Source organism: Mastacembelus armatus, chromosome 8 (assembly GCF_900324485.2).
Source record: "Mastacembelus armatus chromosome 8, fMasArm1.2, whole genome shotgun sequence".
NCBI classification, from domain to species: Eukaryota; Metazoa; Chordata; class Actinopteri; order Synbranchiformes; family Mastacembelidae; genus Mastacembelus; species Mastacembelus armatus.
In genome coordinates this window covers 22,733,222-22,794,169 of record NC_046640.1, presented here as the reverse complement: position 1 = coordinate 22,794,169, position 60,948 = coordinate 22,733,222, and the positions used below count along the sequence as shown (strand labels likewise).

The 60,948-nt window shown below is 47.7% G+C and overlaps 5 protein-coding genes across 8 annotated transcripts; 1 reads left to right on the top strand and 4 right to left on the bottom strand.

Annotated features, from left to right (window-relative positions):
* Positions 1 to 1,313: 1,313 nt before the first annotated feature.
* On the bottom strand, positions 1,314 to 10,086 carry rab3db (RAB3D, member RAS oncogene family, b). The gene is made up of 5 exons (XM_026324491.2): positions 9,951 to 10,086; positions 8,205 to 8,441; positions 3,542 to 3,660; positions 2,878 to 3,002; positions 1,314 to 2,497 (listed from the first exon to the last, which is right to left on the bottom strand). Exons 2-5 carry the CDS (start codon positions 8,439 to 8,441, stop codon positions 2,310 to 2,312), a joined length of 669 nt encoding a protein of 222 aa, XP_026180276.1. The 5' UTR covers positions 9,951 to 10,086; the 3' UTR covers positions 1,314 to 2,309.
* A 144-nt stretch (positions 10,087 to 10,230) lies between these two features.
* On the top strand, positions 10,231 to 16,139 carry elof1 (elongation factor 1). Of its 3 annotated transcripts, XM_026324502.1 has the most exons (5): positions 10,267 to 10,358; positions 14,185 to 14,311; positions 14,845 to 14,973; positions 15,212 to 15,282; positions 15,558 to 16,139. In XM_026324502.1, exons 3-5 carry the CDS (start codon positions 14,858 to 14,860, stop codon positions 15,620 to 15,622), a joined length of 252 nt encoding a protein of 83 aa, XP_026180287.1. In that variant the 5' UTR covers positions 10,267 to 10,358; positions 14,185 to 14,311; positions 14,845 to 14,857; the 3' UTR covers positions 15,623 to 16,139. The 3 variants fall into 3 exon arrangements, with proteins under 3 accessions (XP_026180288.1, XP_026180287.1, XP_026180286.1); XM_026324503.1 differs by lacking the exon at positions 14,185 to 14,311 and having other exon boundaries at positions 10,231 to 10,358; XM_026324501.2 differs by lacking the exon at positions 10,267 to 10,358 and having other exon boundaries at positions 13,032 to 14,311.
* tmem205 (transmembrane protein 205) lies at positions 11,737 to 13,722 on the bottom strand. Its single transcript, XM_026324496.2, has 4 exons — positions 13,622 to 13,722; positions 13,068 to 13,176; positions 12,814 to 12,977; positions 11,737 to 12,401 (listed from the first exon to the last, which is right to left on the bottom strand). Exons 2-4 carry the CDS (start codon positions 13,165 to 13,167, stop codon positions 12,099 to 12,101), a joined length of 567 nt encoding a protein of 188 aa, XP_026180281.1. The 5' UTR covers positions 13,168 to 13,176; positions 13,622 to 13,722; the 3' UTR covers positions 11,737 to 12,098.
* Positions 16,140 to 16,142: 3 nt separating the features above from the next.
* cnn1b (calponin 1, basic, smooth muscle, b) lies at positions 16,143 to 25,155 on the bottom strand. The gene is made up of 7 exons (XM_026324485.1): positions 24,934 to 25,155; positions 20,756 to 20,877; positions 20,612 to 20,678; positions 20,398 to 20,535; positions 19,950 to 20,066; positions 19,641 to 19,787; positions 16,143 to 19,238 (listed from the first exon to the last, which is right to left on the bottom strand). The coding sequence occupies exons 1-7, from the start codon at positions 24,991 to 24,993 to the stop codon at positions 18,993 to 18,995; spliced, it is 897 nt and encodes a 298-aa protein (XP_026180270.1). The 5' UTR covers positions 24,994 to 25,155; the 3' UTR covers positions 16,143 to 18,992.
* A 6,205-nt stretch (positions 25,156 to 31,360) lies between these two features.
* On the bottom strand, positions 31,361 to 44,703 carry tlcd4b (TLC domain containing 4b). Of its 2 annotated transcripts, none has more exons than XM_026324488.1 (7): positions 44,483 to 44,703; positions 39,891 to 40,043; positions 38,467 to 38,556; positions 36,027 to 36,085; positions 35,533 to 35,627; positions 35,375 to 35,448; positions 31,361 to 35,287 (listed from the first exon to the last, which is right to left on the bottom strand). In XM_026324488.1, the coding sequence occupies exons 2-7, from the start codon at positions 40,034 to 40,036 to the stop codon at positions 34,939 to 34,941; spliced, it is 813 nt and encodes a 270-aa protein (XP_026180273.1). In that variant the 5' UTR covers positions 40,037 to 40,043; positions 44,483 to 44,703; the 3' UTR covers positions 31,361 to 34,938. The 2 variants fall into 2 exon arrangements, with proteins under 2 accessions (XP_026180273.1, XP_026180274.1); XM_026324489.1 differs by lacking the exon at positions 44,483 to 44,703 and adding an exon at positions 42,869 to 42,909.
* Between the last annotated feature and the right edge of the window lie 16,245 nt (positions 44,704 to 60,948).

The following is a 60,948-nucleotide window of genomic DNA, read 5'->3' as shown; positions in this document are numbered from 1 at the left end:
ACCAACCAGACATATTGCACCATAGGAGCCTCTGAAAGTGATGGTTTAAATGGGTGATTTGATAGAACCTTCCTCTGGTAAAGAAAATATTCTCACTGCACATTTCAACATTTATTCCTGCTCATGAGACGAACTTCTAACATTTGTCCAATGCAGCACATTCAGAACCTGGAATAAAAAGAGCAGATCTTCCCTCCTACAGAAACCTAGCAATAGAAATGCAGACACAAAAACACAGGAAGAAAGGAAAAGAGCCCAGGCTGACAGCTCTGGCTGCTGCAAACCTGTTTGTATCAGAGCAGCAGAGTCTGGTTTTCAACAGGTCACAGGCTTCAGTAAAAATTAACATCAATGGACAGTTTTGCACATTCAGTGTTTCCAAGCAGCAGCTGCTACACTTAGTCCATCACAGGTATTATGTGATCTCTGATGGTTCTGCATTTACATGCAAAGCTGCATAGTTCACTCTGCACATTATACAGACGTAGTATCAGGAGCCAGTACAAGAGAGTCCAGTCCAACAGCAGCATAAACTGAAACCTCCAAACTGAAATTATCACCTTCAGGAGGAGGATTCACTGCAGGACTGTTGGATCAGACTGATCAGTCCGACACAGGGGTTCCTAATAAACCGACTGGGTCCAACACAGGGGTTCCCAATAAACTGACTGGGTCCAACACAGGGGTTCCTAATAAGCTGACTGGGTGCGACACAGGGGTTCCTAACAAAGTGACCACTGGGTGTACAGCAGCAGAGAGTGTGCTGACGCCCTGCCACTGTGCTGTGCAGACATCAGGGGCTTTGGCACAACAACGTCTCGGTGCAGAGGTTGGTCAGCTGAACAGCCTGGTTCTTCCTCACCAACAATGGGAGGCCTGTCTTTTTCCAAAAACCAGCTCCAGACGCTGAGAACGGCCGTCACTGTTTACAGTCTCCGAAGGAACCAAGAGTCCACTGGTCTCTGGTTCCAGCTTTTCTCGGCTCACAGCAACTTCTCGAGCTGTTTTTTGGGATTTGTGAAATCCTGACTCATTATTTACGAGCAGCTGGTTGGTGCGTGAGATCAGGAGGCAAAGGGCTGTGGGCTGGTTCATCATCTTCACCTTAATAATGAGCGACAGATGATGAGACATTCGCCTCAAAAAGAAGATAGAAGAAGGAGAAAAGGATTTAACACACACACACACACACACACACACAAGTCCAACACAGGTCAAAGGTCACACAGCTGCCCTTACACACAGTCCAACACATCACACACTGTATCTCATCTTTCTCTCCAAAAACATTTACAAACGATCAGTGCCCCTAGTTAATATTCAGTTATATTTAATGTAGGTTTCCATCAGACAAGGCCAAGAACTGTATTACTGATATTGTCTAATATTTTTGAAGAAAAAGATGAAATATGGGATCTATAATGTTAAAGACATGACGACACTGACACCACTCATGTCTGCACAGTAAATATGAAGCCAGCAGCCGTTAGCTTAGCTTAGCACAAACAGGGGAAAACAGCTAGTCTGGCTCTGTCCAGAGGTACAAAACGCTAATGTCCTGTTTAACCAAACAAAAACAAACAATGTCCCTGTGCTAAGCTAAGTAGCTACCAGCTATAGCATCATATTTAGCATCTCTGAGAAAGACAGTGAAGAATCATATTTCCAAAAAGTCCAACTGTTCCTTTAAGCCTCACAGAGCTCAACAGGGCTTTGGCTAAGATATAGTTTCAGGACGGCTGCACAGAAAGGATTTGTGTTTTTCTCCTTCAGTCTGAGCAGGAAGCATCTTAAGATATATCCCCCACAAATCTGTGGAGAGACTGGGAGGCCTGAATAAGCCTCTCAGCTGTGCAGGAACCAGCCTCCTTTTCTACAGTGGGTCTCCTGGATTAGACTGAGTCTGCTTGGTTAACTGCTACCATCACTGTAAACTGCAGTCAGCTTACATTCGATGTAAATCTACATAGTAACTCAGACACTGAACAACACAATGAATCCTAAAGTACATTCACAGACGCTACATGTGATCACATCCATCATATTTGGCATCAGTAGTTTCTAGATATTTGCACAGACACATTTAAAATGCTAACGTGGCGAGCAGCGTCGAGGTGGGTGCTGTGGACGGAGCACAGAGACAGAGCCAGGCCTGGGGGACGGGATGGAGATGATCTGGGCTGAAGGTCCTTTGGTTCATGCTGTGAGGACGGGAGCGAGAGCTGCGTCGCTTTGTGTGGCTGAGGCACAGAGGAGGAGTTGGTCTTCAGGAGTGTGTGTGAGTGTGTGTGTGTTGGGGTGTAGATGCTTTAACAAGCACAGCCTCCCTGGCTCTCTGCAGGCGAGTCTTTGAGGCCCTGGCTCCTGTGGTTAGACATGAGGTTGGCGTCTCCGTCCATGCTCTCGTTCATCTTCTCACAGATGACGTCCACCAGGCGCTCGAACACCTGCTTCACGTTGATGTTGTCTTTAGCGCTGGCCTCAAAGAACTGGAAACCTGAGGGGAGCACACAGATGTTTCACCTCTGCAGAGAAAAGGCTGAAATATGCAGGAGCCATGAAAATTATGATGGAAAATATTTGTTGCTGACTTTTTCACAACAGAAATGAGACTAGAGCCAAAGGGAAAGGAGATAAAATAATGTTTAAAAGTGCATTATAAAATCACTGGGTAAAAATAAATGAAAAGGAATAAAAGCAAAGTAAAACTGGCAGAAGCAGGAGCAAGCAGAGAAGCAGTTACTATATAAACATACAAACTTAGTTTTGGTGATTAACAAAAGCAAAACCTGAAAAATTGACAAAAACTAATTTTTACATTTTTGTGAAAAGACAAACTAAATGGTGCTTGAACACAGCGTCAGCGGGGGCAGTCACCTAGCTCCTCGGCCAGCCTCTGGCCGTCCTCTGTGGGGACGAGTCTGTCATCCTCCAGGTCACACTTATTTCCGACCAGGATCACCTGGGCGTTGTCCCAGGAGTACGTCTTGATCTGCGTCGCCCTGTAGCACAAGGTTTCAGAGGAAACAAGGAGCTTTGCAGGTTCACTCAGAACGTAAACATTTCACTTTGCTTGTAACTGCAGAGCACAAACACCTCGTTCAAAATCACCCAAAGACGTTCCACATGTGGTGAAGACTGGCTGAAGTCTGAGGTGCTGCTGCAGAAATACATTTTCAAAGAAATGAACCAAGGAATCAATGGAAGGAACACATTTTCCTGGTTTCATTTCTTTTTCTGCAGAAAATACATTTTAATGTTTTTATGAAACTCTAACACAGAACTAGTTCACACCTGTGGCTCCTGGGCAGGTTTTCCAAACCAAAGCTTCTGCTCCAGGTCTGACTTTCTCTTTATTCTGCCAAACAAACCTGGTTCAGTTTCTCTGCTGCTCATTTGGACTTTTGGACATGAAATGTAGAGTTAGCTTTCAGCAGAGACCAGGATGATGTTAGGATCAGAAGAACAGGAACAGTTTTTATTTTGGGGCCTGTGCACAGAAACAGGGGGTGTGGTCAGAGGTTAAAGATGGCCGACTCACCAGTCCTGCACAGCATTGAAGGAGTCCTGGTTAGTGATGTCATACATGAGCAGGAAGCCCATGGCTCCTCTGTAGTAGGCTGTGGTGATGGTACGGTACCGCTCCTGCCCTGCTGTATCCTGCATTTACACACACACACACACACACACACACACACACACACACACACACACACACACACACACACACACACACACACACACACACACACACACACACACACACACACACATGTGTGTACATACACACAACACACATTTTATACTAACATATATAAACTTTCAGGAAGTAGTGGATGCAAACAGTTTCCTCTAGGTGTTCCAGGACCATCCAGCCCAGCAGGACTCTCCAGGTGAAGAGGGAAAGCAAAGACACCTACAGGTGCAACAACAACAACAACAGAGCCGTCTGACCCTACAATATTTGACTTGAGCCACAGGGTGTGAGGCTGCTCCAACATTTACATCACAGACCTGAAGAGTTTTAACCTGCACCCGTTTGTGTGTTTCTGCTTTAATTTGTCACAGTGAACTACACAAAAATCACCAACTCCCCTGTGACCACTGATGATCAGGAGCCATAAGGGGGCAGTGTTGTCCCAGCCATCACCCCTGACGTGGTTCACCATGTGCAGTAAATGCATCATTTCAGGGTAAAGTGGTCGACTCCATTAGCTTTGACTCAGAAACATCTGGCTGAATGGAAATGAACAGCTGTTACAGATGGTTCAGGTAACAGGTAACACATGACAGTAGATTTAGTGGATTCTTTCTATATTTGTTCATCCTGCTATATTGAGATTTACACTGGTGTGGTCCAGTTTATATTAGCACTAATAACATTACATCATCATTGTTATTATTATTACTCCTGTTGGGCTCAGCTGACTGTTGGTAAAGAGAAACATCAGTTTTCAAAGTCAGGTGTGTGACTGTGTTTAAGGAAAAACTATTATTATTAATTATTATGATTGTTATTGATCCTGTGGACTAAGGATGGGCCAAGAAACAACAGCACTCTGTAAAAGCTTCATGCAGGTCTCTGCCTCCATTGCTTCATTACCACATCCACCTGTCACTTGCTCCACGCCACACGATCCAGCAGAAGATGCATGTCTATATTTCAGCAGGACACCGCAGGCTCGCCATGGTCTGGACCGTCATGTTTTCCCATCACATGAGGATTTATTGTGAAATATGAGTGAACTCCTGCAGAAGTGTGAAATCAAGACAAAACTATAGATGGAAACAGCTTAGATTCTCTCCTGGACTGAGCAAGAGGAAAAAAAGCACAAGACTAAGTGGCTCTTCCCATCTACAGCTTTATCAGCTCTGCCTGTACCACCAAGCGTCAGCTGCTAACACGGCTCCTCATGTAGCTTCTGGCTGCATATTGAAAATGTACAGAAGACAGTCAATGTCGTCTGGAGCTACCTGGCCCTTTGGACTCATCTCCAGCCTTTGGAAAACAGCTTGATATCAGTATTTCTCAATGACAGTGTTCAATATTTGGAAGAATGAGGAGAATCTTCATCTTTTTTTAATAATACACATATCAGGACAATATTATCTGTTTCTCCAAATGAGCCACAATAATCATTGACTGGGGACAAAACCTTGAAAGGCTCCAAACCCTCAGAGACACTTCTGGCTGTAACGGTCATCCAGTCCTGATTTCATTCTCCTCAGTGATGCTCAGGTCAGTTTTTCTTTTAAATAATCAATATCCATAATTTCTACTATTATCAGCATGTTCACTTTGATGTATCACAGCTCAAAACCTCTGAAGCTAAAAAATGACCTAGTTAAGCAAATACAAACACCTGGATCACAGGTAGAAACCTGCAGTTGCCAAATCACAGCTGGATTCAGTTCAAACAGCTGGAAACTGCAGTTTGTGCTCATTTTGCTTTTAAAAAGATAAATGTCAAAACCAAACAACTAATAGCATTTCACAGATTTTACAGTACTGATTTTATTTGTTCTTATGTGTGACTTAAACTCATTTTTAGAAGTATTACTGCCATCATCTAACATCTGTGAGAAGTCAAACATCTGGAAACCCTGATGGTTTCACGGCACAGACCTGCTGCATCAGGAGGCTTCCCTGTACCAACATGGCGGCTGCAGTGACCAGCAGGAGGAATCTGCAGGTTTGTGTTTCCGAGCATCTTCTAATAAAATGTGTTTGATGTCAACATGGTTTGGTCCACGCTTCTGGTTACTTGGCAACGTCTGAGCCAAGGGTCTGTGTGTGTGTCTGTGTGTGTGTGCGCGGATGGGGGTTGTCCAGGTAACCAGGTACCATTCAAGGTTCTGAATGTTCCATTACAGCCCGGGCTGCTCTCGATAATCTGTCTCACTTTACAGCAGAGGCAGAGCTGCAGAATCTGCTGAGCCTGAAACAGCTTCTCCCTCACTCTCTCTATTCTTTCCGTCAGATCTGCTTTCTGTCATTCTGTCACAGTGGTCCACCTTCATCTCCTCCATGCAGAGATGATCCAATATTTAGCAGAGCACTGGGACGTCAGACCAAACACAGCGTCTCTAATCAGCCCAGCAGGAAACAAAAGCTGCTCCTCCTCCCTACATGTGACAGGTGGGGGGGCTTCAAAACGACGCCTGTGCATGGCCAGAGACCGAGACATCACCTGGATCCTGATCTTTAAACATCCGTCACCTGTGCCTGCATGAGCTGTGCGCGCACATACACACACACAGGGCGCCGCTCTCCGGGCTGACACACAACATGTGTAGGTGTGTTTATGCTAAGTGTGCGACAGGTGTGTGTGTGTTTGCTCAAAGCTCACAAGCATGAGTCAGAAAGGAGGGATGTTTACAGTGTGAGTACACAGTGTGAACACACCGTACATATGTTTGAGGCCTGCGTCTGAGCGCCGTGTGTTAGCGGCCTGTTTCCATCACACACAAAAGGAAGCGAGCAGCTGCCACTGGAGCGTCAACAACAGTCTTTGTGCACGGAGCTGCAGAAGTCTCTGACAGATGGTGTTCACAGAGAGCTACCAGGAATTTTACAGTTCACAGAGTTGATGATTAACGCTACATGAAGACATGCCCGCTGCTCCCACACCCTCTAAACACACTGCTGCATGAGTGTGTCTTTGTTATCTCCCCATCTGACGCCTAAAGGGAACTTCCTCCGCTTCCAGAGTGCAGGAAATACCAGATCCCTCTGTCACCCTGCAGCAACAGCCACGCCGAGGTCAGACACACAATGTGCCCACTTCCTCCAAATGCAGCCCTCACATCATTCGCTAACACACTTCACACGCGAGTGTGCAGCCTCGTCCTCAGCTCGTCGTGCAGGTCGTGTAAAGATGTGAGGTCTGGCAGCGGAGTGTGTGCTTTGGTGTGGGCTCCTGTGCTGCTGATTCACCTCACACGTCATTAATTCAAATGAATCATCTGTTTGAACAGCCTCGACAAATGGTATTGACCAGCCCCTGGTGTTAGCTTAGCTACAGGCTAAGCTAACACTGCCAGCTGAAACTTCACAACTTCAATCTGCTGCAAAGACCCCAGATCCTCTTAGCTAACTGTGTTTCTTTAAAAGGTGCAGTCCAGGAATTTAGTCCTGCACTTCTGCTAAAGCCTTTAAAGGCAGAACTGACTTTCGGACCCTAAACGCACTAAACCCCACATTTCCCATAATTCTTGTCCTGGACATCTATGGAGGCATTTCTTAAACCTGCAGAGCATCAGGCTGCAGCTCCTCTCACAACCAAACTGACTAGTGGGTACAACTGCTGGACTTCATCTTTAAACTGGGATTTTAAAAGTCCAGCTGTGAAATACAATTTGCAGTGTTGGGAAAAAAACGACCAACTCCATAAAACCATGACGTCCTAATGTAAACTCAAACGAGAAAGTGAATTATGACAAAGAGGAAGAAATGGCTGAATCAACAGCTGCAGGTCTCCATAAAGCAAACAAGATGAACTCCAACCGTCGGTTCACACGGTCTCTGACTCACTCACCACTTTCCCTGATGTAATGGTGCTGATGTAGAACCTCACATCACAGATGAACTTTCTAACAGACGGGTTTGTACTCACTGCTGCTGCCAGAGCTTTGACATGCTGCTTTTTACCTAAAGTCTTTACATACCTGATTAAAAGTCTTAGTAAACTCTAATCTAAAGCCACAGAGCATTGTGATCTGGGTCCGACACAGGGGTTCATGATAAACCGACCTGGTCCGACACAGGGGTTCCTAATAAACCCACTGTGTGTGAACATCTAGTGATGTCAGATAAGGGCAGTTCAAATGTGTGTGAAACCACAAGGAAGTCGTGTTTTCACACTTACACAATTCACAGCTTGAACTTGCACAACAGTCAAACTCACAGCTCTGGACAAACGTCTTGCGTCTCTGCGTCGACATCACAGCTGCACCGACTCAGAACTGATGTTTCCACAGTGTGAACAGACCAAACCAGATGCTCTCAAACACACACACACAGCAGATCTGATGGAAACACTCAGGCCTGTTTCACTTACATCCTGAGGAGACTGCAGCCTCCACTACCTATAACGAGAACCAATCAGAATGCGGCCAGAGCTCAGGTGTGCAGCAGGTCCAGACACCTGTTACAGACGGACGGCAGGTGACAGCGCTAACAAAAACCACAGGGTGTCACTCACCCAGATCTGCAGCTTGATCCTCTTGTCGTTGCGGAAAACAGTCTTGACCTTGAAGTCGATGCCCACGGTGCTGACGAAGGCGGAGGTGAAGGAGTCGTCGGCGTAGCGGAACAGGAAGGAGGTCTTTCCCACGCTGCTGTTGCCGATGATCAGCAGCTTAAACATGTAGTCGAAGTTCTGGTCGGCCGCGTCCTTCTGGGACGGCTGCTGCTGGAGCCGAGAGTCGCTGGATGCCATCTGACGGGCAGGAGGAGAAGAAATGCATCAGGAGAGAACGTCAAAGCACTTTCTGTTGAAATACGCAGACAGGTTGACTGACCAGTCTAAGACATGAGGTTCTCATCCTGAGGTGTCTCAGTTTTTAACATCTCATGAACATGTTCTGATGTCAGAAGTGTCGTAGATAATTTTTTATAAAAACCTGCAATAACTGATGTTTTATTGGTGTGAACCAGTTCTCCCAGTCTGTCAGGAGCAGAGGAAACCTACAAGGACCTTTCTGTGTGCAGAAAACCTATTGCTGCGTCGGACGGGAACATTAATGAAAAACCTTTGAAAGGAGTAAGCGCCTTTGTGGTTGTGGGTCAAAGGCCTGAGATCTCACACTGCTCTGCAGCCCTAATCTCCACCATCACATGACGCCCGAGCTGCCCACGGTCCTGCAGAGCCCAAACAGTCCCATCAGCCTCGGCCTCAGGGAGTCACGTGTCCCTGGTGTTTACTGAGCTCAGGACGTCCGCTCGCCTCATCTTCTGCTTTTGAAATCATTTACTAGGCTGCGTCTTCTTGTTGCTGCAAGGTGTTGGCTAATTCTGCTGTTCCAGTTCCCCTGAGAACGTAAATGACTGAAAATACACAACAACTGTCTGCACAGTGTGTGTGTGTGTGTGTGTGTGTGTGTGTGTGAGTCCGAACCCATCCAGAGACTGACAGCACCAATGAATGTGGTGTCCTCACCAGTCCTCAGTGTGTGGATCCAGAACCTGGACAACTTAAGCACTAAAGTTGTTTTAGGGTCAAATCGTCCAGTTTGGGCTGAACAGACCAAATTCTTCCAAAAAATCTAGAAACTGTGTCAAAGTGTCTGAAATAGTTTGAAGGTTGTTTTTTCAGAAATGATTCAACTATTTCAGCTCAGATGTGAGAGAAGAGACTGAGCAGCAGGACGAAGATCAAATGTAAAAGTCCAGACATGTTCTGAAGGAGCAGTGTCACTGATGTACTGCAGCTTCCACAGTTTTACCTGTGGCCCGGTCCGACCCACGTTTGTCCTCAGCAGCTGTTTGTGTCTCACACACAACAGACTCGTTTCCGTTCAACTTCTGAACACAAGGAAGTCACTGCACACGCTGCTGCTGTGGCCTGTTTTCTGGCTGGAGCACGAACCGAACCTGAACACGCCACCTGGGCAGCGGTAACCACCCCGCCGCTGACTGGGACACACTGGAGCTCCATTATTCCCAGTAACATGCCAGATGCTGCAGCCAGAGCCCGGAGCGGCGGCTGATCCAGGACCAGCAGGAAACGAGCAGTATTGATTAGCTGGCAGCTGGCGCGTCTGTGTGTCTGAGTGAGTGTGTGTGTGTGTGTGCGCGCGCGCATCAGTTTGATTTCCACGATGAAGAAAGAGCCGAGTTCTGGGCCAGACTCGCACAGAACAGAAGCAGAGCTGCGTCCTGGAGGAACAAACCTGAAGTTCCGTCCGACACGAGGAGGCTCACAAAGCTCAAACTTGGACCAACTCACCTTCTCAGGGAAGACAGCAGACGTCCGCCTCGGTTCCTTCTGGTGCACGGTCCGGACCGGTCGGTCAGATTTCTGAACGTCCCCCCTGCTCCGGCGGCGGCGGCGGATGATGTGCGTTTCCCAGTGGCGGAGCGGATTCCGGATCTGGCCTGTGTGCGCACAGCTGACTGCGGACACTGAGGCTGGGAGGCTGGATCTACGTGCACGGCTCCAGGGGAGGGCTGGCTGCGGTGTGCGCGCACGAGAACGCGCGGGTGGGCATCGCACCAACGCCCTAAAAAAACAACATTAATACTCCTCCATGCGCGCTCAGGCTTTTCACAGTGCGCGGCCGGTTTCGGTTCCCCGGAACAGGTGCAGGTGTGAGTCCATGTAGCACACAATGAACAGGTGTTTCTGAATTTTGAGGTAATTTGAATATTTCAACTTTACATTTCATGTACAGGCAAAACGTTTTACTGCACTGCACCTACCGGACACTACAGTAATAGTATAGACTAATAGTACAGATCAATAGTACAGGCTGATAGTACAGACTAATAGTACAGATCAATAGTACAGGCTGATAGTACAGACTAATAGTACAGATCCATAATACAGAGTAGAACCAGCCAATAAACTCTCAGGTATCATTATTATTATTGTTGGTATGTAAAGGAGCCTGATCGTAGGACAACTACTTTGACTTTGGCTACTTCAAGTACATTTGTACTTTTACCTGGAACAAACTGGCCTGTGATAGTTTCAGTACTTTCTGTTTACATCCATCACTGAGATCAGACAATTGCAAATGAGGCTCCGTGTGCACCGTAGAGGCGTCTGAATGAAGCTGTGTGAGCTAACAGGTCCTGCTGCTGGATGTTTGGTCTGGCGAGGAGCTGCCCCACACTTCCTGCAGTTTTCCTGCTTCCTCATGTTTTACTGACAGACTCAGAGCTGGGGGATTTCTAAACATTTCCTTCACACTTGGCTGATCTGAATAACCTATCTGCTGCCATATGTCTTTGTTCTTCTCAGTAAAAACATCTTGAGTGTGGAGGTTATGGACATTTCACTCTTTGCTGCCCTGAAGACATGAGTGCATAAACCTGTTCACTGGTTAAACAAAGGAAATGTCCTGCAGCCACTGCAAACAGCAAATTGATGTGAAAAAGATCCAAAGTCCTTGAGAGCCTGAGAACATGTTGGACTGTTTGGACCATGTTCTCCAAACTGGGACCAGGGACTTTGTTCTTGTGCCTGTACTTGTTTATACCACACTGTATGTTTATAGTAGGTGGAAGATGTGAAACCCTGATCACAGCTGAAAAGGCAACAGAACAGAGCCAACATGAACTGTACTCCCCTGGGTTTATATTGAAATGATCCATTAAGGTCCATTAGTGCTGGAGCTGTACCAGGGACAGAGCCTCTCTCATCCTGCAGAGCACTGTCCTCACTCTAATTACATTAAAACCTGCCTGTTCCCAATCCAAGGCCGGTCTGCAGGGTCTGCATCCACTAATCAGACTAAAACAGCTTCTGTCTAAACCCACCCAGTAAACACTGGACAGGCTTTCAAATTCAATCTAACAGCCCTTCAACACCAGATAAGCAGCATGGGCTGCTCCCCGATAAGAATCAAAGATGGATGCATGTGTTATTATAATAACCAATGAAGAAAATGAAGCTGTCTCCCAGCAGACTGACACAAACAGATCTTCTAACCTGAGGGGGCAGGGGACAAATGTATATTCAGGGGGGGAAGCTCTTTAAGACCTGACAGGTCATAGGACACAACAAAGACAGGACATGGACAGAAACACACTGTTTAATCTCAGACTCAGCCTTGATTCAACTCGTGGTCATGAATGCAGCGTTCAGCTACAGACTATCCCTGAATGCACCTGTGCACACCCAGCACCCCCTGCTGGAGAGGTTTGGTCACGCAACATCCTGTGTTTTTAAAAGAAGACACATTAAGCAACACATTAAAACGTCATGTGTGAGAGCATTATTTGGACAGATCAAAGCATCCTCAGTCAGGACCTCGCAGCTCCATCTGTGGCTCCAACAGTCACGACACACTAGATACACTCATGTCCTCCTTCACTTACACATCATATAAACAGACAGAATTTTCCTGAACTGAGGCCTGACGTCTGCTCTTTAAATGGTGGACAGATTCAGGGCGGTGTAGACCAGATTCACGGTGGTGCAGATAAAGCCCATCAGGTTGCACAGGCTGGACAGGCCGTGGTAGCGGCCAAACGTGCTCTTGTAGGCTCTGTACTTGGGGTCCTGCTCTTTGAGCTTGGCGTACGCCTCTTTCTGGCTGCCAAGGCCAATCTGGTTCCCCAGGCCATGTTCTTCCTCCACCTCCCTCATCTGGAACATCACCTCAGTGACTGCCGGGCCAAACCACTGGGCGTTCAGACCTGCCATGATCAGAGCCACGAAGTACAGCACCATCTGTACAAGAACAAGAGATCAACAGAAAACCTTAGCAGACAGACTGGACACAGGAGGAACCGGCTCACCTGTTCTCTCCAAAGGGACCAAAATCCACCTATCAGCTCCTCTAATGATAAACCTCAATTTAGTCCAAAAAACAGGTGTAAAACTGACTTGATGTGGTTTTATTGTTGCAGGCCCAGCCTCTTACTGGGTCTTCAACAGACTGGTAATTAAATTCTAATCTGCCTGTTCCAAATCAGATTGCGTATGACTGTTCACTAATCTGACTGAATCTACCAGGATTAAAAATCAGGTTCCTTCCAAATGTCCCACTGAAACTGGAGTTTGGTTTAAAGCACAAAGTTCACAAGAAGCCAAGCACGAGGCTGAATTCAAAGGGATCAAAGATCCCGTCATGATGTCCAACCTGCAGACTTTCATGCCAGTCCAGCAGCTCTCTGGGGTGGTACACAGCGTACACCGCCAGGCTGACAAAGCTGCTCCCCAGCAGGCAGTAGAAGTACATGGGGAAGAGCTTACTCTGCACCAGGCCGAAGGTGTGCCGAGTTACCTGACGCACCAGCGTGAAACCTGCGGGCACAGGAGATCAAGGATTGGGCCGAGGAATCATGGGAAGCAGGAGCACAAACCATGTGATGCAGCTGTTGGTCTTGTTGGTACCTGCGATGAAGGAGACCCAAAGCTGCATCCCCCAGGAGAAGGACAGGACCAGGAGGTGCAGCACTTTGACCACGTCTGTTGGATCGCCCTCTGTGACCATGGTGTCGCCCTGCAGACCACACACACACACACACACACACACACACACACACTTCACTTACTGCTTGTTCTGCATGTGCAGAATCTGCACTTCTCTTCTTCTTCTGTGTTAAAATCCAGGATCTACTAGTGGGAATCATTCAAAACGTGAAAACGATCATAACGACGTGTTATTATAGATCATGTATATATTCAGCGTTCGCTTTGTGTAACAGGTAAACAGTATGTTATTCTACCCAACATGTCACCTGTGCATCATGAGTGTGCGCTGCAGGAGTAACTAGCATGGACGTGGCCGATTAGAGCCGCTGCAGAGACCCGATAACAGCCAGAAACGACGCAGAGCAAACACGGTTAGAAACCGCACATGTAGCTTTAGTGCTAAGGAAGTGCTAACGGGTTCCCTGAGGATTTCAGCCGTGCAGACTCAAAGCACGAACAGGAGCTGCTCTTACCTGCGGGTTTTCACAGTGTCCAAGTCCAAACTAAGACCGTCAGCAGGATCCGAAGTTCAGCCGAGACACTTCCGTATTATGGTGCCACAGGCCCCGCCCCCGTTCGCACACGGACCAATGGGATTCAATATAATTAAAAACAATATTTTATGATAAATTAATTTCACTGAAACGAATAATGTTGTTTATTTAGGAACAGCAGTTTAATTTAATTTAATGAATTTAACCTATTAAATAAAATTAAATTAAATGTATTTAACCTACCAAATTAAAGTAAAAAAAAATTAATTAAATTTAATATATTTAACTTATTGAATTAATTTAAATTCAATAAATTTAATTTAATTTTAATGTCCCAGCTCAGCACAATCATAATCACAAGAGAAATTTTAAAAAGTAGAGATTTGGTGATGTAGAGATGCAAAGACATGAAAACACGATAAAAATATAAATTATCTTTATAAGCTGCGAATATTTGTGTTGTTTTGACTCATGGAGGAGGGAATTGTTTTAGAAAACACACTCTCTATTGGCTACTCACTGCTGTCAATCTTCTGTCTTAGAGCCAATCACGCACCGGAAAATAAACCAAACCGACCAATCAGAAGCCTGTCCTCCTTCCATCCAGACGCGGACAACGGAGCATCCTTCGCCGGGGCAACCGTGTGGAAGCGGCGGTCACGTCTCACGGTAACGCGGATCACGGACAGGCCGTGAGCCCCATCGGGCTCCGCAGCTCCGGGTCCTACCGTGGAAAACGTTTCCACGAGCACTTTTAGCGTCTTTAGCCACGGGCTAGGAGCTGTTAGCCTGCTAGCGGTAGCTCTTTGTGTTTTTGTTGTTCGGCTGTTTGGGAGAAACCGAAGAGCTACGGAGGCTGCAAAGGCCCAGTTCTGTCCTGCTGGTGCTGTACCTGCAGTGATGACTGTGTTCATGTGTTCATGTGCACGAGTTGGGTTTGTGGCTGTGCTGGGCAGTGATTTAGAAAAGTGACACAATGGACAAAAGAGACTCACCTGCACAGACTCACAGGACTGTGTCTGTGCAGGTGAGTCTCACCTGCTGCTGTGAAGACTGCATGAAGGGCGTCTGCTAATGTCCATATCTCCATGATTGATTACTCTGCTGATTATCAGAAAATACAAACCTGTTGACATGAATTGTCCATCTCTGGCCCACAGCTGCTAGAAAACAAACCTGTGAATTTTCCCTTTTCTCTGCAGAGATATTTTACCGATGGGCCGCAGGAAGTCGAAGAGAAAGCCGCCCCCAAAGAAAAAAATGACGGGGAACCTGGACACCCAGTTCACCTGCCCGTTCTGTAACCATGAGAAATCCTGCGACGTGAAAATGTGAGTTATCTCAGTGTAACATGGGGCAACAATACACTTCAGGAAGTCTGCACCACCCTCATATTGTGCACACCACATGGTCCGAGTTTGGTCTTGATTGAATGTGCAGGATTGTGTTTTTGGGTTAACCAGTGTAGACTGATTTTGTCCAGATGAAGTCTGCCCCTGTGTAAAGTGCAGAAAGTGAAGAGGTCGGAATAGTTTCTGAAGCTGCTGTGTCCAACTGACTGTTTTCCAGGGAACGAACCCGCAACACAGGGATTATATCCTGCAGTGTTTGCTTGGAGGAGTTCCAGACACCAATAACCTGTATCCTTACAAACCGCACAGGAGGGAGTAGCCTCAGTGGAGGGAGTGGGGCTGCTCCACAAAGCAGGTTAAACCTGAGTCGATGTAAACTCAGGTTTGCTCCAGTTGGTTCGGTCTCCAGTTCAGTTCCTGTGTGGTGACTGAAAAGTGGAGCTCTGACCGACAGCAGAGTAAATAGAGGAGGAACTGAGGGTTTGCTCAGTGTCAGAGTCCTCACGGATCCTGCTGTCTGGAGCTTTTTGTGTGTTCGCTTGGACCTTAACCCGTCCCCACAGATCTGTCTGAACCAGTGGACGTCTACAGTGACTGGATTGATGCCTGTGAAGCAGCCAATCAGTAGCCAAGTCCTCCCCCCGTTTCTCTCACAGATAGAAACACTTAGATCCTCAGCTGCCACGTCGGGACAGCCTCGTAACACATAGTTCTATTTTTGTCTATTTACGATTTATTCAGTCACATTAAGTCAATAACACAAACACATTTTATAACAGCAAAATGACTTCTCTTTTTTTCTGTCGTTTGGACTGAACCCTGCTGCAACATGGCGGCAGCAGAGACGCAGCTCAGACACCTGATATGCCACTGATCCATTTCACCCCTTCGGTTGGTCGATGTAGCAGAACATAAATTTGGATGACGATGGGACGTGTTTAGGGTCGGTTCACCAACGTGATCTGCATGTTTTCTCTTCTTCTAGTTGAAATCCTTCCCTGGCCTGTATTTTTCTTTGTGATGAAAGATGAAAACTATATTTCTCTTTAGGTTGCAGATGTCACTAATACACTGAAACATTTTGTTGGTTGTATGAATTTTAAATCCACTTTGTACTTTGACACTAAAAGGAAAACTAAACAGAACCATATTTTTGCAGTGTTTTTATTGCACAGTGTCATGTTTAGTGAAAGCCATAAAGAAAACAGCAGTTAGCAAAGATGCTTGACATGCAAAAACAACACATCAGGTGAAATGTCACTCAGCAACATTCCCTTTTCTGGACAGGAGGGTAGAAATGCTGACAAATCAGTGTATAAATCTACATCCCCGATAAGGTTTCATCCAATAAACGTAGACGTTCTTCCCTCCAGGTGCCACAGGGCTGCTAAGCTTGATTTACCTGCTGAATCTGAAACACAGACCACAGGTGCCTTCTGTTTGGTACATTATAAATGTGCACTCAGTTGTCAGTTTATTAGGAACCCTTGTGTCGGACCCGGTCAGTTTATTAGGAACCCCTGGTCAGGCTGTTTCACAGCTGGATGATCAGTTTCATTATTTTTCCAGCCCATTTAAACCAGACTGGGCTAAATTAAAACCATTTTAAGTGACATTATGTTAATTAATGTTTTATTTTATGACTGTGCAGGTTCTGAAAAACATCCTGGACAATCTGCAGAATTTAATTTAATAATCACATTAAAGGTTCATTGACTCCTGTTTTCTGCTGTGTAACATGGAGCTCAGCTAAACATGAAGACATGGGGAAATTTGGGAGAACAAATGGTCCAATAATTACAGAACAATAAATACAGAGCAGTAAACTAAAGCTGAGCTGTTGAATTTGACCATTGTGGACTGGAAGTTATGTTTCACTGCATTTGATGTGGTTTGGTCAATACATTGATACGTCTCAGGGACCTGCAGTTTGGGCTGCTGATGAGTTATACAGAGAAACGGTTCTGTTAAAGGAACAGGAACACCTGGGAACATGGTCAGGAGGATTTACTGCATTAGACGTCTGACTATAAATGTCTTCTCTTAAAACATTAGCTGTCACCAGAGAGCACCTGGGTCTGCTTTCATATTATTATTCAGCCAGTGGTGGATGAAGTACTTGGACACTTTACTTAAGAAACAGTACTTCTACCACAAAGTAAAAATACTGTGTGTGTGTAAAAGTATTCCAAATGTATGAAGTATGAAAGTTAAAGTCTGCTATATTATTAAATATACCTAGAATATATCTCTAGTACTTTGTGTTATTTTGTAAAGTAACTAGCACTGAAGTAGTGTAGTGGAGTTGAAGTAGAAATTGGCATCAAAATGAGAACTGAAGTAAAGTTCAAGTACATCAGGTGTGTACCTAAGTACTTAGGTACTGTCCACCACTGTTTACTGCATTCATGGTGAAGGAAGGTAAAGTGCAAATGGAGCAACAGCACAAAAACCAAAGTTCACTGAAGCTGAAGTAGAAAAGACAAAAGGACAAGAACCACTACAGACCAAATTCACCTAAACCTTCTTTAGACACCACAAAACCTCCACGCGCTCTTCTCCTTTACAGAAGCAGTACCATGGTTATGGACGTGTACTGCATTCGCAAAGGGAAAACAATTTAAGGATTTATCCCGTAATTATGACTTGATGATGCAGGAAATGGGGCAGTTCAGAACCTGCCTGAAAATCATCAGGACTTTCAGTTTTCTTCACTTAGAACAGTTCAGTCACAGTACATCCAGTGGTACAAAGCAAAAATTAACTGTGTACTTCATGTTCCAAAACATAAACTAGTCAGATATAGGGCCTGAGTTGCAGCCAACAGTGCAAATCACTGTTTCCATTACTACGTGATATGTCCTGCCTGGGGCAAAGGGTTTTTGTTAACAGGAGTGATTCTAATATTTCCAGGCTCCAGAGCTCAGATCCTGGACGTGTGGTATCAGTCACTGAGCACACAGGTGGACCTCCAGAGGCCGCCAGCGTCACCTGTGGTTTCTGGTGACAGATTTTTTGGAAGACGTCACATTAAACATTTAGAGTCTCATTTATTTCAACTGACACTTTCACAGCAGGCAGGAGTGTAGTGTTGCCATGGAAACAGCAGTCGCACAGGGTCCCGTCTTAACCTGCATTTGTTTATGTTTTGGAACAAAAAGTACAAACTCACTATCACCAGTTCATTTTTGCTGTGAACTGTAATAGTGAAAAAACCTTGAACACCTGATGACTCATGTTCTGGACCGTTGCTCTTCCTAATCAAGTCCTAATCACGAGATAAGGCCTGCAATTTCTTCTCTTTTGTGAATTCTGTGCTTCAGTAAATGTCTCACAGAACTCAACTTTTTCAGAAGACTTCCCCAAGAACCACAGATCCATGCTGCACACAAGCCTTGTAAAAAAAAACAACGTGTTTGTTTGGGCTTGTGAACGTGACAATCTGTCAGCAGGTGCTCAAAGCAATGTCTGCACAAAGTCCACCGTGGTCAGTCTGTGGACCCGGAGCTTCACTGTGGACTCTGTTCCCGCTGGGTCAAAGTTCAGTAGCACCAACACGGTCACTCGTTTCCTTTCGAGAAACTTTTGAATTCTGCTCCTTCAGTGTTCAAACGGGGCTGGAGGTGCAGGCCGGTGAGGCGAGCCGCCAGTGAAAGTATAAAAAGCTGTAGAAAAAAAATCTATAAATAGCAACAGTCATTAAAATCTCACCGTCTGAGTCGTGTTTGGGGATTTTAAGCAGTAATAAAAATCATCAGAGCGCTGCGATGCAAACGTTGGCCAATGGTGGAAATTTTTCTGATGTACGGTCAGTGTAAACTCCACTTTTTCTTTTACTCATGGAAAGACAAACACATTCCTAAGAGTAAAAATGTGTTTCGAAAAAGACGGGCAATGGAGACGACAGTGACGTCAGTGTTAAATAACAGTCTGGGAGGTTGTTGCCTGAAGTTAAAGCACAGAGGATGTGGGGGGGGGGACGCTGTCCGTGGGTTCCTTTAGTCAGAGTACTGGTTGTAGCCGTCAAACTCCACCTCGCTCCCGTTGTTGTAGTAGATCTCGGTGGGGTTGGTGCAGTACTTGTTGTCGTAGACCTGGCGGGGCAGGCCATAGGTGGTCATGCCCTGCTGGGACGCCACCTTGTTGGTCCCCATCTGCAGAGAGATGGTGGAGGTGTCACAGTTCTCCAGCTCCAGCTTCTTGTCAAAGATGTGCCTCCTGGTTCCTGGGGCTGTCATGCCAGACTGGGGACACAAAGAGCAGAAAGAGGGGCGTCTGAAACACCTTCTGCAGGTAAGGTTCAGAGCTGGTCAGTTTGAGCAGCTTCGACAAAAAGCTTCATGTAGGAAGACTTACTGTTGAGGCAGTCTGCACCATGACAACACTGAAGACAATGAAATGAAGCTCATAACAAGCCAAAGCCTAATGAACGTACTGAGTCTTAGTCCACTGCTTTTAGCTTTGAAATAGAGTCGCTCTCTAGTTTCTGTTTAGGGATCTTTTGCTGAAAACTGCAAAACTACTATTTGAAGACCAATGGCAGCACATTCATGTAATTCTTAGACCAACAGCAGTCTCAGCTTTCACCTGGATCCAAGTGGAAAATGAATAAACATCATTTCAGTGCAACGTGAGCGTCTCCTCACCTGACTGGCTCCCTTGTTGGTGCCCATCTGCAGGCTGATGGTAGACTGGTCCAGTGGGTTGTCCATGCCCATCTTGGCATCGTACAGGTGGCGTCGTGTGCCATAAGAGGTCATGCCCTTTTGGCTGGCGAGCTTGTTGGTCCCCATCTAGACATAAAGCACCATGGAGTAAGATAAATACCTGCCAGCACCCTGCTGGGACCAAACGGCCCAACATGTTGGTACAGATCCACTCAGCGCAAGTGTCATCTCTGTTACGACCCCACATGAAGAAGTGGATTATGGGTTTAGCACATCTGCTGCTCTGACCTGCAGGCCTATGATGTTACGTCCCTCCCTCAGCTTCTCTGGAGCGAAGCGGCGCTGCTGCTTCTCAGCGTACTTCACCCCTAAGTCGTACTTGGAGCAGAAGCCTTTGGACTTGGCCTGAGACAGGAGGGACAACGGAGATAACTGAGTATTTTAAACCCACGTTGTTTCTGTTGTAATGTTGCTGCTGTGCAAAGCAAATAGTCACAAACAGTAAATACACAACAAACATGACGATGTGTGTCCATTTGATAGTTTCAGTCTAGTTTCAATTGTTCTTATCAAACAACAACTGAGCCACTTCATCAGAACCTGCACTTCAGTGTCCTCAGTCCACCTGGACGTTGTTAAAGACTGAGGTGACACTGGACTAGGACCCTGCACATAATGATCACAGTATTCTCATGTCACTGCCACTGTCCAGATGTGCGTCTGGATTTTTTCTCACCATGCCAGCCAGAGCGATGAGCGTGCACTGGACCTGAGTGTGGTTGACGTTCTCGAACAGGTCGTTGGCCTCGAAGATGTCGTGCGGCTTCAGGCCGTACTCTGTGATGGCACGGACGAAGTTCCCGATGTTTTCCAGCTGTAGAGAGAAAACTCCAGTTAGCACCCAGTGTCAACCTGCACCGCCTGATTTCCTGACTGGGCTGGTGTGTTACCTGGTGCCAGTTCTGACTGGAGTGGTTGATCTTTCTCACAGAACCCGGCTGAAGAACATTAATGAGCCTGGAAACACAGAATTCAGCAGATGTCAGGTCACAGGAAAGTGCAGGACTGACCATAAAACAGTGTCTCACACTCACTCGCACAGCAGCACCCCATCCTTCAGACCCTCCATGAAGTTGTCCCCGATCCTCTTCCCAGTCACATCCTGAATCCACAGCCTCAGCTCCTCCTCCTTCTGCGGGTCGTACTTCCCTGCCAGCTGTGGAGAACAGGCGCCAGGATTTAACCTTTGCTTTATACTCAGGTTTGCTGCAAAGTGACAGTGTCTCCATGCACCAGCCTTCAGTCCTGAACATGGACTTCAGGAGAAGCACAAAAACAATCAGCTCTGTGCAGGACAGTAAAGTCTAAGAACAGAAACCACAAAACATGAGGATAAAAAAAAATGAACATTCAAACCAAACCACATCAAATGCAGCGAAACATAACTTCCAGTCCACAATGGTCAAATTCAGCAGTTCAGCTTTACTTTACTGCTGCATAGTTTCTGAATCATTTCCAGGCAGGAACATGGAGCTTGGTATTAATTACAGTGGAACAGAAGAACATTGGCTTCATTCAAACCCAGGTAAACATCAGTTTATTGTTCTGTAATTATTGGACCATTTGTTCTCCCAAATTTCCCCATGTCTTCATGTTTAGCTGAGCTCCATGTTACACAGCAGAAAACAGGAGTCAATGAACCTTTAATGTGATTATTAAATTAAATTCTGCAGATTGTCCAGGACGTTTTTCAGAACCTGCACAGTCGTAAAATAAAACATTAATTAACATAATGTCACTTAAAACGGTTTTAATTTAGCCCATTCTGGTTTAAATGGGCTGGAAAAATAATGAAACTGATCATCCAGCTGTGAAACAGCCTGACCAGGTCCATCACAGGGGTTCCTAATAAACCGACCAGGTCCGACACAGGGGTTCCTAATAAACCGACCAGGTCCGACACAGGGGTTCCTAATAAACCGACCAGGTCCGACACAGGGGTTCCTAATAAACTGACCACTGGGTGTGCGTGTAGTGGGAGAGAGTGAAAGCCGAATAAAAACATTCCTGCCTCTCCCTGTTTTCCCTTCTTGGCACAAACCGGTTCCCCTAATACTTTGGATTCTGGCGTGGGGTGTAAGCTGCCCCCCCCTGCAGATAAGTGCTCAGTCTGAGCCAGCACAGCCAACACAAACACACATTTCAAAGCTTCCAGTCCATCACACCAAACTTGGGAGAAACAGCTAACCCAGACACTCCTCCCTCCTGCTCCGACCCACCCAGCTCCTCCTGCCCCCCCCCCCCCAAAGACTTTTCCAGAACCTGCCCTTTTACAGTGAGTTCACTACACATGGCTGATAAAGACGGGCCAAGATCGACGGGTCCTGCGGCCGCGATGCTCCAGGCTGAGAGCAGTGGTAAAGAAGTACTGCAGTAACAGTAGAAATACCACAGTGTACAAATCCAGGTAAAAGTCCTGCATTCAAAATCTTACTGCAGTAAAAGTCCAAAAGTACCAGCATCCAAGTGTACTTGAAGACATTCTACTTCAGTACTTGATTAAATGCCCTCAGGTATTTTCTGCTGTGAGAAGTTTTATTTCAGGCCTGAACACGCCTGACTGGATTTGTTGGATCAGCACCGACAGACGGCAGAGCAGCTGAGGGTCCGACACAGCCTAGAGTATTACCAGGTGTGCAGGACGTACTCAGCTCCAGAGTCGGTGGAACCGTATGCAGAACAGTGGTACCAGATAAACCAGTCAGTAAATACTGCAGTAATGCTGCTTATACCAAAGTACGCCGCCATTAACCACGAGCACAGGCCCAGACACGATCCCGGGCCCGTCCACGCCAACAGACCCTCAGTGTCGCTTCCTGACCAGCTATAAAAACGGGTGGATTTCAGATGATTGACAGCTTTGATTGGCAGCCTGATGCCACAGCCTACGTGTCAAAAACAAGATGGCAGCTGCTGCGGCTGCAGTATTTTGGTTTTGGTAACTGTTGTAGCTGCTTCAATGTCTTAGTTCAGGGGTTCCCAACCTGGGGGTCAAGGCCTTACAAAGGGTCACCAGATAAATCTGAGGGGTCGTCAGCTGATCAACAGCAAAGAAAAAGAAAAGGGAAACATCGACTCCGTATGAAGTTTAGAAAACAGTTTATTTAAATACTCAAAGTACCTGGGTACTGTGGTTAAATCCGACACTTCCAGCCTCAGTTGAAACTGAGCGCAGACATTAGTTCAGTGTTTTAGTGAAACAGACCTGAATTCCTTCGAGTGCAAACGTGGATCATCTTGGCAGAAACATCGACACTAGAATCCAAACTATTTAAATAATAAACTGGGTTAAAGTTGCTGCTGCTGAAAAACAGTCGGTCGTTTCCACAGCGGCGACCGGTACACCTGGCCAGGTACGTTAGGTCCGACACACTGACGTTAGGTGTTGGACCTCAACATGTCCCCCTAACTGAGCTGCTGTCATCTGTCTCCTGTCCACCTGGGTTCTGTCTGGACACTGTTTGGTCGTTCTGGACTCTGATGTAAACTGTTTAGAGTAAGACACTGTCTCAAGTTCCAAGTCAGACCCGGTCCCTCCTTAAAAGGCCATCAGATCCAGCTGATGTACCTGTCGGTCTCCAGCTCCTCTCCGACGTCATGCTGCTGGAACTTCATGCCTGCGTGGCCCCTCCCTCACAAACAGAAACCCGAGCGTGCGGCTCCACCGGGACCACAAGCACATTCAAGGTCCAAAGATGGCAGCGAACAACGAGCAGGTGCTGGACCAGACTAAAGAGCTGACGAGAGGTGGTGTTATTCAGGGACCAACTACTGTCACATCCAGGCTGCAAACAGGCTGACAACAGGCTGCAAATTGGCAGCAAACAGGCTGACAACAGGCTGACAATAGGCTACAAACAGTCTGACAACAGGCAGCAAACAGGCTGACAATAGGCTACAAACAGTCTGACAACAGGCAGCAAACAGGCTGACAACAGGCTGACAATAGGCAACAAACAGGCTGACAACAGGCTGCCAACAGGCTACAAACAGACTGACAACAGGCTGCCAACAGGTATTTCTGTCCTGTATCTGTGTGACAGTTGATGTTGCAGATTTTAGTGAGACACCAACAAAACAGGCTGACAACAGGCTGACAACAGGCAGCAAACAGGCTGACAACAGGCTACAAACAGGCAGCTAACAGGCTGACAATAGGCTACAAACAGGCTACAAACAGGCAGCTAACAGGCTGACAACAGGCTGACAACAGGCTGACAACAGGCTGACAACAGGCTGGCAACAGGCTGGCAACAGGCTGCAGCTCTGGTGCGTCAGTATTTGGATAATGAGCATTTTGACTCTAGACTCTGCCTGTTCACTCAGTCTCCTTCAACACCTCAGGTGTTTGTTTGATTCTGCTGCACTTTGACACAGACCTGGTTCAGACCAGTGGCTCCACCACAGGCCTGATGTTCCTGCAGCTGAAGATGCTTTTCCACCGTGTGTCTGTCTCTGTAATTGTGAGGGACTCAGGACCAGGGAGGTCACATTAAAAACACCTTCCATCAAACCTGTGGACTCGGATCAATCGACAAACGGTACCAAATTTATCAGATTTAAGGATCACACAGATTATTTGGCCCCTCAGTCACCTGCTCTGTTTATTAGGAACCCCTGTGTCAGACCAGGTATACCGGGTCTGTTTATTAGGAACCCCTGTGTCGGACCCAGTCGGTTTATTAGGAACCCGTGTCGGACCCAGTCTGTTTATTAGGAACCCCTGTGTCGGACCCAGTCGGTTTATTAGGAACCCCTGTGTCGGACCCAGTCGGTTTATTAGGAACACCTGTGTCGGACCCAGTCGGTTTATTAGGAACACCTGTATCGGACCCAGTCTGTTTATTAGGAACCCCTGTGTCGGACCCAGTCGGTTTATTAGGAACCCCTGTGTCAGACCCAGTCTGTTTATTAGGAACCCCTGTGTCGGAACCTGTCGGTTGGATCAGTCTAATCCAACAGTCCTGCAGTGAATCCTCCTTTAATGTTCACTCCGTGTTCATAACTGAGCCTCACTGATCAGGCTGGACTACAAACCAGAACCAGCTCTCAGTGTAGCAGAGTCCAGTCCAAAATGATCATCCAGCCGTGAAACACAAACAAACATCATCACCTTCATGGAGGAGGATTCACTGCAGGGATCAGACTGACCAGTTTAGTGTTCTGCTGTCTGAAGTCTGGGACTGCGGCTCAGGCTCGGAGGAGACCGTACCTTGCTCTTGACCTCTGCAGACAGGCCGAAGGCTGGGCCGCTCTTGAAGTGCGTTGACATGCTGCAGTGCGTTGGCGGTGGACAGATGGAAACGGAGGCTCAGGTCACAGCTTGTGTCCGAGGCGGGGAAACACCGAAAAGTCCCGAACGAACAAACTAATCCGTGTCTGTCCTGGCGTTTCTGCTGGCGCTGCTGCTCGGACCCGCTCGGACGCTTCTGGACTCTCCGAAGAGCTTTAAACTAGTCCCATGTGTCTGCGCCCTGATTGGCTGAGCCCGCCGTCCAATCAGGACAAAGCCTCCTCACGGGAGGAGGGAGGGGGAGGATGATGTCATCGCTCAGGTATTACAGCCAGGGTCACTTTTTCCACCAAGATCGATCAGCTGATCAATCAATACATCAGGTTTTATTTGTATAAGTGAATGAACCTCTACACCAGTCTGAAGTACTGAAGAAGTACTGCACTCCAAATATTACTGCAGTAAAAATACCATCATGCAAATGTACTTGAAGTATCCAAAGTAAAAGTACTCATTGTGTAGAATGGCCCATTTCACATGAATGGATCTGATATTATTGGATTCTAATTATTGATTATTATTGTGTTGATCACTTTAATGTTGGAGCTGACGTTAACTACCTTATATACTTCTAATTTGAAGTACTTTATATACTGCTGGGTAGCTGATGTTGACTACCTTATGTACTTCTAATTTGAAGTACTTTATATACTGCTGGGTAGCTGACGTTAACTACCTTATGTACTTCTAATTTGAAGTTCTTTATATACCGCTGGGTAGCTGACGTTAACTACCTTATGTACTTCTAATTTGAAGTACTTTATATACCGCTGGGTAGCTGACGTTAACTACCTTATATACTTCTAATTTGAAGTACTTTATATACCGCTGGGTAGCTGACGTTAACTACCTTATATACTTCTAATTTGAAGTTCTTTATATACCGCTGGGTAGCTGACGTTAACTACCTTATGTACTTCTAATTTGAAGTACTTTATATACCGCTGGGTAGCTGACGTTAACTACCTTATATACTTCTAATTTGAAGTACTTTATATACCGCTGGGTAGCTGACGTTAACTACCTTATGTACTTCTAATTTGAAGTACTTTATATACCGCTGGGTAGCTGACGTTAACTACCTTATGTACTTCTAATTTGAAGTACTTTATATACCGCTGGGTAGCTGACGTTAACTACCTTATATACTTCTAATTTGAAGTACTTTATATAGTGCTGGGTAGCTGACGTTAACTACCTTATATACTTCTAATTTGAAGTACTTTATATACCGCTGGGTAGCTGACGTTAACTACCTTATGTACTTCTAATTTGAAGTACTTTATATACCGCTGGGTAGCTGACGTTAACTACCTTATGTACTTCTAATTTGAAGTACTTTATATACCGCTGGGTAGCTGACGTTAACTACCTCATATACTTCTAATTTGAAGTACTTTATATACCGCTGGGTAGCTGACGTTAACTACCTCATATACTTCTAATTTGAAGTACTTTATATACCGCTGGGTAGCTGACGTTAACTACCTCATATACTTCTAATTTGAAGTACTTTATATACCGCTGGGTAGCTGACGTTAACTACCTCATGTACTTCTAATTTGAAGTACTTTATATACCGCTGGGTAGCTGACGTTACTACACTACATGGAAATACTCAGGTGAAGTACTTGAGTAAATGTACACAACTGTCTCATGATGTTTAATATTTGACCACAGCCCTCTGAGCAGATCAGCCATTGAAGGAGCCAAATTATGGAGCAATAAAAAAAATCTTCCAATACAGCGATAACATATCAATAATATCAATAATGTTGCTTTGAGCTACATGCTAACTACCAGCATGCTAAGATGCTCAGCAGGCCAGCTGTCATGGGATTAACATTTTATTCCAGGACTTCTGGTCCATGTCGGCTTAAAGGCTCAATAAAACCTTTTTCCCATACAAGTCAGGGATCCGACTCTAAGGTCAACTGATCTTCTTGTTGAGGTCCAACTAATTGTTTCAGTCTCCAGAGATTTTCAGGGTGAGGAGCCGACAGCAGCATATTTGCCATGTGCTGGGCTTTGTGTGGATCTGGAGCAGAGCACCTGACGTCACCGCTGACAGTGACGTGGTTTTCCTCTTTTACTCCAGTGTGTTAGTCTGACCGGAGGAATGCAGCAGATTCAGGGGGTCTGTGGAGAGTCGGGGGGGCAGAGGAGGCAGCTCCCTGGACACTATGATTCATCCTCAGTGTTATCTGTCACTACCACACACGTGGAAGAGGTACTGAGATCCTTTACTGCAGTACAAGTACCAAAGTATCTGCGTCATTATGATTCTTCAAAGGAACTAAAGATACAACATGAAAATACTCAGGTGAAGTACTAATACCTTAGAGTTGTACTTAAGCACAGTACTTGAATAAATGTACTGAGTTAGTTTCACTTTTGGGCAGATGTGTCCAATGAGCCGGAGAGGCGGGTTCTGGAAAGCGACGGATGAGCGAGCCGCAGGGCTCAGAGGCCACTGTGGCGCTGATGGACAATGAAGGCCGAGGTGAAGATTAGTGGCGACAAAGCAAAGGGAGGATTCACACACAGAGCTGAAGATAATGAGACGGGAAGGATCGGTTTCAGTTTCCAGAGCCCAGAACCTGATTAGGATTGATCCCACAGGCTCAGATGCACCTCACTTCACTGCAGCGCGATGAATAAGTCTGATAGATGTTCCGAGTTTTATCTACTAATGGGTCTGAGATATGATACAGGAGAGTAAATCACAGAGAGGTCGACCTGTTTCTCTGCTGAGAGTTTCAGGGTAGAAATATTAAACCAGGCCTGCACTTTGTGCTGCTGTTGCCCTCCACCACATTCCTCTGTCTGGCACTGATATGAATGAGGTGGTACAGCAGCAGAAACATCTGTGGGTGTAACAGAGTCCAGTTCAACAGCAGCAGAAACCACAGCCACAAACTCACCATCATGGAGGAGGACTGCTGGATTAGACTGATCAGTCCGACTCAGGGGTTCCTAATAAACCGACCGGGTCTGACTCAGGGGTTCCTAATAAACCGACCGGGTCTGACACAGGGGTTCCTAATAAACCGACCGGGTCTGACTCAGGGGTTCCTAATAAACCGACCGGGTCTGACACAGGGGTTCCTAATAAACCGACCGGGTCTGACACAGGGGTTCCAAATAAACCCGACCGGGTCTGACACAGGGGTTCCTAATAAACCGACCGGGTCTGACACAGGGGTTCCAAATAAACCGACCGGGTCTGACACAGGGGTTCCTAATAAACCGACCGGGTCTGACACAGGGGTTCCAAATAAACCGACCGGGTCTGACACAGGGGTTCCTAATAAACCGACCGGGTCTGACACAGGGGTTCCAAATAAACCGACCGGGTCTGACACAGGGGTTCCTAATAAACCGACCGGGTCTGACACAGGGGTTCCTAATAAACCGACCGGGTCTGACACAGGGGTTCCTAATAAACCGACCGGGTCTGACACAGGGGTTCCAAATAAACCGACCGGGTCTGACACAGGGGTTCCTAATAAACCGACCGGGTCTGACACAGGGGTTCCAAATAAACCGACCGGGTCTGACACAGGGGTTCCTAATAAACCGACCGGGTCTGACACAGGGGTTCCAAATAAACCGACCGGGTCTGACACAGGGGTTCCTAATAAACCGACCGGGTCTGACACAGGGGTTCCTAATAAACCGACCGGGTCTGACACAGGGGTTCATAATAAACCGACCGGGTCTGACACAGGGGTTCATAATAAACCGACCGGGTCTGACACAGGGGTTCCTAATAAACCGACCGGGTCTGACACAGGGGTTCATAATAAACCGACCGGGTCTGTCCAGAGGTCTGTTGTGTCATAATCCACCCATGCTCACAACGATGGTATGCAATTTCCCTTTGGGATTCATAAACTCTGACACACAAACACACACACACACACACACACACACACACAGGGTCTTATAAACATTTCACAGAGAGGAGAAGAAGCAGACACTTGGAATTTGGACACTTTATTTGGGCATGATGGGAGAAGGGACGGGGCTCGGCCGACGGGGAGAGAGACGAGATGTGAACGAGGAATCCCTCGCACCAAAAATAACATTTACTGCACACTGACCTGTTTGTGTCGGTTCCTCTGACAGTGGGGCCAATAGGCGGCTCCTGGGTTTACTAACTGGCCTCATTTAAGGAAAAGGGGGAAGCACTTTTAGTTACAGTATTTTTACTTTTACAAGTTTGGGTTGTGCTCATCCAGGAGCAGTTTAACAGTTGGATGATTTATAAATCTGACTCTCCGCACGGCACCTTTCAGCGTGAAGAGGTAACTTTGGATGCTCCAGGTGCATCAACATGCAGACTGAGCCTTTCAACAGACTGAGGAATGAAGTGAAAACAGGAGGGGAGGGAGGAGGCGCACACTGGGAGATCAGCAGAAACTCAGAAGGGCACTTCCACCGTCAGCGTCCCTCCCTCCACCCGCTCCTCACTGCGTCTGGCTATTTATGGTAGAAGGCCTCACATCCTACAGCGAGGAGCTCTGGAGGCTGAGTCCATGGCATCATAACTCCAGCCTGTCGCTGCAGCAGGACAGGAAGCCGCAAACAGACCTGGATTTGGTCAATAAAACCTGAAGCGTCAGACTCTGGTCACATCCTTGTTTTTATCTTTACTACAGTTTTTATTTCAGTTTTTCCTTTAAACGTTTATTGTCCTTCAGCTACAGCAACGTGTTTTTTTATTCTATTTTCTATTCTATTTTCACACACGTCAACCTAATTTCACCTGCTTTTACCTCTTACACTGCATCAGCTGACATTTCACCCGTTTCCTCTTCGACGGCCTTTTATTCTACAAACGACAATTCAACTGCTTTCACATTTACATTCGTCTCTTTCTCCTCAACGTTAACACTTCAAATCCTTTCAGGTTTTCACCTTTAAACAGTTTACACACTATCCACTTCAACTGCTGCTGTTTTGAACTGATTTCCACATCCAGGTCAATTCATTACCTGCACATTTCAACTCCTTTCACAGCTAAAACACTTAAGACTTAAGACCGCCACTTCGACTACATTCAGTGTGTCAACCAAAGTTTTGACCGAGCATGTGTATATTTCTTCCTGGCTAATTATCTGAAGATGTGGTGAACCTCACTCCTGCCTCCACCTCGCTCTGCCTGAGGAGCAGTGAAGCAGCATGAAGTGGGACCAGTCTTTGCTTTCAGTCTCCACTCTCGTTAATCTCAGGCTGGACCAGGCCCGTGGCCTCTTCAGCTGAGGGAGCTGACGACAGTTCACTGCTGCTTGTTAACAAGCTGCTTTAAGTCACTGCCAACACCTCTGGCCAGGGGGGAAAGTGTCTGTGTGCAGCCTCTGCAAGGTCTGCAACAGGTTCTCCAGTCTGGAAAAGGTCTTCACACTAAACTCCTCCTGGAGAAGGCACATCCCTGTGATCTATTATTCACATAATTATAACTTGGTTTGGTCTGATCATCAGACTTTATTGATCCCTGTTGGGAAATTCCCAAGATACCCAGCAGTATATAAAGTACTTCAAATTAGAAGTATATAAGGTAGTTAACGTCAGCTCCACCTTTACTCTGGATACTTCAAGTACATCTGGATGATGGCACTTTTGGGCTTTTACTGCAGTAACATTTTGAATGCAGGAGAACAGAAGAGTTTTACTGTAGTATTCCTACTATTACTGTAGTATTCCTACTATTACTGTAGTAAAGGATTGCAGTACATACAAGCAGGTGTGTGTTCAGTCCAACAGCAACAGTTCACACATTGGGGGGGGGGCTCTGTAGTAGCTGGCGGAGATTTTCATTGAGTCTCTTCTGTGACCATGTTTGGTAAAGCTCCTTAGGCACAAGCTCTGACCAAGCCCCCTGACTGATCGGAGCTCTCTCACACACACAGACACACACAGACACACAGACACGCACGCACACACACACACACACACACACACACACACACACACACACAATGGTTTCAATCAGACCTGCTGTGGCTCAGACCTCCTCCAAATCTTCCACAGTCCTTCACATCCTTTCATCCCTATTTCAGCCAAGCTGCTTCTGTGACCCTTTCATCTCATTCTGAACTTTCCTTTTTTGTTGAATAGCTGCATCTCCTCCTACACACACACACACACACACGCACACACACACACACACGCTAAGATGAAACACAAACGGGGGCCAGTGGTGTCGGCTACTGTTTCTGCAGCTGAGTGATCACACCAAGTTGACGGCAGCTTCACAAACTAACGAGCTGCTGCAACAAAAAACAGTGAAATGCCAAAATAAAAGAGTGCAAGAACTATTTTCTCTCGTCTTCAACTTTATTGAAGAGCAACACTTTCAAGTAGGTCTCAGCGTTGAGCTTTCACTACAGTTACATGATCATTAGTAGTGGTCACTGCAGACGACGACAATCAGAGTCCCAAGGTGATGCTCCGACAGGGGCCCTGAGGCCCGTGTGGAGGGCACGTTGCTTCACATTAAAATCCCCAGGAACAACAAACTGCATTTCATTAAAAGACAGTAAGAGACAAAAAAAAAAGAAGGAACATAAGTCACATCCGCAACTCGTTCAACAGAAAAACTGGCAAATCATTTGACTATCAGGTTTAGCGAGACATTTTCCAGTCATTCTTTACTATTATATACAATCACCGTGATTCATCCACCCTACTTCATTTCATCAAACTGGAAATCAAAGATTTAAGAACAAACATGGGGCAAAGTAACAGTTGCCTAAATACTATGTGAAATACCAGCAGAAAATACTGTTGAAGTACCAGATTCAGGTGCGGCTTCACCAGAAGAGACCGATACCTGATCGCGGGACAGGACGCTAAGCTGGTTCCTGATATCTCAATTGACATATATTCATTACATCCTATAATGAACGTTGGCCTCCTCAAAGAAACAAAGGCAATGTGGTTGTACTGACCTGATACGAGAACACAGATCATCAGATTCACTGATTCGTTCTGTCGATGTCCACACAGCCCCAGGGTGTGAGGAACAGCTCAGACATCAGAATCTACAATATATTCTGTAGAAAACCCTGACAAGTACAAAAACTCCCAGCTCAGCAGTTTGTTTATGGACGAGCAACGTGCTGCAGTTTTTCATCTTGTGCAGCCGAGGACGCTGCCACCACCGTATTTCACTGAGCCATCCTGCAGTTTTATTCTACATCTATTCACAGTTTCAGTTTAGAAGGCGGAGAAAAGAGACGGAGGTCTTCCCATCAAACACCCGCGCATCTAAACATATCAAAAAATAGAGTGTGATTTCCTTTCTCGTCGCCTTAGAGTCTCATCTTCACGCCACCAAACACCCCAAACATTCACAGAGACGTACAGCTTTGGATTAGAATACTTGGCCGGATTAGTCTTTGTGCAGGCAGATTAGAAAAATATACACACAGAGAGTACATGTGGAGTACAGAGATAATGACTGGATATTACATTAGAAAGGTCATGCTAATCCAAATCTGCATCACATCCACCGTTTGTGTAAAGGCACAAGTTACTGTAGCCCCCCCTCTGTGGTGACAGACAGAAATACAGGAGATCACTGAGTTATTGCTCCCCAGGGAGTGTGCTTTAGGGTCCCACAGTGAAAACACCAGACCGACCACCCACGGCATGGACACACACCTGTACAGGGACTTCAAGAGGAACTATACTGACGTTACACCGAGTGTGTGATTCTGGGTGTGTGTCACTGAGTCCAGATCGCATCCAGAGACCGACAGCACCAATGAATGTGTGTGAATCCAGAACCTGGTTCAGCTTATGGGTCTGAGCCGTAGACCTCCATTGTTGTCCAAAAACTATTAAAAACCCAGCAGGGAGCCACACTGCTGACCTGGCTCACATGGTTCTTCCTCACCAACAATGGGAGGCCCGTCTGGTTCCAAAAACCAGCTCCAGACTCTGAGAACGGTCGTCACTGTTTACGGTCGACCGTGAAAGAGCTAAACCCGGTTCTGGATTCGCTCACATTATGCTGAGTTCACATCATTGTCGGGTTTGGACTCAGTGACAAACACACAATCCGCTGCTGCTTTTAAGGCTGAAACAAAAATCCAGGAGTGAAGTGAGCAAAGCTCCTTAGCTGCTTCAGGTAAACTGAGCTACATGTGGAAGGAGACCTGCTGCATCGGTTATTGTCCATCGTGAACCTGACAGTGTTACACAGCAGGTGTGTGACGCTAAAATCGATGGAAACAGGAGTAAACATGCAAGTAGAGCAGAAACTTGTTTCTGTTCTTTCCTCCAGTTCTCGCGGCCAAAGCCAAACTGGAAACATCCTCTTGTATCTCTGTCTGTCATGAAATCGGCTTCGCAAATGTGAGCGTCCGCCGACCGTATGAGACAAACGCAGGAGTTTGTAAAGCTGAGAAAAGCCAACAGCTCTCCAAAGAACGCAGTAGGATAAGTGGGCTCACCACAGAGTGTGCAGAAGCTACTGCAGGTGAATATACTGTACAAACATGCAGGAGAAAAGAATCAAAAAAACATGCACTCACAATGCTCCGAGTAGCAAAAACACAAACCCTGTCTCACTATTAGTTTACTGCAATTAATACATAATGTTCATTATCTACACTATTGACTGAGGCAGTGGCACCATGCTCCATACTGAAGATTTGCACTGTAAAATAACCCGAACATGCAGATCTTTGCCGCCTCTGACGGCATCTTGTTGTCACAGATCCAAACGAATGGTCAGACAAAGACGTCAGAAACGTGTCACATCGCTAACATTCTGCAGCACCGTGGAGGTGTGTCCAAAGGGCGCAGTGCACAGTTCGGATGCTGTGTGTGAGAGTGAACTTCCTCCACACCTTTCCTCAGGTGGGTTCTCAGAGCGGCTGAGAGCAGAGGAGAGACATGGGAGCAAAACGCCTCCTGATACACTGACTGGACTCAAGTGATGCTGCTGTGATTCACGGTGAGCAGAGAGGGAGAAGCCCCTGTGACCCAGACCCAGACTGGACTGACCGGGTCTCCGAAAGGCCGGGGAGAGGTAGAACTAAACCAAATGCTCGAGCTGGACTCTGGCGCGCCACCCAGTGGACGCTATAAGAAGTGCTGAAGTCTTGAGGCTGAGTGCGATGAGAAAACAGAGCATGTGCAGCACAGCGATGCCAACGTGGTAACAGAGAAAAGGCAGAGATGGTTCTGAGGAGCGGGCGGCGGTGCAGAGCGTGGGTCTCCCTCCTGGGTGCAGTGACACCCAGTGACAGCAGGCCGGAGGGGCATGGCTGGTGATAGAGGCAGGCGCCACTTGTTCCAAGGAGGCCACAGCAGGTGATACTGTAGAAGAGGCATTCTGGTGTTTCTCTGTCTCTTTTTGTGAGGTCTGTTGAGTTTAAGACAAGAGCCCTATAGATCCCCAAACACTGTGTGGGTCTGATGGGAGAGGTCCTCAGTCTGTAGGCCACGTCTCCTCCAGCGCGGACGGATTCTGAACAACCGGAGCGACGGTGAGCAGGAGATGTTTGTCTTCTCTAGGGGCGAAGCTCTGATAGACCGTGATCTTTTCCCTCCACAATTATTGCTTTCCTGTCTGTCACAGGCACTTCAGAGGGTGGAGCTTTGGCTGAGGTTGAGCGTGAGGGGAGACGATGGGGGGGGGGGTGTGATTCAACATGTGCTTGTGAGCTGAATGTTTTCACCCACAGGATCTAATCTGTCAGTGCAAAGGCTGGTGCACAGGTGAGTCAAAGATCAGTGTCCCCATCCTGTGTCAGGGGCCAAACCTGAGGACTCTAGGCCCCGCCCACTAGCTAGACTACAAGGAGATCAAGGAGTAACAGTGGGGATGTGCGGGTGGGATTGTTGGGGTGTGAGGTTCCCTCCCTGCTTACGCCTGTGTCCACACATCCTCTGCTCTTCACCTCTTTAGTCTGTGTGGTTGCTGACGTCCTTCCTGTCTGAGGAAGACGCCACCTCTGCTCCTTCCTTCACCTTCCTTCCCCACCTTCCCATCAGGACCTTGTAGCAGCCTCGGGCGATTTTATACATCCAGATGGTGTTCAAGATATCCAGGGCGATGCAGGACGTGATCCAGGCCACCTGGGCGCCCAAGCCCAGTCGCTCAAAGTCTGCAGTGCCGAAAGTGGCGAATACACTGGCCCAGTAGGACGGCATGACAGCAATACGCACTAGGAAGAACACCGCCGCCATGGCAACGCCATTCAATACCACCATCCGGTGAGAGCGTGGGTACTTTAACGCCTCGAAGAACCACCTGCAGGGAGGAGGTGAAGGAGAAATGTCAGCAGATCAGGCAGCGGGGCGTAAACACAGGGTGACCACCAGGACCAGGTCAACTCACCTTTGGTTGACAAACGGCGTGGACAACTCTGAAATGAGACGGAAGTTGGCGAAGTAGGGAAGCACGCCACGGGTCTGCAAGAACACAGAGACAGAATCCCACAGTCACAGTGCGGAGTCACGCCGGCTCTTACTCTGCACATGAAGAACAACACTCACCAGCACATATCCGTACGCATACAGCGCCGCCAAGTGGTGGCAGACAAAAAAGCCATCCCCCATCGTGCTCCAGTTACAGGCCAGCAGCACCAGGTCTGGAGAACAGAGCGGGGGGGTGAGACAAGACAGCAGCAGTGATGAGTCACAGCAAGCAAACATCCATTCCTGCTAAGGTCTGCTCTGAAACACACCAAGTAAACTGCAAATTCTACGTCTTTTTACAGCAGAAACTGAATTTCTAATGAGCTGCTGCTCAGACGAAGCTTCTCTCAGAGCAGCAGCTGCAGCTCAGAAATGAAGGAGCACAAAACAATTGGGAGCCAAAAATCTCATCAACCACTAGTTCGCTCAAATCTGTTTTTTAATGAACGCACCTGTAAAATCAGACCAGCAGCTTCTTCACATTTGTGCCTGTAATATAATGATGCTCCTGGTATGTTGTGCGTTCACAACACACACACACACACACACACACACACACACACAGCTCTCACCGTACAGGAGGTAGCCACAGGTTATGGCCACGTTCAGCTTGACGAGGCGGGGGTCACCCCTGTGGAGCAGCACAGAAAACAGTGTAAAGCTACTTTGCACAGTTGCAACACGACCAGCACGAAGAGACGCTGCTTAATATTCTGGAAAACTCTACAGCGCACCAACCCTGTGCTCCTCGATCGATGATCTGCTTCTGTAACGAGAACACGATGTGGTTTGAAACTAATTAATGGAACAGTGTTAACACACACACATCGTGACCCAGGCAGGTCGTATCTGCCGACGAGCTGCGGCACGTGGAGCGGCATCCCGACGAGGACCAGGACCCGACGGGGCAGACGGCGTCCACATCAGCTCTGTGACTGCAAATAACGACCACACACCTGATCCCGGTGTCGACTGTCAGACCGCCGGTGTAACACGACACACCCCTACTGTACGACGGCTCACCTTACCCTCCAGGTGACCCCGGTCACCCTCTCACATCTCATCCTGTCAGCCTGAGCCATAAACCTGTGGCAGGTCTCTGTCGTCTCAACGTGTCACGACAAACACAGGACTTGTGGTTTCATGTTGTTATTCCAACATTCTCCGTTTGGCTTCGTCTCTTTATGTCCTCTCATTTTTTAACTTCACTTTTATGAGTCTGTGCTCCATAAATAAAGTGACTGGACTCAGAGTTAGAGGTGCCACATCAGACAGGACTCACCTTCATACAGTCTGACTCACTCCCCTCGTACGTAAACAAGGACAAAAAGGCTACCCTCAGTCACAGTCACACTGAGAATTTATACATTACTGACTCTTGAACCTCAAACACTCTGAGCTTCATAAAAACAGGCACTGGGTTTCTGTCGTCTGCCAGACAGGGCTGCTCGGCCCGTTAACCCATCAGCTGTCTCACTTTACTGCTGCAGGCAGAGAGGCAGCGAACCCGAGGGTGCGCTGGTCAGACAGTGTGCAGGCAGCCGGCACACAGCCCAAGGCTTCCTGATAATCACTTCAGTGGGAGCCAGCTAGTTAACTGTACTGCAAACCCACACTCCCTCTCTGTGGACGTGAACTCGGGGGACTTTGGCCTGGAAACAGATATGAAGCCTTCGGTTCTGCAATAAACATTTCAGTCTACGTCCCCAGCTCTGCCACCAGGCTGAGAGCATTGTGATGCGAGTCAGCGCAGCCTGAAAGAGTCCGAGCAGCAGCTGCAAACAATGCAGGCTTCTCAGGCCGCCGCAGAACAATGCTGCTGTGAGACGGCTCTCAATGATGCCGTTACACCATCAGATTAACTGCACAGTTAAAACTTGGACCACGGAGGCTCAGCCAGGTGAAGCAATCGGCCGAGGAAGCAAAAGTGAAGTTGCATCATCACATCAGCATCTCGAGGTGGGAGCAGGAAGGAGAAAACAGCATTAAACCTGCTCCCAACACTGAACCAAAACCCCCACCAGCCCCCGCTCTTCTCCTGGTTCTCTGGCTGGGGCCAGCACAGACAATGACAGAGGGAGGTGTGCTGCATTCATTCAGCAGCCAGAGATGTGGGGCGGGGGGCAGAGGACTAGGCTGCTATGAAAAGGGGCCTTGTTGGTGGACTCTGTGGGACAGAGGGAGAGGAAGGGCTGCAGGAATCTAAGTGAAGAAACACAGAAACGATTGGAAGAAGCTGACGCTGCCTGGCTGCTGCTGCTGCTGTGTTACTGAAAACTATGGAAAAAGGGACAAAGACAAAATAAAATTGAAGCCAAAAACTATAATAAACTATTTTAAATCAGAAAGTCAAAACTCAGATGAGCAGACATGAAGTCCTAGTGCAGAGTCTCATCGTGTGACCTGCAGCATGTGTGGAACCACAACCTACAAAATCTGATTCAGCTGCTTGACCTGTTGCTGCCGTTAATAAGAAGCATCTTCCCTTCAGGAACGTTCTGTCTCTGAAGAAACAGGTTTATGGACTAAAGTCACCCACTGAGGATCAGACAGGAAGACCCAAACAAACAGCTGAGACACACGAGGAAAACGTTTCTGACCAGCTCGACCGGAAGAGCTGAGGATGTGCCTGGAACGTCGGCGTTCCTGTCAGGCCCACATCTTTGTGCTGCCGACAGAAGGAATAAGTCAGTTCCAGGATGAACATGGGCAGTCGACCATTGAACCTTCCTCCTGACGTTCTCCTGTTCTGACTGGACCCAGTTACCAGGGTCTGAGTCTGGATGGGCCCGAGTCTGTAACCATGGCAACTGGACGCGGCTAAGATAAAGGCAGCTGTAACCATGGAAACTGGACGCGGCTAAGATAGATACGGCTGTAACCACGGTAACTGTACATGACAAGGCTGAAGACAGCTGTAACCATGGTAACTGATTGATCACTGATCGATGGGGTTTATGTCCTACAGTAGCTTGTTCTCTGACAGTGTTGATGTTTCACTGCTGCTCTTACCAGACGGGGTTGGCGTTGATGGCGTCATCGAACCACAGGATGTACAAACAGAAGAAGCCCACAACCAGAGCGTGGACGGTCGACACCAACCTGGACACACACACACACACACACACACACACACACACACACACACACACAAGATCAAGTCAGTAAACATGGAGCTGGAATAATTGGAGTTTACAGTTAGAAATGTGATGACAGGATGATCAGTGAAACTGTGTCTCTGCTGACACACACACACACACACACACACACACACACACACACGCACACACAGATCCCTCTGCTCAGACTCTAAGGTCAGTGTAGTCATTTCAACACCTGGTACTTCTGAGTGTAGTTTGAAGTGGAAGGAACCAACACCCTGTAAATACACATCCATGTTGGTCTTAATCAGAGCTGATACAGCATCACCTCTGACCTTTGGAGCAGTTATCTAGCCTCCCTCATCGCTCCTCTGGACGTGAACCTGTGGAAAGGAAGTCCCTGTAGCTGTCTCAGCTGACTGAACTATACAAGGGAGTGGGTGCACAGTCGAAAAGAAGAGGCCACAGAATAAAGACAGCAGGTCTTGTAGTTAGTGCACCACACGTGCCCCTGCTCTCTCCCTGTACTTAAGTCCTGGTTAGATAAACAAGGCAGACGCACTATGAGCCGCCTGTTGCGTAACAGTGCACCGCTCTGAACCATCGGTGCTCGGCCTTTGGCTGCTGTCAGACCCCCCCCACAGACAGGCTCATGTAAACTGTGCTGCAGTGAGTGAACTTTCATGTTGGAGACCAGAAGAAAGAGCAGAAACAGAGTCCAGTCTCCTGCCCAGTGAACGTCAGGCTGTTCATCTCAGCTGTGTTTGTGTGAAGAGGAAGAATCGACCATGTCGACAGAGATGCAACAGCCGCTTAATGGAGGTCAGGATGTCACGACTTTCAGCAACAACCACAATCTCATTGGGCCTGTGGTCACATTTCTCTTCACATATCACAACCAAAACATCCGTTTCCTGCTGTTTATCCAACCCCTGTGTCCGTGGCAGCGGGGTCGGCAGAGCAGTCCAGGCACCGTCGTCCTCAGCAGCATTTTCCAGCTCTTCCCGAGACCCTGAGGTGTTCCCAGGCCAGTACCAGGACACTGGGGTGCTGCAGGATTGCTTTACTTTACTAACTGAATCAAACCACATGTGTCAGGATGTCAAGTTTTTGGCCTCAACCCTGTGAATAAGGTGTTTTAACAGACACCCCAGTTACTGGTTACTCATACAGTTGGTCCCGGTCTGGTCCAGTCCAGTTCAGTCCAGCAGCACAAACTGCAGCATCCAAATTGACCAAAAGTCTGAACACAAACTAAACATTATCACTTTGATTGTAGGACCCTGACAGACAAATGTGATGAGGTGTGGAGAGGAGGCGTGGCCTGTCACTCACCTGGAGTGCCACTCGGTGAGCTTGGCGGGCGGCAGCCGACCGTACCCGGGTGAGATGGTGGAGGAAAGCCGAGGGCTGGCCACCGAGAAGAGGAGCTGGAAACTCACAAAGCTGCCAGCCACCACGGTCAACTCTCTCATCTCCATCACTCACCTGTACACAGGGGGGTGGGGGAGGGGGGCACAGGGACAGGTTCAGTCAATCGGCTGTCAATCATCCTGTCTGCTTCAGCCAATCGACAAACAGACGCAGAGGTAAGGAGGCGGGGCAAGAAGGGAGGAAGGAAGGAGACAGACTGTCAAGGTGACAGGACAGTCGGGGGGGGGGCAAAAGGAAGACAGAAAACAGAGTTAGGGTAGTGAGAGAGTAGACAGAGAGTACAGCGTGTAGAGATAGAAAGTACAGTGAGAGAAAGTACAGCGTGTAGTGAGAGAGTACAGCGTGTAGTGAGAGAAAGTACAGCGTGTAGTGAGAGAGTACAGCGTGTAGTGAGAGAAAGTACAGCGTGTAGTGAGAGAGTACAGCGTGTAGTGAGAGAAAGTACAGCGTGTAGTGAGAGAAAGTACAGCGTGTAGTGAGAGAGTACAGCGTGTAGTGAGAGAGTACAGCGTGTAGTGAGAGAAAGTACAGCGTGTAGTGAGAGAGTACAGCGTGTAGTGAGAGAGTACAGCGTGTAGTGAGAGAAAGTACAGCGTGTAGTGAGAGAGTACAGCGTGTAGTGAGAGAGTACAGCGTGTAGTGAGAGAGTACACGTACAGCGTGTAGTGAGAGAGTACAGCGTGTAGTGAGAGAGAGTACAGCGTGTAGTGAGAGAGTACAGCGTGTAGTGAGAGAGAGTACAGCGTGTAGTGAGAGAGTACAGCGTGTAGTGAGAGAAAGTACAGCGTGTAGTGAGAGAAAGTACAGCGTGTAGTGAGAGAGTACAGCGTGTAGTGAGAGAGTACAGCGTGTAGTGAGAGAAAGTACAGCGTGTAGTGAGAGAGTACAGCGTGTAGTGAGAGAGTACAGCGTGTAGTGAGAGAGAGTACAGCGTGTAGTGAGAGAGTACAGCGTGTAGTGAGAGAGAGTACAGCGTGTAGTGAGAGAGTACAGCGTGTAGTGAGAGAGAGTACAGCGTGTAGTGAGAGAGTACAGCGTGTAGTGAGAGAAAGTACAGCGTGTAGTGAGAGAAAGTACAGCGTGTAGTGAGAGAAAGTACAGCGTGTAGTGAGAGAAAGTACAGCGTGTAGTGAGAGAGTACAGCGTGTAGTGAGAGAGTACAGCGTGTAGTGAGAGAGTACAGCGTGTAGTGAGAGAAAGTACAGCGTGTAGTGAGAGAGTACAGCGTGTAGTGAGAGAGTACAGCGTGTAGTGAGAGAAAGTACAGCGTGTAGTGAGAGAGTACAGCGTGTAGTGAGAGAGTACAGCGTGTAGTGAGAGAGAGTACAGCGTGTAGTGAGAGAGTACAGCGTGTAGTGAGAGAGAGTACAGCGTGTAGTGAGAGAGTACAGCGTGTAGTGAGAGAGAGTACAGCGTGTAGTGAGAGAGTACAGCGTGTAGTGAGAGAGTACAGCGTGTAGTGAGAGAGTACAGCGTGTAGTGAAAGTACAGCGTGTAGTGAGAGAAAGTACAGCGTGTAGTGAGAGAGTACAGCGTGTAGTGAAAGTACAGCGTGTAGTGAGAGAGAGTACAGCGTGTAGTGAGAGAGTACAGCGTGTAGTGAGAGAGTACAGCGTGTAGTGAGAGAAAGTACAGCGTGTAGTGAGAGAGTACAGCGTGTAGTGAGAGAAAGTACAGCGTGTAGTGAGAGAGTACAGCGTGTAGTGAGAGAGTACAGCGTGTAGTGAGAGAGTACAGCGTGTAGTGAGAGAGTACAGCGTGTAGTGAGAGAGTACAGCGTGTAGTGAGAGAAAGTACAGCGTGTAGTGAGAGAAAGTACAGCGTGTAGTGAGAGAGTACAGCGTGTAGTGAGAGTACAGCGTGTAGAGAGAGTACAGCGTGTAGTGAGAGAGTACAGCGTGTAGAGAGAGTACAGCGTGTAGAGAGAGTACAGCGTGTAGAGAGAGTACAGCGTGTAGTGAGAGAGTACAGCGTGTAGTGAGAGAGTACAGCGTGTAGTGAGAGAAGTACAGCGTGTAGTGAGAGAAAGTACAGCGTGTAGTGAGAGAAAGTACAGCGTGTAGTGAGAGAAAGTACAGCGTGTAGTGAGAGAAAGTACAGCGTGTAGTGAGAGAGTACAGCGTGTAGTGAGAGAAAGTACAGCGTGTAGTGAGAGAGTACAGCGTGTAGTGAGAGTACAGCGTGTAGAGAGAGTACAGCGTGTAGTGAGAGAGTACAGCGTGTAGAGAGAGTACAGCGTGTAGTGAGAGAGTACAGCGTGTAGTGAGAGAGTACAGCGTGTAGTGAGAGAGTACAGCGTGTAGTGAGAGAAAGTACAGCGTGTAGTGAGAGAAAGTACAGCGTGTAGTGAGAGAAAGTACAGCGTGTAGTGAGAGAAAGTACAGCGTGTAGTGAGAGAAAGTACAGCGTGTAGTGAGAAAGTACAGCGTGTAGTGAAAGTACAGTGAGAGGAAAGCAAAGGCTGCACGAGGAAACAAAACAGGCAGTAAAGCAGCAGCTCAGCCCGTTTTCCAGGATTTACCTTTAAATGTTTCTTACTGCTGACACAGACTGAGTTTCTGGACTATCACCAGTTACACCTGCGAGAGCAAACCCTGCACCTGGACGCAGACGTGTAAACACAGAACAATCTGTTGACTGGACAACAAACCATCAGGGAAAGAACGGGGGCCGCTCAGACCGGATCAACAGCTGAACTCTGTCCGGAGCCGCCTCGTGCGTCAGCATCAGCCCGGACCATCGAGACAAGTACATCAGGCTGACGGTGCGTTCGCGTGTTGACGGGGTCGACTCATTTCTTATGACTTGCTGACTCAAAGACACGTCAGAGAACCAAAGAGCTGAGACTGACACTCTTGTGTTCCCTTTGTTTCACAAACCTCGGTGTCGTGCGGCGGAAGCTCCTCTGTGCTTCAGTGTCACCTCCCACTGCGGCAGGATACTGTTGTCGGCCGGCGCTCGTCCCTGTTCTCGACCTGCCGCCCTCGGCTCGGACTGACAAACAGAGATTCTGACGTCAACCAGCAGCTTGTGAGCGTTCCTTGTTTCTCAAATCTCAAAACCAGGTTCAGCAAAACTGCCCCTATCAATATGCTCAATATGATCCTCTAATGGCCCGACAGCGAAAGAGTCCCTGAGGTCCACAGGAAACTCTGGCTGCTGACCTCTGGATTGTTCTCTAATAACTGCAGCTGTTACAACACATGGACTCTGGCCTGACAAACACACTGGAATTCTGATTAAAGTGACGCAAGCTCTTTAAAACCACTTAAGTTGCCTTATGACTGGGATTGTGGGGCGTGAAGGTGATTAGGTTCAGGCAATAAGGTGGGACACAGATCTGTGCTGTGGGACTCCTGAGCAGCAACGACATCCAGGAAGCAGCTGCAGATTTTCTTTCTGTTGTTTTGGTTTAGCTTATTTGTCTTTGCGGTCGACCCCCATTGTCCAAAAACCAGCTCCAGACGTTGCTGTGAGCAGAGACCACATTCATTGTTGCTGTCAGTCTCTGGATCGGGTTTGGACTCAATAAATAAAATGAACAGAATCCGTCCACTTCCCTTTTACTGTGAAATGCCATAAACAGCAGCTGAGGTCTGGGATTTGAATTGTGCCATGAAGGGTCCAGCTCTGATCCCACTTTAAACAGACAACTACAAACTGGATCTAAACAGACTCCAGGTTCCACTGAACCCTGCAGCACCACAGTCTCCAGAAAGAGTCCAGCACCTGCTGGATGGATGGGGGGGTGGGGCAGATTTCCCGGAGAGCCTGTTATTGTCCCCAGCAGCAGCTGTGCACATCCCTGGGCCTGGTCCTGAATAATTCATTGGCGTCCCTCACCTGCCAGGCGGCTCCACTGCGACCCCCGGGACGCAGTAGCTCGCCCAGCCCGCTCACTGCGGCTGGCTGCCCGGGCAGGAGAGCCGGGCCAGTCCCGGTACTGCGTCTGTCACTGAATCGCCCCAACAGAAAGAACAGCTGTTCGGTTCCCCAGTCCGTGCGGGAGCGGCGGGCCTGCGTACCGCAGTGCCGCGCCGCACCGCCCCGCTCTGCTGCAGCTTTGGAGGCGAAATGTTTGGCCCGAGCAGCGTGTGCGTGCAGGCTGGGCCGGGCCAGGGATCCCGACAAATAGCTGCCGGGTCCCGCCGTCCGGACCCAGCACCCAGACTAACGGCGAACACGGCGCGGTGACTGGGAGCTTTGTGCAGCAGCACCTGGCGGCGTGTCCGCGCGGCACCGCAGCGGCTGCTCACGCACAATGAAGCCCCGCACGTTATGTGCAAACGGCGAGCTACGTGTCAGACGCGTCGCTGTCGGCCACGTTAGCACCAGGCTTTCCACGGCAGCACCGCCGGGCCGGCCGGAACCAGCAGCCGAGTCGAAGCCGATGCGGCTACGTGCAGCCACAGCCCGCACGGACACGCACGAGCCCGTGTTCGGTTATCGACATGAAACGCGTCGGTGCGTCGAGGGAGCGGCGGCTCGGTTACCTGCTATCCGTCGCATAGGTCTGTGTAGGCGGATCAGCTCCGATCAGCCGCCGTCTCCTCCACCTTCTCACAGCTCGGCCGCGGCGCCGCAGCCCGCCGGCTCTCCGTGCGCGGCCCCCGGGAACAGGGAACACCCTCCGCTGCACCAGCGAAACATCACAGCCCCCGCGCCGCCATGTGCGTCCACGTTGAGCCGAGCACCAAAGTTTTAGTCGTTTTATTTTGGCTTTGACAGCGAGACCGAGGTGACGTCGACACGTACCCACCCCCTGCTGCACACGCCCCCCAACAGGCTACACCCCCCAGGGACAAAGGCCACCCTGTCTCCGTACAACCTGCAGGACGTGCGTGCTGCAGGATTAAAGCAGCGAGTCTGTGCTTTGAGTTTCACACAATCCACATTTTCCCGATAAGGCTCCAACTGACACAGACCTGATGTTTCCAGTGTAAACAGACCAAAACACATGTTCTCAGATCCGCTTCACATGTGATCCAGGGTCCCAGTCCTGTCCGATTTGTGTCTGAAGGGTCAGATCAGAATCCATGTGGTTGTTTTAATCAAAGCAGCTGGTGGGATGTTCTGCTCTGATTTTCAGCTCCAGACGTTGAGAGAAGCTGGTTTTTGGAAACAGACGGGCCTCCCATTGTGGGTGAGGAAGAACCATGTGAGCCAGGTCAGCGGTGTGGCTCCCTGCTGGGTTTTTAATAGTCTTTGGACAACAATGGAGGTCTACGGCACAGACCCATAAGCTGAACCAGGTTCTGTTGGCAATAAAGCTCATTCTGATTCTGATTCACACACATTCACTGTCAGTCTCTGGATGGGATCTGGACTCAGTGACACACAGTAACGCACAGTGGATCTTGATTATACAGTATATATCCAGTATATAGTGGATCAGTTCCCCGTCTGGTTCCACCACACAACAAGGAAAGGTTCTCCTCACACTCTGCCTGCAGGGAATCTTTGGGCTCACCCTACGTGGCTCTAAAAGCCACACGGTGTGTCTCAGACAGGTGCTTTTGATTGTGACGAAGGCGTCGGCTGTGTTGGACTAAGATGGATCGTTCTGTTTGGGTTAGCAAAGAAAAACAGGACAGGAAATGGAGCCTTCCTGTATTTTAGCAGTGACTGAGTTTTAAAAATGGAGTCCACGCCGCCTGACAGAAATATGAAGCCAGAGATTCTCACTCTGGGTTCAACCAGATGGAACCTCAGAAATGAAGGTACTGCAGGAGACATCTTTAGGTCGATTACAACCAGAAAGCACAAAATGAGTTCGTGAAAAGATCCAGAGCAAATTGAAAGAGAATTAGATTCCGGTTTGTTTAATATTTCCTTTGCAGAGAGGAAATGAAAGGCACAGCCGGAGAGTGAGAGCACACAGAGCCGGATAAATGATATTTGTGTCGACCGTGTGGAGACAGGATGAGTCTAATCCCTTCTCTAACAACGAAGAGCCTCGGTCTCTGAACATCAGCTGCTAATTAGAGCAGATCAGATGCCAATCACAGCGAAACCAAGAGGTGTGAGCAGATCGACGCCATCCGGTCAGGGAGCCACGTGAGCAACGGCCTCTGGGTGTCCCCCGGCGCAGGAAGTGCCACCTCAGCCACGGAGCTCCGAGTTTACGGCCGCATTAGCAGATCTGTGAGATCACACACTGGGCTGCTCCGAGCTAAATGCTGAGCACATACAGGAGAATTATGGCGACCACATACGCTAACGTTTGCTCATCAGCACGAGACGCAAGGCCGCCGAGGCTGCTGGGAATGTAGTTCACTAAAGGTAAGAGAAGAGAAGCCACCCTGCCAGACATGTCAGGCCCAGGAGGACCAGGATACCAAACTGGAGACAGTCGGTGTCTGTCTAAAATACAAGACATGGTGGACATTACCAGCAGAGCTCACAGGCCCAGTGAAGGCACATATAGATGTGTAATATATAGAAGCAAACTGCTGCACAACATTAAAACACAAACACTAGTAAAAGTACTAGGAGTCAGCTCTAACAGCTGAGAACTGTGGGCCTGAAGGTCCTGTCCCCCCTGAGCTAAAGCATCTGCTCAGAGACCTCAGAGCCCCAGAGGAGCAGGGCGGCACTGACCCACGTAGCAGCTTAAAGACAAAACGTAACCTTCACATCAGTCCTGCAGCGAAGCAGAAACCAGAGACGAGACGCTGCTGCAGAGGAAACTCATGATTCTGTGTCTGTCAGGAGCCTGGAAGCTGCTGCAGAGGGAGGATTACTAAGACCCTGTACTGCAGTAAGACTACGGACAGCCTCCAAGTACATGTCCTGCACTCCAAATGTACTGCAGTAAAAGTATCGTCATCCAAATGTACTTGAAGTATCCAAAGTAAAAGTACTCATTGTGCAGAATGGCCCATTTCACATGAATGGATCTGATATTATTGGATTCTAATTATTGATGATTATTGTGTTGATCACTTTAATGTTGGAGCTGATGTTAACTACCTTATATACTTCTGATTTGAAGTACTTTATGTACTGCTGGGTAGCTGACGTTGACTACCTTATATACTTCTGATTTGAAGTACTTTATGTACTGCTGGGTAGCTGACGTTGACTACCTTATATACTTCTGATTTGAAGTACTTTATGTACTGCTGGGTAGCTGACGTTGACTACCTTATATACTTCTGATTTGAAGTACTTTATGTACTGCTGGGTAGCTGACGTTGACTACCTTATATACTTCTGATTTGAAGTACTTTATGTACTGCTGGGTAGCTGACGTTGACTACCTTATATACTTCTGATTTGAAGTACTTTATGTACTGCTGGGTAGCTGACGTTGACTACCTCATATACTTCTGATTTGAAGTACTTTATGTACCGCTGGGTAGCTGACGTTGACTACCTCATATACTTCTGATTTGAAGTACTTTATGTACCGCTGGGTAGCTGACGTTGACTACCTCATATACTTCTGATTTGAAGTACTTTATGTACCGCTGGGTAGCTGACGTTGACTACCTCATATACTTCTGATTTGAAGTACTTTATGTACCGCTGGGTAGCTGACGTTGACTACCTCATATACTTCTGATTTGAAGTACTTTATGTACCGCTGGGTAGCTGACGTTGACTACCTCATATACTTCTGATTTGAAGTACTTTATGTACCGCTGGGTAGCTGACGTTGACTACCTCATATACTTCTGATTTGAAGTACTTTATGTACCGCTGGGTAGCTGACGTTGACTACCTCATATACTTCTGATTTGAAGTACTTTATGTACCGCTGGGTAGCTGACGTTGACTACCTCATATACTTCTGATTTGAAGTACTTTATGTACCGCTGGGTAGCTGACGTTGACTACCTCATATACTTCTGATTTGAAGTACTTTATGTACCGCTGGGTAGCTGACGTTGACTACCTCATATACTTCTGATTTGAAGTACTTTATGTACCGCTGGGTAGCTGACGTTGACTACCTCATATACTTCTGATTTGAAGTACTTTATGTACCGCTGGGTAGCTGACGTTGACTACCTCATATACTTCTGATTTGAAGTACTTTATGTACCGCTGGGTAGCTGACGTTGACTACCTCATATACTTCTGATTTGAAGTACTTTATGTACCGCTGGGTAGCTGACGTTGACTACCTCATATACTTCTGATTCGAAGTACTTCATGTACCGCTGGGTAGCTGATGACTGGACACCCTCACACAAAATCTCTTTATAGTGATTTGGGTGAACTGGCCCTTTAAAGTGCATGTTCATTTGGGAGATGTGTTTATTTGTTTTCCTGCTGTGATGCAACCACTTTTACATCTGTGCCAAACACATGAAGTGCTGCTTAGCTGTTAGCTTAGCTGTTAGCTTAGCTGTTAGCTTAGCTGTTAGCTTAGCATAAACACTGGAAACAAGGGGAAACTATTAGCCTGGTGCTGACAGGCAGCAAACAAATTAACACTTTATTTCTTCTTGTCTGTACAAAAACTAAAGAGGGAGGATTTAAATAAAAGATATGTCTTCATTAGTGAGCATCATCTTTGAAATGAGAGACTGTTTCCAGACTTTGTGCTGTGCTAAGCTAAGCTAAGCTAAGCTAAGCTAAGCTAACCAGCTGCTGCTGCTGGGAGTGAAATGGATGGAAAAGAAAATAATTCATTGTGAAGCCAAACCGATTCACCGGACTTGGACGAGCGTCAGGAAGCCGTCATTACCCACAAACTTCTGAAGGGTTTTTCTAATGCGACTGATCCGTCATTTGGGACCATCATGTCCCTGATAACTTACTGGAATTAGCCTGTAGGGATGATGAAAAGCACTGTGTGTGATGCTACTGCAGCGTCTCACCGCAGGCCAAGGCCCGAACGCAGAGCAACTGCAGCAGGGCGGGTAGAAATCTGCAGGCCGGTCGCCGTCATCGCTGTTGGGTCTGCTTAGAAAGAGCATAAAGTCTGTGTGAAGTGCATGATTTCGTTAACCTTCAGGGCATCTGCTGGAAGGAGAGAGGTGGTTGGCCGGTAGCCCGGGACTAAGAGGTAATTGGGTTTTCAGCAGCCCTGCAGTGGATGTGCACATGGTGAGCAGAGACACTTACACAGAGGCTCAGAAAGTCCTCAGAGCAGTCAGGGCAGTCCTGAAGCTCCCATACAGGCCTGTCCTGATCCCACGACATAATATTGAAACAGGAAGTGAAATTTCTTAATCGCACTTATTGATCTGTTTACTTTTTAACTGACTCCAGCATTTGAGGCCTATTGTAACGACTGAGTGGCAGCTTTGATGAATTTTTACATTATGTTTGTCTGATAATACTCTCAGACAGTTTCCCTGCTTTAAACCATAAGCAGATAAACCAGAGCTCACTTCTTTAATCAATGGCTGCAAATGTCAGCGGCTCTGCCCCCAGGTCAGAGGCATTTGGAGTCTTGATTGGATCTTTTCTCAGATAACCTATAAAACCCAATCAGACTCCAGCAGAAGGCCACAGACGATAATGAAATTATCTGGATATCTCAGCAGTCAATCAATCAAACTTTATTCATACAGCACCTTCATACAGGTTAACGCGATTCAACGCGCTTTACAGACGACTGACACGCTGCTGCCAAGACAGAACAAATGTGAAGAGAAATGAGACGGAAACACTGAAGAAAACCAGATGCCCAGATGGAAAAACAATAAAATACATTAGACTAAAATAGAAACTGGGAATAAATCACCTACAGACACAAAGGCAGTTAAATATCCAGCAGGAAAATGTTCTAATCTGCACCTGAAGAGGTTTGATCTGCTCAGACTGATCCAGGCCTGATGGTTCCAGTGTATATAAGATCTGCTTCTTAAACTGGCAGGTGCAGGCTGGCAGGTGCAGTGACTAATGAAAGGAGGAAACAGACCTACAGAAAAACACATCCAGAAGAACGAGTAAGGCAGGTTATACCTGGAAAAGGAACGGGAAATGTCCAAAAGACGGGTTGGACCACAGTCGACAATATGAGGATCTGCAGCTGGCTGGGTTTGGTTTAATTACTTTAGACAGGTGTGTGAGTGGGTGGGGAAAGTCACATGACCAGGAGCGGAGGGGAGGTAAGGGGACACCTGGTGGATGAATGAAGAAAGGCAGTTTATGGGCCTGAGGAAACGAGACGGTAGAAACGATCATTAGAGGGATGATACCAAAGGACGCCAGCGGAAAAGGAAACACAACCCAACATCCTGGAAAATGAGGAAGTGTCAGAGCATCTGTTTTAGAAAGAAAAGACGTGAACAGGAAACACCAGCAGAAACCAAATATTTCCATTCAGATGTTTTTTAACAAATAGATCCAAGTATTAATACGACTGTGGTTCAGGTGTTTGTCCTCTGGATACAGAACACACACACACACACAGAACACACACTCTGCATGCACGTACACACACGGTACATGTGCAGACACGTGTGAGAGCAACAATCATCTACATGTGATGCATTGAAATATTAAGGCCGTGCTCCTCTGCTCTCCAGGAGCCTGAACGCTGCTTTTCTAAAACAACAGTATCAGATGTAATCCCAAGAAAAGACTTGGCAGAATAAATCATTATGCTGCTCTGTTTAGTCAATTACAGTAATTATTAAGCTCCCTTGGGCCTTTGAGCAACGTTTGAACTTACCAAGACTCCAAATATTTCATTATCTCAGGAGGAGACTAATTAGCACTGCATTGCAGGTAGTGAATCAAAAACAGCTCTAATAATAACAAATAAATATGCAGTTTCAATTTGTCTTAAGCTTAATTGTTGTGTCTGGGCAGTGGGAGACACTGCACATGGACCTGTTCACTCCCGCAGCCAGAAACGTTGCAAAGTCCCGTGTGAACGGGTGGAAATCTGCTGCTGCTGGTTGTCGACCTGTGTCTCGGCTCAGTGGTCTGAGCGGAGGGACATGGGGGTAGATTTTCCTGTAATTTGATTTCTGGAGGGTTTAACTGGAACTGCAGCACAGGCCACGTTCATTCAGGGCTTGTATGACGCTGATGAACTAGATCTGAAATGATAAAAGAACGACATGTAAATTGTGGCAGATGCTTTAGGCTCATAGGTTCTTTTTGGTGCAGGGGATTTTGGAAGAACCTGAACTCACTTGAAGGGGTTTGTAACTGAAAACAAACAGAGATATTGATAAGACTGAACATCTATCGCTTGAGTTAACACAACAGAGAAAGAAAAGCTGCACAGGCTGCAGAGAACTGCAGTACATTCAGTATTTTCCTCACAAAGCTGGAGTTGGCTCAAAGCAAGTGTCTGAAGGAGTAAGGGACCGTATGGAAATGACCTGCAGAAAAGGCACTGGGAACAGGAAAGAAACAAATTTATGGCAAACAAATGATTTAAATCTTAAATATTTATACTGTCATTCAGCTTTAATAATAATAATAACTGTTGTTCTTCTCTCCATGGACAATAGTCAGAGCAGGGGATGAAACAACAATAACAATAATACATGAATAAAAGTCAGAAGGTCCTGATGTAGTTTGGTTTATTGTGGACGAAGGAAGATAAAGTGACTGAACTTTGACCTGCCATAAAATCCTGCTTTTATTTAATATTAAAATATTTAAAATCTTATACAGATTCAACAGCGTCTCAACATGATGAGCAAACTGTCTCCACGGTGACTGTCTCAGTAAAACCTGCCTCTCTTCCTCCATGTTTCTCCACATAAGCAGCCTCCTAATGAGTGTGGGAGCTGTTTCTGTGTAATTACGGTAACAAGCTGAATCCACACGTCAGTGAGTGGAAACAGAAAATTCTCTCCAAAATAAAAAAACACCCCCCCTCCTCCCTTCAGCAGAAATAAAAACACCACCTAATCCTAAACTGATCATTTCTGTACGGTCCCTGAACACACAGGTGTGAACTGAGCGTCCAGGAGTGAAGAGGACCCAGACCCACTGCAGCTTTCCAGCATCCACTGGGGCGAAGCTGTTGTTCCGACACTGAACACCAGGTGGCACAGTCGCCACTGTCTTCCGGTTACAGAGCTGGGCCCCGGGAGAGGCAGCTTTCCGTTTCATTCAGCGGCTGCAGCATCAGCACCGAGCAGCGTTTGTTAGAAAGACTGAGCAAATCATCCTAAAACTTCTGAATCCCCCCGGACCGAGCCGCTCTCCGGAATTTTACCATGCAGCGTTTGGCCGCGTTACATAATGCTGGTGCTGCTAATGTAAAGCAGCAGAGCAGCGATGCCAGGTCCCAGTGTGTGCGGGGGTGTGTGTGGAGGCGTCAGAAAGGGAGGGGGTGCCATAAGTTTGTGCGGTGCCATGTGCATCTAGTCCATTCTCCGCCCACACACCCAAACTAACCAAACTAACAAAATGCTGCAGAAAAGCTTTTCACGAGTAAACAATACACACACGTTCATACGCACCTGGCGCTCTTCACCCAACCTGGCAACATGCGTCAGGGTGATTTAACCCCACTTGTCCTGCATCTCAGCAGGTTTGACGGGCGCCATCAGACAGGAAGAGCTGGTCTCCTTGTTCTTGACGTGTGAACAGCTGGGGCTTTGTGTGTTATGACTCCCGCTGCCACATCTGCTGTGTGTGTGTGTGTGTGTGTGTGTGTGCGCGCGCGCGCGCGTGTGCGTGCGTTTGACGATGGCTGCCACATCTGGGAGGCAGTGCAGCTGTCCCGCTCCTCACGCGTCTGGACGGCGTCCTGCAGACACCCAGCTGTCACTCCAGGTTACCTGGAGCCCACCTCACTGTAAGAGGCGAGACACGGCTGCATGTGCAGCTCCTGCGTGTGTGCGTGTGCGTGTGACACCGGGTACATGTATATCCTCGGGGCCAGGCTCCAGCCTTCACACCTCTCGGTTGAAAACACGCTCAGAAACACACGCACCGCAGGAGGCTCAGAGCGAAGCGCAGATTAAGATGTAGATGTTTTTTCATGGTCAGATTCAACAATAATGAAAATAGTTTCCCCACCAGCTTTTTTGGAAAACACGAGCTGAGGTTCTTCACCAATAATTTAGAGACAGTCCCTGAACCCTCTCAGAAACTTATCTCCTCAACATGTTGAGTCAATTTGATTTGACGCCACCACTATGAACTGGAGGAGGTGGAGGAGATGAAGGAGGTGGAGGAGATGATGGAGATGAAGGAGGTGATGGAGATGAAAGAGATGAAGGAGGTGATGGAGGTGGAGGAGATGATGGAGATGAAGGAGGTGGGGGAGGTGATGGAGGTGGAGGAGATGAAGAAGGTGGAGGAGATGGAGTAGGTGGAGGGGGTGCTGGATGAGGTGATGGAGATGAAGGAGGTGGATGAAGTGAAGGAGGTGGAGGAGATGAAGGAGGTGCTGGAGTCGGAGACACACACCTGGTCTGTGCAGGTGAAGTCAGTCTGGTCTCTCGGCCTGTGGTCTGGAGGAGAAGCTGCTGTTTGGCACATGAAGCGTCTTCAGCAGCGTCTTGGCTCAGACCTGATGAAGATTTGCTCGTTACGTCGAGAGAAAATGAAAAGCGCGGGGATTAGTTTCCTTCAGAACGAGATGTTCTATATTTAAATGTAATTTCATCTGATCTAAGTGTGTGTGTGTGTGGGGGGGGGGCGCTCAGAGGGAGAAGGAACAGAAAACACACAAACACGCCGATTATCGACCAACAGGAAACAGTTTCTGTCTCAGTTCTCGGGCTGTGGTTCCACTGAACGAACCCGAGGACACGTGTCAGGAACATTTCATGGACCAGACAATGAATCTACCAAGCGATTGGTGGATGAGTCGACAATGGAAGGAGCTGTGAGCTGCAGCCCAGGTCTGATTTCCACAACAAAGAAAAGACCGTGCGTGCGTACCTGTGCGCACGGTGCGTCCTTCAGCCCGTGCGTCTCCGCTTGTGTGTGCGTGGACGCTCGCCAGCTCCGCGCATCTCTCCCCGAGCACTCAGCTGAAGAATCTCCACTCTAATTAACTGAGATTACAGCAATTAGCAGACCATTAATCACAGCCTTATTAGTTTAGCCAGGCAGAGGCAGGATGGAGGACGGGAAATAAAGGAGGAGGAGAGATAGAGGTTCTCCTCTTGGCGCTGGAACCGGCTGTGATTTCACACTATCTTCTGTTTGGGAGCAAAACAATGGCTCCCTGATTAATACGCGTGTGTGCGCGCGGGTTATATTTGTAGTTAACCCGTTAGCAGACGCCCCCATTGTTGTGCACAGGCCTCCAATGAACAAACCCGGAATAAAAAGGCTGCTGTTCTTTGGATCACAGTCCGGGCTCCACCGTCACACTGGGCTGTGAGACTGGTGAGACCCGAGCTGGACGTACGGGGCCCGTTGGTGCTGCGGGACTGGAAGAACCTGTTGCAGCGACGCGAGGACCGGGACAGAAACAAGCTCGGAACAGAAAACCTCCAGGGCCGCGTCCGAAAGGGTTAAGTGTGTGTTGGATAGTGAAGCGCGCACACACACACCCCCACACACACACTTCATGCAGTATCAAACACACCCTGTGATCGGAGGCGCGTGTGTTCAGTGTGTGCGCTGTGTGGTGAGTTCAGGCTGTAGAAGCATCTTGTGTGTGTGTGTGTGTGTGTGTGTGTGTGTCTAAACACGCTCATATCTCAGACCATCTACTGTTCGCGCTCCTTTTCCTCCCCTCTGCCCCCCCCCCGTCAGCGCGCGGGGTCAAATGTTATTCCCTCCTCGTTGTCACGGTTGCCAATCACCTCACATTCTGTAGCAACTGTTTCCAGGGCAACGGAGAGATCCGGTTGCCAGGCACCGAGAGCAATGCATGTGATTGTTACTTATTTATTTAATTCCATCTTTATCTATTTGTTCATTCTAAATGCGTCTGCACTTGCGTTCACGTGCGCGCCCTTCCCTGCACCACGAACGCACGCACGCGCTCTCGTCGCTTCGCTCCGCTCACACACTCGCACACTTCCGCCGCACACACGCATGAGCCGCGTTTTCCTTTCTCTCCTGCGCACACACACGCAAAGACACGCGCGCACGCGCACGCCGACTGACTGACGACCCTGCCTCTAATCTACATTTACCACAGGTGTGAAACGTGCGCGCTGGATGACAAACAGTGATTATCATAGCAATAAGGATCCTAATCTGAGCGCTGCTCTCTCCTGGCCTTCTGTTCCCTCCTCTCATCTGCCACGTCTCACAGGAGCCGCACAGTGATAAAGACAGGCCCTAATGAGAGGGCTCTTATTGCACTGTGATTTCCTCCCTCCGTCCCCTCCTCCACCCCTCTCCCTGCACATCCACCCTTCTATACCTGCAGCATCTCTCTCTCCATCCGTCTCTCCATCAGATCCCTGCAGCCTCTCCTGCCTGCATCAGGCCTTTTGTTTGTCTGGATAAATATTACAGGGTAATTGTAATGGAGTGACCCATCGAGGGGGAAATTACTGCTATCACCGCATGGCCAAATCCAAGACATACTTATTCATTCAGAGTCTATTGTCTCTGTTTGCTTTAGTGCTGTGGTTATTACAGGGAGTAGTGGGGGGGGGGGGCAGCTGGGATGTGGGCGGGGAGAGGAGGACGGCTGAGGAAGATGATGCTGGGTCAGAGATGAGGAGCAGAGGCTGGAGCTGAGCTGGATTCTGGTGGGGGTTGGTCTGATGTGTGGACGCTGCCAAAGACAAAAGAGAAACCCTGCTCATGGTGAAAACCACCGTTCACTTACTGCAGATGTTTTACTTGTGCCTGTGTCGGGCCACCACTTTGGTCCAAACAGAAATATACCAGCAAGTTCTGCATGGACCGGAAAGGCCTTCGTGGTCCCCAGAGGAGGAATCGTGCCGACTGGGGCACCTGCCTTTCTAACACGCTAATCTGAAAACAGACTAAAGAGCCGTTGGCTCTCGACTCTCATTCTGGTTCCAAACAGATTTTTCTACTGAAAGATGATGAGACAGAATCACGATGTAGAATCCAGCACAGTCTGATCTGTACCTGAATATATCTTCTGGTAATCAGTGGGTGGTGTTTTCTGAATTACTGATTGATCTGCCAAATGATCGGTTTTCATTAAATATCTGATGAGTCAAACGTGACTTCTCTAAAATCAATAGAAATATTTCACTAATTCAATAATTCATTCACTTTCATAGACAAAGGAAATGATAAAGTTTTTCTATGAAAAAATTATTGCAATTCCGTTCTATCAATTGATTAATCCATCAATCAGTTTAGCTATAAATGATCATTTCCTGGGCTGTTGTTCCTTTTCTGTTTGTAAAAGGGGTTTGTGCTCGTGTGCTGCCTCCCTGTCCCAGTATTAATCAGATTTCATTGAAAAACCAAACTAGTGAGCCAGGTAATCAGTGTAGGCAGTGAAATCAATTGGATCTTTAATTGTTGTGCAGAAGAAGAGGCAGAGAAATTGCACACACACATGCACACACACGTGCACAGTGATGAGACGGCGGTGCTGATGTGAGTGGCGTCTCTGGGGAGTGGCGTGGAGAATCCTCTTGGCTGGGAATTTCCAGGCTTTAGCACAGAGACACAGTTTCTGTCAAAAGGCCCTTTACATGGATGAGCCCCAGCATCGCATTCGCCCACTGTGAAATAGAGGGATTTAAATAATCTTATTACACCCCATTACAATAACACTAATATGATCCAGTGCCCTGCAATCTATAGCGGACTGGGGGACCCACACACACACACACACACACACACACACACACACACACACACACACACACACACACACACACACACACACACACACACACACACAACAGGAGACGGGCCAGAGAAATCACAAAAATAACAAGTGCAGCAAATTCACCGTGTGAGTGTTTGTCAGAACAGGTGACCCAGACAAAGATCAGATCAGATGATTCACTTTTACTAAATCCCGCAACAGCACAGAGGAAAAATACTGCAAATACAAATACAAATACTTTGTAAAATGTACATGAGGAATCAGACATAAAAGTCGCAGTTCTGTGAGAGCCAGTAGAAAATGTATTATATTATTAATTGGTTTATTATCAGTGTCACATTAATGAGTAAATTTACTAATTTTACAAACTGCTTTTTTTTTTTAAATGAGTGAAAATATTTAACAGAAGAGAAAGAGCAGAGGAGAAAGAATAAAGCAGCTCGATGCAGCACAACTATGAAATGTGACGGTAGAAAATACTTGAATCCAGAGTATTTGGCCCATAACAGCCACTGTAAACAACATAATGTGTGATAAATAATGTAAGCGGTGGGAACACTGGCTAATTCATCTGGCAACTGCAGGAAATGTCCTTTATGTTCGCTTTTAAATATGAAAATATTCAGTTCAGTAAAAGACAAAGCTCCACATGTCTTTTAAAAATACTCGAATAATCCAGAGGCTGTTTGTGCATCTTTATGGGCGTGGCCTTTTTCATCTAGACAAACACTTAATGTCTGCGTTTTCCACGGGTTGTAATTATTCCTGCATGTTAAACTAAATGATCATTTGCTTCTGAAACAGACACACCTGAGGTTGCTCTGCCACGTTTGAAACGATGGGGACAAGATGCTTTTAACTGAACGTCGAACACGTTTTTGTGTAAAAACCTGAAATGTTGCTATAGAGGAGTAGACCACAGCCTCACACTCAGTACGCTCCTCTGAAAGGTTGTGGAACTGAAGTATAACGCAGCAGTGAAGAGAAAGAGCTCAGTGGACTTCAGGCTGCAGTCAGGCTTCTCCTACCTGTTTGCCTCTCTAACCGTCTCCCCCCGCCCCTCCTCCGGGCAGCGAGCAGAACAGCTGAGAGTAGACTGAGATTTATCTCTGACTTTCTAAATGCGTCCCCGCCCGTGCCCCTACCTGCCCCCCAGCCTGTTTGCCCGCCAGCCTGTCTGGATATTGGATTTGCTCTTTGACTGTGACCTTATACACGGCGAGCCACAGGAGCTAGTTTGACTGCTGGACCTTCTGTCCTGTCGTGCGGAGTTGTGTCTTCCTGCCATCGGGGGCCCAGCCTCCCCCAGCACCAAACCCTGGAGACCCACCCCACCTCCACCGCCCCTCCACCATGTGCACTTATTGGATTCCCCTCCTCGCCATGCACTCTGATAAGGGCAACTGTCAAGTGGATGAACAATCAGAGCTAAAAAGGTGTGTGATGCACGCTTGGAAGGATCTTACTTCCTGCAGAGGCCGAGGGGACGCTGGGTGGAGGAATGGGGGCGAGTCTGAGGACCACGGGCGGGATCACCACGGACGCTCTTCGCCATCAGGGGGAGAAATGCTTGTTGTTGCCGCCGAAGATGGCTTCCGCTCAGCTACGCGTATTCTCAAGCAATAACATCGACATCTGTATTATCAACCCAAGAATACCCGTGGTCGAGACGGGAGCAAACGGTCACGCCACCTCACTCCCCTCCACCTTCTCTCTTCTCTCTCGCTCTGGTCTCCCATCCCCCCTTCTTTCTGTGTTCGACGCTGTACAGCAGGAGAGAGCTGGAGGGAAGGGTGGGGATTTCATAAGCAGCGGAAAGTGGCCAGGCCCTGCAAGAGAAAAGAGAAAGAGCCGTTTCCCAGTGATTAGGGCTGCAACTGACGACTGTCTCCGTTATAGATTCATTTCCATTAATTCATCTATTGTGTGCAAAACGTTGCTGTGTGTGACATCTTGAAATGTCTTGTCCTGGTCGATCCCGAGCTCACACAGACACATGACAAAGAAAAGCAGAAAAGGCTCCTGTCAGAGGCTGCAACATTTTTCACTCTTTGTGTTTAGAAAAGGACTCAACGGATTTCTCTGTTGACCGACCGGTCGGCCGGCACATCTTCTCTGGGGTGGGACTGCTGAGCACTGTTTGCCATGCAGATGTGTTAATGTTGGCAGCATGCTGAACAATTGATCGTGACACTGGGAGGAAACGGTCTGCAGTCTTCATGGAGGGTGAGTGCTTTGTTCGTGTGTTGTGTGGAAATCTTCACTAATTGGTGGAAACATGTCTGGTGTTTTAATGGCGTCGGCTACAATGCGACAATGAAGGAGCTGTTGTTTCCGTGCCGTAAATATTTCCTCTGCCACACCAACTGTATCTGCAGTCAGCAGCAGGCAGCAAAGCCAGGAAGAAGAGAGGGAATGTGATGGACTGCCGTGCTTACACGAACAGTCATTTTGTCATCGCGCACTGGGGTGCAATAAAGTTTTGGCTCTTTTTTTTCAGCGCCTGGAACCCCTGACTGAGTGCGAGTAAGGAAGTGGGAGATGTGAGCTCTGCCATCCCTGTCCCTGTGTTTATCAGTGAGCGCCACAGTCGCACGCAGACATCTGAGGGAGTGAGGGTGCCCCCGCAGTGCTGAGGCTCCTGCCCCCATGCTGCACACATGAGAGAGAGCAGGAGAAAACAGGAGGAGGAGGAGGAGGAGAGGCAGGCTGTTTTATGTGCAGCAGGGAGATGGGAAAGGAGAAAGAAAAGGCAGCGAGGAGAAATAAGGGCAGCGTCAGGGAGGAGAAAGAGGAGAGGAAGAGTTTGCAATTTCAAAAGAGATGAGAAGAAATGAACAGAGAGAAGGAGGGAGAGGAAGAGACGGGGGGGGGCTATCAGCTGGGCTCGGACTGTCATTCTACGACATGATTGGCTGTGTCAGGACGAGATAAGCAGTCTTCACATCCTCTGCCCTCGCATCTTCAAGGCCCTGGAATCAAACAGTGGAGAACACCGCCGCGCTCCTCTGCACTGAAAAGAGACTACATGAAAGCAGTGATTCCTGCTATTCTTCTAAACACCTCTGCATGTGAAATACCACACGCTTTCAAAGGGCGGGGGTACAAAGACTGAGACGGGCTGATTCGAAAATGTTAGCATTCCTCACAGGAGCTTGTATCCTGATAGTACCCTCGTGGTTCCACGGCCCTGAGATCTCAAATCCCTGTGTCTTTACAACTCTTTCTTCCTCTTCCGCTCACCATAAGCTCTCCCATTAGGCGGCATTAAGGAGGGAGACGGAGCGAGGAAGACCAACTCCCCTACGTCTCACTTCCTGAGGGACTTAACATCTTAGCTTTAACTGTCCCGGTGGCCTGACCAGCCGGCTCCTCTGACTCCACCACTTCCCCCTGTGTCATCTAAGAGAAATCCCCACATTAATCCTTCGGCCATTACTATAAGCTCTGACACTCTTGTATAGATCTGCAGGATTACAGAATCGGTAGGTATTATAAGGCATTACTAGGAATTAGTATTAGTCCAGAATTAAGTAGCAGCTCAAACCTTCATGTCTGACAAAGTCCAGTGGAAGGAGTTTTAGACATTTATTCCACTGGCACAAGTGCTTTGTTGTTGGGGAAGAGACTTAGAGGATGATGTAAAATTCAGATCACAAACCCCTTATAAAGCCGAAGCTTGGACCCACACACGGAGGATTGATTGTGCAGATCTGAGCGCACGTCGGGATGAGAGGAAGTGTTGTACTGTGCAGACCCGGTGAGGATTGAACGCACACGCCTAAAACAGACAGACTGTCTGAGAGGCAGCAGAGGCATCACTGGCAATCTCTAGTGTGCTCCCAAACAGCTCCCCACTATGCGCCGCATCAATTATTCAACATATTTATCTATGCAATTTGACGGCCTCTCCCCTCTAAAGCTCTGAACAAATTGCAGAAGCAGCTAATATCACTGCTGGGTCTGTGGCTCGACTCACCGCAGCAGCAAACCCCAGAGGCTGAGCACAAGAGGCTGTAAACAATCACTTGACACTTAGCACTTATATTTTTTCATCTGTCGGGCTAAATGCAGGCTGCGAACTCATGCACACCTCCGCTCGCAGTCATGCACGCTGTAGGTAGGGCTTGTTTTATGAAAGAGACAGTGGCGGTAAATGTGTGCACAAGAGACCTGTGGAGCTTTTACAATACCAACAAATCTGAGCATCCCTTCCCCCATTGGTATAGATCCACACACACACACACACACACACACACACACACACATCCCCCACCCCTGCTCATT

Excerpts from the sequence above, each read along its gene's own strand:
- rab3db (XM_026324491.2), bottom strand. The coding sequence starts at position 8,441 with ATGGCATCCAGCGACTCTCGGCTCCAGCAGCAGCCGTCCCAGAAGGAC. Across the intron at positions 3,661-8,204 it reads GGATCAAGCTGCAGATCTGG|GATACAGCAGGGCAGGAGCG; the intron begins GTGAGTGACACC and ends GTGTAAATGCAG. Across the intron at positions 3,003-3,541 it reads TTCAATGCTGTGCAGGACTG|GGCGACGCAGATCAAGACGT; the intron begins GTGAGTCGGCCA and ends CTTGTGCTACAG.
- tmem205 (XM_026324496.2), bottom strand. The coding sequence starts at position 13,167 with ATGGTCACAGAGGGCGATCCAACAGACGTGGTCAAAGTGCTGCACCTC. Across the intron at positions 12,978-13,067 it reads TTGGGTCTCCTTCATCGCAG|GTTTCACGCTGGTGCGTCAG; the intron begins GTACCAACAAGA and ends CTGTGCCCGCAG. Across the intron at positions 12,402-12,813 it reads ACTGGCATGAAAGTCTGCAG|ATGGTGCTGTACTTCGTGGC; the intron begins GTTGGACATCAT and ends GTTCTTGTACAG.
- elof1 (XM_026324503.1), top strand. The coding sequence starts at position 14,858 with ATGGGCCGCAGGAAGTCGAAGAGAAAGCCGCCCCCAAAGAAAAAAATG. Across the intron at positions 14,974-15,211 it reads AAATCCTGCGACGTGAAAAT|GGAACGAACCCGCAACACAG; the intron begins GTGAGTTATCTC and ends ACTGTTTTCCAG. Across the intron at positions 15,283-15,557 it reads GTTCCAGACACCAATAACCT|ATCTGTCTGAACCAGTGGAC; the intron begins GTATCCTTACAA and ends CCGTCCCCACAG.
- cnn1b (XM_026324485.1), bottom strand. The coding sequence starts at position 24,993 with ATGTCAACGCACTTCAAGAGCGGCCCAGCCTTCGGCCTGTCTGCAGAG. Across the intron at positions 20,679-20,755 it reads GATGGGGTGCTGCTGTGCGA|GCTCATTAATGTTCTTCAGC; the intron begins GTGAGTGTGAGA and ends CTGTGTTTCCAG. Across the intron at positions 20,067-20,397 it reads TCATCGCTCTGGCTGGCATG|GCCAAGTCCAAAGGCTTCTG; the intron begins GTGAGAAAAAAT and ends CTCCTGTCTCAG.
- tlcd4b (XM_026324488.1), bottom strand. The coding sequence starts at position 40,036 with ATGGAGATGAGAGAGTTGACCGTGGTGGCTGGCAGCTTTGTGAGTTTC. Across the intron at positions 38,557-39,890 it reads CTCACCGAGTGGCACTCCAG|GTTGGTGTCGACCGTCCACG; the intron begins GTGAGTGACAGG and ends GTGTGTGTCCAG. Across the intron at positions 35,628-36,026 it reads CTGTGGCTACCTCCTGTACG|ACCTGGTGCTGCTGGCCTGT; the intron begins GTGAGAGCTGTG and ends TCTGTTCTCCAG.